At 26.5% G+C, this 72,089-nt stretch overlaps 5 protein-coding genes across 18 annotated transcripts in view; 4 read left to right on the top strand and 1 right to left on the bottom strand.

Annotated features, from left to right (window-relative positions):
• The window catches only part of LOC126903650 (spermatogenesis-associated protein 6), a 17,586-nt gene extending 16,891 nt beyond the window's left edge, over positions 1–695 (top strand). For all 5 annotated transcript variants that reach the window (XM_050682000.1, XM_050681999.1, XM_050682001.1 and 2 more), the window contains one exon: positions 536–695. In XM_050682000.1, the coding sequence (XP_050537957.1) occupies positions 536–695 (160 nt within the window). The remainder of the gene's footprint in view (positions 1–535) is intronic.
• LOC126903660 (uncharacterized) overlaps positions 1–4,747 on the bottom strand; it is a 21,603-nt gene extending 16,856 nt beyond the window's left edge. For 2 of the 4 annotated variants that reach the window (XM_050682022.1, XM_050682023.1), the window contains exons 1-3: positions 4,541–4,740; positions 4,393–4,447; positions 3,935–4,056 (exon numbers count right to left, since the gene is read on the bottom strand). In XM_050682022.1, the coding sequence (XP_050537979.1) occupies positions 3,935–4,056; positions 4,393–4,447; positions 4,541–4,573 (210 nt within the window). In that variant the 5' untranslated portion in view covers positions 4,574–4,740. Of the gene's footprint in view, positions 1–780; positions 1,283–3,934; positions 4,057–4,392; positions 4,448–4,540 lie in introns of those variants that run through there. The other 2 variants (XM_050682024.1, XM_050682021.1) reach the window with 2 other exon arrangements.
• Positions 4,748–4,832: 85 nt separating this feature from the next.
• Positions 4,833–6,498, top strand: LOC126903647 (UDP-N-acetylglucosamine transporter). Its single transcript, XM_050681995.1, has one exon. It carries the CDS (start codon positions 5,278–5,280, stop codon positions 6,331–6,333), a length of 1,056 nt encoding a protein of 351 aa, XP_050537952.1. The 5' UTR covers positions 4,833–5,277; the 3' UTR covers positions 6,334–6,498.
• Positions 6,499–11,794: 5,296 nt separating this feature from the next.
• On the top strand, positions 11,795–46,840 carry LOC126903919 (uncharacterized). 4 transcript variants are annotated; one of them, XR_007703637.1, is made up of 16 exons: positions 11,795–12,040; positions 34,101–34,155; positions 38,735–39,008; positions 41,433–41,669; positions 41,898–42,122; positions 42,181–42,509; positions 42,856–43,021; positions 43,098–43,352; positions 43,413–43,601; positions 43,662–43,990; positions 44,066–44,283; positions 44,345–44,561; positions 44,633–44,914; positions 46,105–46,180; positions 46,255–46,363; positions 46,425–46,450. XR_007703637.1 is itself a non-coding variant. In XM_050682492.1 (15 exons), exons 3-15 carry the CDS (start codon positions 38,772–38,774, stop codon positions 46,566–46,568), a joined length of 2,937 nt encoding a protein of 978 aa, XP_050538449.1. In that variant the 5' UTR covers positions 11,795–12,040; positions 34,101–34,155; positions 38,735–38,771; the 3' UTR covers positions 46,569–46,840. The 4 variants fall into 4 exon arrangements, 2 of the variants coding, with proteins under 2 accessions (XP_050538449.1, XP_050538450.1); XR_007703638.1 differs by lacking the exon at positions 46,425–46,450 and having other exon boundaries at positions 46,105–46,195; XM_050682492.1 differs by lacking the exon at positions 46,105–46,180 and having other exon boundaries at positions 46,425–46,840.
• Positions 46,841–50,561: 3,721 nt separating this feature from the next.
• LOC126904900 (G1/S-specific cyclin-E1) overlaps positions 50,562–72,089 on the top strand; it is a 23,524-nt gene continuing 1,996 nt past the window's right edge. Inside the window, exons 1-3 of one of the 4 annotated variants that reach the window (XM_050684300.1) lie at positions 50,562–50,708; positions 69,646–69,731; positions 71,816–72,089. The exon at positions 71,816–72,089 is cut by the window's right edge and continues 64 nt beyond it. In XM_050684300.1, coding sequence (XP_050540257.1) covers positions 69,678–69,731; positions 71,816–72,089 — 328 coding nt within the window. In that variant the 5' untranslated portion in view covers positions 50,562–50,708; positions 69,646–69,677. Of the gene's footprint in view, positions 50,709–53,013; positions 53,037–68,493; positions 68,782–69,645; positions 69,732–71,815 lie in introns of those variants that run through there. The other 3 variants (XM_050684302.1, XM_050684301.1, XM_050684303.1) reach the window with 3 other exon arrangements.

Consider the following 72,089-nt stretch of genomic DNA (forward strand, 5'->3'; position numbering starts at 1 on the left):
TTTTTTATTTTGCAACTAATATAATGAATTGAATAATTATAACATATATAATAATTATATTTAATCGTAATAAATTACATATAAAATTATATAAATAACAATAACAAAAATGTGGTTTGAAAACAACAAAAAACTATCATTAAATTATTTGATTTTGAGCAGCCTTCTACTGATTTTCAAAATATTACATGTTACACATTTATGGTGTATTAAACAGATAAATTAGGTCCACTAATAGAAATAATGCACCTAAAATATTTGTATTTTTATAAAATTTCTAATTTTGTAAGCTTTTAATTACCAAGAAAATTGTTTTAAATATTTTAAATTTAGTTAAAACATAGATTATACACTATACAATTCCACATTTTAAAATCACTATAAAATAATAATAACTTTTTAATGGTTTTAATTGAGATCAAAAACTAGAAGAAAAAAATAAGGTGGTCATGCAACCACTTCTGGATGATTTGGCATGTATTGACACTTTAACCTTTCATTCTATGCTATGTAGTTTAACTTAATACATTTTTAGCAGTACTAATCTTTTGGGCCCAATAAAGTTCTCTAATAAAACAATTAATTTTGATGAAGACGAGCCAAGAAAAGTTAGTCCAAAAATGACAGATAAATCAAGATTAGGCCAAAAATGCTGCAAATGTGGTGATTCTCAGTGTACACTAAGTTCAATTTAGCAAAATCATATTAAATTTAATTACTGAAATTTTTTTTTAAATTCTAAGGTTAAATACCTAAGGAAACATATATATTATAAATACATTATAGAATTATATATATTATGTATTATATTGTAATGTATATTTTTTAAATAAAAAAAAACAATACATATTCAGAGCAATCTATGGGGTTCTGACAAATTCATATGATTTTCTAATGGATATTTGCTAGAATTTTGTTGAATACTCTAAATATATTAATTTTACTTTAAATTAATGTTATTATTTCATGTTACTTCAGGAGAAATATACTTAATAAAAATTATTATCAATATAGTGATTGTAATCTGATACAATATCATAAATTATTACAAAATAATATATGATAATCTATTCAGAAACTTAATCCTACTATAATACAATTAATAATAAATCAACTAAAAAAGATGACATAAACAAATTATACACTTGAAATAATACCTTTACTACAATTATAATACTAATATTTTATATCTAGTTACATTTTTTTTTACAAATTCATTAAATGTAATTGATAACTGTTAAAAAATAATTTTATATTATAGCAATTACTCTGCTCCACCACTCTGAAAAAAAAATTAATTTAAATGAAAAAGGTAATGTATGAATTATTTTATTTAACCCATCAACGCCTGGCGTCCCCATATGGTGACATTCGTATTGCTTTTTTTATCGCGCGAATAATTTAATAGGTAAAAGCCGAGTGTACCCATATGGTGACACTCAATATCTCAGAAATCGTATTTTCAAAAAATTTAAAAATAATTTTTTTTATTTTTGTGTTGTATATTAATCTGTTTTTAGTAAAAAAAATTGAAAGTTTGAAAAAAAATAATTCTCAGCGTTGATGGGTTAAAATAATAAAAAGTTAGTTAAAATAATCAAATAAAATAATTCTATTAATAATACCTTAGCATAAAACTTGATATAATTAGTTATAACTATTTTTAACTGCATTGATTTAACATTACTAACTTGATACTACTACCCAACCTAACCCAACCCAACCCAACTTATTTCTATGAAGAATTAATGAAATTCACTAATTATTTTTATACAGAAATTTGGACACTAATACAGATTAAAATATGATAATATAAGATATAAATTAAAATATGCTTAAAAGTGTCAAATTTTCTGAAATATTTTGAAAAATAACAAAACAAAAAATGATAAAATAAATAAATAAATAAAAATATGCAGAAATTATTATAAATACCACACTTAAAAAAAATTAAGTGATTGGACATTCAAATATATATTTCTATTGAGAAGGAACTCATTTATACTGTTTAAATAATTTTTATTTTAAAACAATATCAAAATGTTATTCTTTAAAATATTGATTGGGGGTATAGTAACCCCTCTGATCAGTGGCCCAACTAAGGGATAAGAGATTTTAACGTCCTGAAATGAAGAGAGCTGTTTGAATTTGAATAATAATTTCTTTTGTAATACAACCAAAAATAAATTATCAAATGACTTTTTTACTCATTCAAATTGAAAGAAATAGTGATGTAGAGACAATTTTTTTATTTTGATATGTAAAAAAAAGTCATAAAATGTTATGAAATACTAATACCCTACCCATAAAAAAATTAATTTCTTTTGAATCGGTAATTATCATATAATCTAAGTTTTAGTACATTAAATATTGCAAAATTAGATTTTAAAGTTAATGATAATATAAATTTAACTATACAGAGTGATTTTTCTATCATAACCGACTCAATTACTTACAGAATAAATATATTTAAACATTTTTTTTTTTGTTATCTTTAGTTACACATTATTCTTGAATTATTAACTATGTAATACTTTTTAAGTTCATCCCTTATGCCTTGTAAGGGCGTCAACTATGTTTTTTTTAAATGGAAACACATATTTTTAATTTAATAAAATGTTTGAGTTTTTAATTCAATAGTAAATAACATTTGAATTTTTAATATAACTTTATTTGTTTATTAGATATAAACATTTAAAGTTTAAAATTTTTAAGTTAATATACATGTATAATACACAAGGGTTTATAAATACAGGTAGCTAATTGGATTTTTATGACATCGCTGTCACAGTCAAGAATTGTTTATTATCAATTATAACTATCAATAGATATACTTTTTATATAGTCAGTTAGTGTATTTATGAACTCACAACAATGTGTCTTACTACCATTGATAATACCAATGCTGTGTACCTGCGTATATTGATGTCATAAAAAACCAATTAGCTACCTGTATTTGTAATCCTTTGTGTATTATACATGTATATTAACTCAAAATTTGGAAACTTTAAATGTTTATATCTAATAAACAAATAAAGTTATATTAAAAATTCAAATGCCATTTACTATTAACCCTTTAGCAGGCGCGTGCCTATTTTTAATGTTTATAGTCGCGTGGGGGTCTATCAGACCCCATTTTAAAAAAAGTTCATTTTTTTAAATTCAAAGACATTATTTGTTACCATATGATATATAAATATGGATGAAAATTAAAAAATAAATAAATTACAAAATTATGTGCCATAATAATTCCAATTCCATAATATTATATCAATTATAACATATTATAACGATAAAACTATATTTTTTATTTTATTTGATTAAAAATCACCCAGTACAATATTTGTGAAAGATAAAGTAAGCCTTTATGTTAATAGCAAATAGAGTTATTATAATTGTCATTCTAAAACTTAGATGTTAAAAAATATGATACACGTTTCATTCAAAATCAAATTAGGCTAATTTTGTTATTATAAGCTAATTATTAAATCAAAAAATAAAAATAATATCAAGAATTATTTTTTATGTGTATCTATAATGTCTTGTAAGGTTAGCAACTTTATTTTTAAAAGAGAACATAATTATTTAGCTTTTGTATTAGATCATCTATATTTCATCTAATTAAGAACTAACTTATTGATAAATAATTTTAGACCATATTTCAGAAGTTAATAATGATTACTTAAATCATTATCAACTTCTGAAATTCTTGGTTTCAACCGAAGGTCAAACCAAGAATTTTTTTTATCACTAGTAATTTCTTGACCTACCTCCTCCTACCAACGTTTAAAATTTAATGATGTGGTTTTTTAAATATTAAACAAAATATTGTGGTCTTTATTGATTTAAGAATACTTAACTATAAGTTATATATAGCTCTAATTATAATTACACAATATTATAAATTCAATTTTTTAACTTAGAATATACATACATTAATAGCATTAATTTCAGCTTCATCTAAAGGTCCCCGTTTAAATCTTAACGGTAATTCATTATGTTCTAATGAGAAAACAGAACCTACAGGAGCAACTGCATCTTGAGGTAGTATGTGATCTAAACATAGATATAAAAATAATGTATTAGATATTATAAGTATTTTACTAAAATTCAGTTTTATGAGCGTTTTTAAATACTCATAACAAAAAAAAAAAAAGAAGCATTGAATTACATAACTGTTACTATGATTTTGATTTTTTAGAGTTAAACCATTGGTTTTTTCAATTAATTTAATTTCAATGACTGAGGTTTTAAATAATCAAACTCGACTTATAAAATCCATCATATTATAAAAGTATGAGAACTAAATGAATTTTATTTTTGGTGACCTATAATTATTTAGATATTAAATTATTAAAATAAAGTAATGTAAAAGAAATAAAATATACATACTGTTTCCAGTTACGCCATAACGGAATCTAATTAAAGGTTTATGGGGTTTTACAGTCTATAAGAAAAAAATATAATAAATAAATAAATCTCACGTCAATTTCATTTTAAGATTGTTACTTTTAGTAACACTTTTGCCAATAAAAACTACCTGATAAAATCGAATAGCAACTTTCGTATTCATAGTTATTATGTTTCGATTTTCAAATAAAGACAAGTAATGAAGATGTTTATTATTCTTTGAAACGTTTTTAATTTAATTTCAAATATTATGAAACACAATCAATACTTAATGAGTTAGTTTCAAATTTCAAGGTTAAAATAAAATATAAAATTTTCATAATAAATGTTATCTTATCTTGTTATTATTATTGTAGTGTTATCACAGTATTAATGATTTTACATAGAATGTACTCATTATTTTTATCAGATTTTGTAATTTCTATCACACCAGTCCACGTTGTACAAATAAAAACCTAGTTTTAACACGTTTATCACGTAAAATGACAGACAAGATAAAAGACTAAATTAAACTTACTTGCTTACTTTACTTATTTTATCTTAGTAAAATGTTTTAAGTCGTAAAAATGTGTTTATTAGCTGATATTAGAGAAAAGTCATGTTTTTTTTATGAACAATAAATTAGTTATGAATTTATAGCCTCTTGTCTTACATTTCTAAAAAATGTTTAATTTTTTTGCATTTCATTATTGTCAAAATATTTGTAAACAATATTGATGTCATTTTTTATCCATCATTATAATTTATCGACTACTTAGAGGTAACTACTTTTTTCCAATGTAAATTTATTGATTATTATTCAAAATATCATTCTAAAAAAAAAAGGAATTATGAAAAATAATTGATTTTACTACTTAATTCATTTTAATGGTTGAAAAAGAAGAAATACCACTAGACTATACTGGAGTTGTTCAAGAAGAAACAGCGCAGATGAATCAAAATAGAAATTCTTTTATAAAAGGTGTTACCTTATTTATTTTAACTTTTCAAAATGCTCTACTTGCCCTTAGTATGCGATATGCACGGACAAGACCTGGTGATATGTTCTTTTCATCAACAGCTGTTGTTATGGCAGAAATTGTTAAACTCTTTGTTTGCTTCGGATTAGTTTATAAGACTGAGTCATTGTCTTGGAAACATTTTATATCACAAATTGATAAGACCATTGTAAAACAACCAATGGATACTCTTAAAGTCTGCATTCCGTCTTTAGTTTACTTAATTCAGAACAATTTATTATATGTGTCAACATCAAATTTAGATGCTGCAACATACCAAGTCACTTACCAATTAAAAATATTTACTACTGCTGTATTTTCTGTTTTAATTCTTAAACGCAAACTACTTAAACATCAATGGGTTGCATTATTTGTTTTAATTGTTGGTGTGGTTCTTGTACAGTTAAATAATTCAACTGATAAATCTACAGCAACAAGACCTAATCAAAACAGATTAATAGGTATTGGTGCAGCCTTTATTGCATGTTGGTTATCTGGCTTTGCAGGGGTATTTTTTGAAAAAATATTGAAAGGAGCTGATATATCAATATGGATGCGTAATATTCAATTAAGTGTTGTTTCGATACCTCTAGGATTTATTGTTTGTATTGTAACAGACTGGACCAACATAAGGAACCATGGATTTTTTTTTGGTTACGATTGGTATGTTGTATACTTGATTTGTTTACAAGCAGCTGGTGGACTTATTGTTGCTATGGTCGTAAAATATGCAGACAATATATTAAAAGGATTTGCTACTTCACTTGCAATTATTATTGCTTGCGTTTTTTCAATGTATTTCTTTGACTTTAAAATAAGTATACAATTTGTTGTAGGAGGATTGTTAGTTATGTCATCAATATTTTTATACAGCTACACTAAAGAAAAAAAACCACCAAATACAAATACTATATTAAAAATATAAAATCAACATTAATTTTAAATACTACTTATTCAAATCATTTTTTACTACTTAAAACATATTACTATAAAAATATTTTCTTTACATTTATTTTATTGTTATATAAATTTTAATTGTTTATAAATTAAAAAGCATGTATCATTATAATATTTAAATTGGTCATTATGTAAATATTTATTATTTGACTGATATATTATGTCTTATAAAATAAACTAATAAATAAAAAAGTTGTGTACAGGTATGTAGCTAGTTGTTTTATTTCATTTTAAAAATAATAGCATTTACTTGACGGAGAAAATGAAAAAAAAATAACATTGCTACTACATTTATATTTATAGAATTTATGAAAGAAAACACAATATTATTTTTTTAGCAATTACATTTTTATATAATTTATTATAAACGTAAATATTAACTTAACTTGTAATCATACTTAAAATATAAATTTTAAATTAGAAGTATTCATTTACTATAAATAAAATTATATATATATATATATATACATATAAACACAACATTTTTAAATACATATGTTTGTTTTTTTAAGTAGTGAATTATTTATCTATTATTTATACTAATAACTTAATGTCAAAGTTAAAGCTTATACAAAGTTTTAAATAATTTTTTTTTTTTGGATTGTAGGCATAGATAATTTTTTGATAGGAGATTCAATAGATTTTGATTACCTTTACCCCATTAATTTCATAATATTTGTTTAATAATGAAAATTGTTCAAAATATTGAATAATTGTACGTTAAATTTCCAAACTCTTTATTACTTACTTTTTTGGTTCTTTCAACTTATATGCCCGACTTCTTAATATTTTAAATGAGAATCAATACAGTTGTAAATTTATGATGGGGTGGTAACTTGTAATCTATTTAAAATATTTATCATAAAGCTTGCTATTCTTAATTTAGTTTGTTTACTATTACTTTAGATGGAAGTTTTTAAATCATTGGGTTTGGTGTGAAGTATAACATATTCTACTCTTCCAGGAAAAATATTGTTAACAATATGTTCTATGATTTATTTTTATTACAAATAGATCAAAATAGTCTACTTAGAAACTACACAAGTCACTAATGTAATTTTATTATCGCATCATAGGTGCAATTTTAACAAAATTGAGGCGGCGCTTATTATATCTAACTTCTCTCTCTTTAAATATATTTTTATATAACTATATAGGGTTCAGTAAGTAAGGAAACAGATTTCTATTGTTCTCATTGTTTGTAACTGCTGACCTGTTTCCTTACTTACTGAAAACTCTATATAAAGTTTTTCTGAAATTTTAGATAAGTTAATTTTAAAATTGGAAGGCTAAGCTTCTTTCGATGTGTAACTAATGTAATATAAAATGCAATAACCTGAAAATCATAATTTTTGAACTTACGTTCTAGTTCTGAGGTACGTAATTGCCACACCTTGATATGAGATATGCGTCTATTATAGGACATTTCTTATTTAAAATTAGTACACTGTTTAATGATAATAATTATTAAGTTTTCTATTGAAAAATTATGATAAGGATTGGAAACAGTTTTTTACTACTAGTAATTAATATATAAATCTTAAAAATATTTATGTAATTATTTTTTTATCTAATCTATGCTACTTCAGAAACAACTTTTTATTTTTTATATTCAAAATTTGAATTTTCAGACAGCGCAAGTGTGAAAAAAATTCGTCCCCAAGGTAGTCAATTTATGTTATTTTAATATTTTAACACAATTCGTTATTTAAAACTAAAATATTATTATTATAATGAACACTTAATATTTCCTAATAGCAGACACGATATATTTATAATATTGGACATAATTATACTGTTAAATAAAGAAATATTGAATTTTAGTTTACATGCAATGCTGAGGAGGTAATAATTTTACTATGTGTTTTTTTTATGTATGTCGCCACTTTTTCTGAGCTCTCACCGAACCGATTTCTTTCAACCATACGTCAAAATATCAAAAAAAATCATATCTTGTTGAAGACATTACTCTTAAAAATTGAAAAAATTTCCCTCGTTCTTTGTATATAGAGAAGATCCCCAAAAATATTACAATTTATAAAATTGATAATAGTTGAAATTTTTTTTTTAAAACTGCCATAATTTTTTTAAAAATAAACGTACCAAAATATTTTTTTTTCAACTAGAAACCTTAGGTATTTTCCTTTTATTTTTTATAATTTTTTTGAAATTCTGACATGTTACCTACCCACAGGGGGGATTCAAAATAGAGAATTTTTTACAAAAGTCAACAAAATTTTAGACGTAAATTTTAATACATCAGATAATAATTTCTCTTTTCCAATAGATACAAGAAAACTTTCATCTAGAAGGTGATTTTTTTAACACTAGTCACTCAATTTTTTTTAAAATAATAACTTTTTTGTGATTTTATTTTTAGCTTCGATGCGAAGCCGAGAAGGTATTGGTTTTACTATGATGTGTTTTTTTTTTGTGTCTGTTACCACTTTTTCTCAGCTCTCACCGAACCGATTTCTTTCAACGATACGTCAAAAGATTACAAATCGTATCTAGTCGAAGACATTACCTTCAAAAATTTTAAAAATTTCCTTTGTTTCCAGTAAATGGGGGAAATCTCCAAAAAAATTACAAATTTAAAAATCGCTTATGGAATATTTTTTCAGTTACAGCAACACGCTTAGTGGCGTTACTTAAATGAGAATTTTTTATTTTCATTTCCAAGGCCTCGCATGAACTGTGGTGGTCCAAACTTTAAACCATTCTGGTTTTTATAATAATTTAAAAAAGATGATTTGCCAATTCTGATACCAGGGTGCTTATTTTGAAACATATTGCACATTTTTTGAATATTTAACCTTTTATCCAAATACTTTATAAACGTACCAAGGTAATGACTTTCGTAAGTCAGAAAATCTTTGATATGTTATCTTACTAATAGTAGTGTTTCGGGTGGAATAGTATATTTGATAGCTCCATGACTTTCCTTTGGAGACTTGACTATAATCAATAGTTGTTGAAGTCTTCTCATTTTTTTTTTTAGTTTTACAGTGTATAGAACAAAATACTTTTTAACTTACCTCTGTTCTAGTTTCATCCACCATTGCATAATATTTATACAAAGACTGGATTGTTCTGTTGTTTTCTTCAATCCTTTTTCTATGCGCGAGTTACTCTACGAGTTTCTATTAGGCCCTGAATAAAAGTATCTTGTAGATCCTTGGTTTCAAAATTCCAAATACTATTGAAAATCAACTCTGTCTCAGCTGAAGATATACGCTGTAGGAACTTCTTTTTGTATCTAAAAGAGAAAACGGCTTAGAGTATTTTTATAATGATTTTGATTTCTATCAAGTAGACATGCACACAAACTGTTATAATTATTTCACAAAGTGAATATTTTTTTCATCTTATAGTAAATTTTATAAACTTTAATTTGGTATATGGTTTAGTTCATGCAGTCATTCCAAAACATTGTTAAAAATGAAATTTTTCCACTTTTTTTTTTTCATTTATATTATGCAATAATTATTAAAATAATTTATTTAAATTATAAATTATTTAAAAATACATCTACAATGCACTTTTGTAAAATGTTAGGATAGTACCCAAATTTTGACACTTTAAAAATTTGAAATGGTCCAATTTTAACGAATTTTTTTTTGAAAATTATCCTGACATAGGACCATGTAAAAATTTACTCAGATTAAAAAAATTAAGTTTTCCAGCTCCATAGTGGTTTGAATTAGAAAATTTGAATATTATCTAAATGTTCCAAAATTCCACGTACCTATTCTCACATTGTATCTATCTCTACCTTAAACATGAGTCCAATCTAGAGTTTAGTGATGTAGTCCTTACATTGCTGGGACTACGAACTTTGGGTAAGCCTGTACACAGGACTGGTGAAATAGCTACCGTACAAGTTGTCTGGCTGGGATCAAAATCCTTATTTTTTATGCCTTCTCCGACTCTAAGGATGTCTCGTACTTTTTTTACAAAATTTTACACCGGCTATCGACCTGACGCAACCTCATTAGTCGCCTATTACGACTTACAGAGGGGCCGTGGAAGTATTCTCATCCACTTCCACTGAAAAAGAGAATTATAATAGTACAATATATCACATCATTAAATCTCGATAACGGTATCGAATCTTTGTCTTCATATCCAACTATTAATATCTTTCCTCTGCATAAGTATTCCTGCAACAATTGTTATACAGATAATATTATATTGCCTATTCAAAACGCCGTTGTTATAATTTGTATAAAGAAAAGTCCTTCAAAAATTTATGAAAAATATATTCATTGTAGTTTAAAAATATTTTTGTAATATATATTTTCTTGATATGATAAATATTATTTTTTTTCATGTTGAAAGTATTTTTACAAAAATTTTTCTTACAATTTTGTTTTGGTAGGGACTAATTCTTCAATTGGGAAGCTAATCCCCATGCTCCCTTAGTTTTACCAGAGTATAGAAGATGATATTTTTGGGGACCGCTTTTTGTCTGGCTCGTAAAGTTTCCAAAAAAAAAATTGCCTTGAACCCTCGAAAGTTTAAAATACGATCCTGGAAAGGATATAGTAACTTTATCCGTTTTAATAATTTATTTATTAAACTTAAATATTCTAGAGCTATGTTTCATTAGTGCTTTTGGAAAAGTTTTTTAAAACAACTGAACTAGTCAATTTTTGATTTTTTTTTTTAATTAGACAATGCACAGGTACCATAAGTTCTAACTACTTACTGTTTAAAAGATTAAAAAACTTTTTTTTTTAAATTATTTTTATGACTTTTTTTTTTTTGAGCATCGTTTTAATAACAAATGATAAAATCAAAATTTTTCTTTTTTAATTTGTCGTTTACTTCAAATATCTATAAGAATTTGAAAAAATTAAGTCAAACAAAGTTTTTATGAACGAAAAAGTAAAGGTAATTAAGTAAATTTACCTTGTTATTGGAAGTGGTTTACAAAGATTTTTTATTGAATTTAAAATAGTTAAAATGTAATTTTTTTAAGTGAACTTATGTAGTTGTTGCTGTCAGTTCTTTAATTAAAAATTATTCTTTTGCTAATTTACTACCCTACTAAGTAACGCGACTTTGTCATCATGTGGTTTACATAAAAAATGATATTAAAGTATATCTTAGAACTAGAATTTTTCAAACCAAATTATTATTTGATGAATACTTCTATGACAAGGCTTAGGCTTTAACAATCTGTTCATGTTTATTCCGTCTGACCTTAGTTAAAGTTATGCAGGTTAGTGCTGAAGTTTAACTTGTTGTTTTTTTCGTATTTTTCATACGTATGTATGCATTTTTGTACACACAATTTCTGATGAGGCGGTATGAATAGAACACGCATAATAAAACTAACTCAGTCGATGGAAGTTACGGTGGAAGGGGTCAAAAAGAAGGTTTTACGGTTATGGGAAGACACCTGTTCGTAATCCTACTTGATGCCTACGATTTAGTCTTCGACGAAAGCCGCGTAGTACATATCGTTCCTTTTGCTACACGTACTAGTACGCATAAAATATGTCGGACGTTAAATAATTTTAATTTACATACTAACGTTTTTACCAGCGTATTCGTTTTTTTATTATTTTGCTCTCGGTACAGTTACGTTTGGTTATATCATTCGTACGATTAGGGAAATTTAAGGCATTTAAGGATTATTACTTGCAGACGAAGACGATATCCAAATTGTAAGTTTATTAAAAAAAAATTTAATTAAAGTCAACAAGGAATTACAAAAAAATATGTTTTGCTTTCACAAAATATAATATCACGAAATCTGCTTCACTTTTCATTATAAAAATTTACTTGTTCTTTACTTTATAATAGATCACGAGATTGACAAAAAAAAATTAATTTTAAACTGATATATCGAATTTTTAACTTTTAAAAAGTCGTAAGCATTTGACATTTATATATACAATATGCATAATGCCCAATATTTAAATACATAACACGAATATAAATGGATTTATGAATAGATATATACATTTTATTGTGCACGCTCAGTAAAATTATGGTAAATAAACATAACTAGTAAATTTTAACGTCTTACAGCAGATTTAAGAAACAAAAATGTGTCATTTAATAAGTAAAGAAGCTTAAGGGGTTTGTCATCGTTTTTTTCCAAGGATATTTTACAAAACGATTTACATAATTTTTTAGTCATATATATTTGTGGGAATGTTTTTGCTTTCTTTGAAATACGATTTTGAAATGCTATTATGTTTTGCTTCCACAAACTAAACGTGTAATTTTAAAATCGCATAAATTATAGTGCATTATAAATTGTGAATAATATTTCACCAATAAAACGTATCTTCACACACGAATAAAATACATAACTCGACGTGACTCGACTCGCCCATCTAATATGTAAGCGAATATAATCGTTTTTCAAACTCCGTGGTGTACGCATACTACACAGATTTTCTCTAAGGAATAATATCGTTGAGATACTATTAATGATTAATTATCCTAAATTAAATGAATTTAGTTAAAAACAAAAAAACTCACGTCGATTATTACATAGAATGCAAGATTATTTTTCTAATAAATATATATTGAAAAAAATTATATTGTATGGTTTAGCGTGTGGTCAAAAATTAATCTAGGGAGTCTATAAATATATATTTTTATATTATCATATTGTTCTTGCCTGTGTAATTATTATGTGCCTGTTTTACACTTATCAAAAGTAAAATCCATTATTGCTCATTTTTTAAAAAGCTTTTTAGTTACATGTTCTTGTCCAGTTTTATTTATGAAATTCAATGGATAAAAAGTAAGAAGTGTTTATAATATGACGATTTTTTAAAATTTTTATTCGCAGTAATTAGCATTATTCTATTTGAGGATTGATTCTATAATCAATTACAATAGTACTGTTTGTTTTTTAAATCTATGTTTAGATGGACTTTTTTATGTTTGATATTATCATGTTTCTAGATCGAATACTAAATGAGTATTGTTAGATCTATTCAACGCATGAATGAAGTTTATTGAAAAAGACCCACACGTATTGTTTTGTCGTGTAGTGGCTGCGTTGTAAATACAACCACGACCGTGGTAGGCGCCCTGGGGAAATTGAACTATAACGGAATTATTATTCTGTAACACGAGCCACCTAGTATTCATACATATTGGATTTCTTATAGACCTAATCTATTAATAACATAATTAGTTCCTGGTTTGATTTTAACGGGATTTTCGGAGAGCCACTTTTGGCTAGATATTATAGATTGTCTATACTATTTTATATTAAATAATTTAAATAATAACTAGATATTAACGATGGTTTTACTAAGAATTATGGTACTTAAATAGCAATGAAATTCAGTAAGCTTAAGTCAAAATTATAATTATAAAAGTCATATATAAATTCATAATTATTCTAAGATTATGGAAGGGTAAAAATTATATTATTCACTTAATGATAATGTTTTCTAATGCATATTGAAAAATTTCGATATCTTAATTATTTTACTTGTTTTGATAACACTTTTTCTACATTTTATGGCCATTGTTTTAATTGTAATAAAGTAGAATTTAATTAAGCATTTTGTATTGAAAAATTTTAATGGAAATTGTAAACTTCTTTAAACAGACAAAATCATTATTGTAGTTGGTAGTGCAATATTGTATAACGTAAAAGAGACGCATTTATGAGAAAAACAAAATCAAGGTGAACAGGTATTTGATTTATTCTTAACAATTTATAATTAATTAAAATTAAAATATTAAAGGGTAAAAAACGTTCATTGTTTTGAATACATCAACATATATTTTTTTTTAATTTTTAAACTGTTGCTAAAAATACTAATAAAAATATACATAGTATGTATACTAAATTCATAAACCGGACTCGATTAGTTATGATAGACACAGTAATTTATTACTTGATAATTGTTAGCTCTTGATAGTTATGATGCTGGTATGCTTAATTTCTGGAAAATATAAATTTTTAATTTGATACTTTACGGGTTACGTAGATTATGACAAATCAGTTTTAGGATTAAATTCTCATGCTGTGTTTTTAAATTTTAGACATGGTTCATTTTCATAGATTAACTGTAACAACCTGGCTTCTTATAAGTTACTCATTAATTTTCATGAAGACCAACTTGATAATCTCCTTCAGTATTCTTTTACATTGGTTAAATAAAATAAAGCATACTTTGCCAAACCCAGCTAGTTTTTATATAAATGCGTTTAATTAATGTATTTATAAGTTCTTATTTTTAAAATGTAAAACGGTAAAATGAAAACAGTTTCGGTTTTTGTGGTTCATACTGAGGTTAGAGCTTTTTATGGCTGCTATGGTATACTAGGTGTGCGTAGATGACCTCTTGTTTGGAACATTGTCAAATGAAAAAAAAGTTTGAAATGTCTATGATGTACAAAAATTTTGTATAATCGTCTTCCGAGAGCCACGTGTTGTCCTTGACTAGTAATTAAAAAAACAATTATAATCTCTATAGTCACTGCAGCATCTGTAATTACCAAGTGTTGTTTTTGAAATGGCATATCAAATTTTGTTCAAGTTCAATTTTCTGTTGTTGAAATCTAGGGGCTAGAACCATTAATCAAAATTGCATAGACTTTGGGGACTTAACATCAATCAAAAGAAACGAAACACTGTTTCCTAGAGTCCTTGTCTAGTATGTTTTTTTCTTCATCTCTGCTTGACTTTAGCGTGTACAATCCGAGTACTCTCGTTCACTAATTGCCGGCTACAACTAGTATAATGTACAATTGTTGTTTTCGGACCAACGCCAAAATATAACGTTCAAGGTCAACGGTTTTTTTTACTAACGACGCTTAAGGTGACCTGAGTGTTTTTTCTACGCTTTACTGCTAACGAACCGAGCCCATTTGCCACAGGCGTTTCAGCGGAAATGCCAGGCATCATGGTTGCGCATTATTACTTTGAAGTACCATTGCTGCTTGTCTTCGAATGTAACGTCATGTAGATGGATCTATGAGGTTACATATTAATTTATAAGCATGTTAGATTTACTTTATTCTAAGTCAATGCTGACTGTTTCTATTAGTTGTCGACATTGTGCCAAGAGATCGAGTAATACTTTTTTTCATTTTGATTGGCGTGAAATGGATGTTCTTTATGTTGTTAATAATAATGTATAAACCGTAAAAGCTTGCATCTTATCTTTAGAAGGATGGTCGTTCGGTAATGATCATTCGTCAAAAATAGACTAGTCTATGATAAAAAAACTCATAATTAAATTGGATGAATATCTAAAAACATAATTGAATATTTTATTTGAAATGTGAATAAATTATTGATAATTGATCCAACGACAAAATAATTTTTCGATGATGTACATAACAAAATGATGGATTATTCCTCATAGGTTTCCAAAAACTTTATTATAATTAAGAAATGATACTTGGCGTTATACTCAATTTAAATTTAAATAATACATCGGAGTAGTTGATGCTTCATTTTAATGATAAACAGAAATTACTCGTCTTTAGTAATATGTATTTTCGATAATGCTATATTTATTAACCTCTTTTGTTGAGAAAATTTTGTATTTTTAATAGATTTGCATGTTTATTATTTTTTTAAATATTTTTTATAATATTACTTTTGATGAAATTAAAAACTCAAGTATAAATTCGTGATTTTAAAACGCGAGCATTTCTACCTCAAGTATAATTTTCATGCAAGAACCTTGAAATAATCGTCGTGTTAACAGGAAAACTGGTCTTACGGTACATCTCATAATTATCGAAAAATATAACATTAAAGATTTAGTGGATGCCTAACTTTGAAAAATTATTGATTATTAAATTTTAATAAAAACATATTTAATAACCAAAGCGAATTTTAGATAAATGATTTATATAGAATTTTAAAAACCTAACACGAAGGCATGACAAAAAAAAACTAAATAATCTTAAAATTATCACAATTATTCACGTTGAGTATAAATTATTAAGCCATTCTGAATTTCAGATGATATTTGTTTATTGCGTAATATATTGTGTATGCTACTCAAATGTTTTTGACGTTTTCAGCGATAATATTTTTATTATTTTATACTATCAAGTAATAATTTACAGGTAGTATTGTTAACAATAAGAATAAATAAAATTTTTGTTAAGTTTTAGCGATCATTTTATCTGCAAGCATAACTTTCTACATTTAAAATGTTTATAGTTAGCATTTACTGTTTAGTTGGTTTGTTCAAAATGATGACGATGGTTAAAAAATGATAACGATGATAAGGACGATGTGGTTGTAATCGGGATTAGGGCATTACATGATCGCTACTCTGGTGAAAGTGTGATTTACATTAAATTATAATGATTATTTAAAGAAAAAATCTTGTTTAATTTTGAACTCTTCGTAATGAAGTACAATTATTTAACAACAATTAATAAACAAGTCTAAGGTAACAAAAACATATCACATCACAAAGCAATAAAATTACTTTAAATGTGTAATCCAAATGTATGTGAACTACAAGCCAATGAGGAACATTCAGCCAGTAGCTTTCCCTGATATTTAAACCTTCTGTATTTCATCGACATCACTGTTTCCTACTTGAGTAAAACAAAAAGTGTTAACATTCTTATTGTTTACAACTTAATGAAATACGCACGTGGGATTCTGAAAATGTTATGTGAAACTTTTCAAATAATGTAATCATATAAATTAGGGAATAACGTTGGTTTCGGTAATCATTTATCCATACCCGGAAAGTTGTTAATTCCTTGATAATTTTGTGGTATTCATAATTGGCTCATTAAAATTGAGACTAATTAAAAAAGATATTCTCAAGATTTTAAGTATAGTAATTCACAAAGAGTTAATTAATTAGTAACTTAATTCATTTAAATTATTAAAATATATAGAATTTATATACAAGAACATAAGTAATTATATGAACTGAGATAAAAAAAAGCAGACTTGAGTTAAGTACATTTAGAAATTATAAATAGTTTTGGTGATGAAAGTATCATTACTTGTTCAATTATCATCAAATTATTATTCGAAATGCAATAATTCTAAATGTCAAATTAATTCATAATCAAAAATTTGCTAATCGGGCCAAACCAGTAAAACCAGAATTTATAATGGTGTGTTACTAATTTAGAGTTTATTCATAAAATAACGTATTCGGCAATACAAAGATGTAGAGTAATTAGCAAAATAATATATTTGTTTACTATTACTTTACAATTATTACTTATTAGTAGGTGTTACTGCTGGTAGTCACAGAAAAATATTTCTCAACGTAAAAACTATATTATGCATGTGTCCGACGTGCTGATTATTTTATTTTTATTTTGTTAACAATAAACACTATTGTCCAAGCTTTATAACGAACATGATAAATAAATAGTTTGAGCGTTCTTTCTGATATTAGCTATTGGAAAGAGGTGTCAATGAGGAAAAATCACAACAACGGATTTCCAGGTCAAAAAACCTTTTACGAATTCCAATTGGAGGAAATTGTGAAGTTTTGACAAGATATGAGACAGAGGAAATGGTTGACGAAGAAGCGAAGAAGTCTTTTGTTCAGGTTATTACGCATTTCTTCTCTAATGTTTACTATATTTCACGGACATGGCCGTGACCGATTGGAATTCCCTTTAGGTTGATACCCGAGTCGCCTGCGCACTCGCCAATTATTGCGCCCATCGACCGCATTTAGCAAAAATAATATAATATCTGCTTTTTAACAAAATTGACTGTTATAAAGAAAAGTTTTAAAACTGAAATGCGCATTGTTCGTCAAGTTCTTTAGTTGGAAAATCAAAAACATTACATAAATATCACCTAAACGAGTAATAAAATATACAAACATTCGAAAATACACTCGTTCAACTGAAACAGTTTGTCTTTTTTTTCAAGTTTAATAGAGAATTACTTATAAAGAAAGTTATGCGAATCGTCGAACTGTATGTGCAGTGAAAATTATTATCGCTGAATCAAGTCTGGTATGGTCAAAAGACCCACTTTCTTATATGTATGACATATTAGTATACATTTTACAACTTAATATCACATTCCATTAGCTTAAAAAATATCACGGTAGAAAAACGATGTCTTAAATTGTTTACATTTAAAATAATCAGATGTTTCTTCATGTAATACTCAATGGCGATTTGCCTTATTAGATTGTACTACACGACCTGAAAACGTTTAATACCATATTTGCTTATATTGTATCGGTCAAAATGTTGTTGTGAATTTTCATCACTTGGAAGTTTAATTGAAATTTCATTAAAAATTCCATAAGGTATATAATGATTTCTTCTATGAGAACTGTTGCTGTATTTTCTATTGAAAAATTCAACATTTGATTTCATATTAACGGATAACGTGAAAGTTAAATACTAAAATTAAAAAAAAATGTGGTGATATACATTTAAAATAATATTTCATGTGTGACCTTCTGATGAGCTATATCTCTTATGAATTCTAGTGGATTTATATAGGTACTGTAAGACGAATATTTTATATGATGTAGCGGTAATATCATTAATACTATCTCAACGGTGAACTGGTTAATCCAGTAACCTATAATGATCAAACATCAGTACATTGTAGATTCCGTTAAATATATATTACTTTTTGCTGTAAATATACGAGGCGTTTTTTTTCGGCAAACTTTCGTTAGTGAATTCAAGTAATTGGTAAAGTTTTGATTATATTGTCGATTGGACGAATAGAGGGTCAAAATAATATGATAAGAGCGATGACCCATGTTATAGTATTACCTTAGAAGAACATATAATATGCAATAATTGTGTGTGCGTATATGGTTGTCTACATAATAATGGCTTTGATTTGTCTAGGTTTAGTGATCGTAAACGATTAAATCTATTATCCCATCTACGTTGCGGCTGTCGATATCCGGTTTCCGCTCAATCAGAATAAGAACGCTGAGAAAATATGTTTGATCAATAGTTTACTAATATGTTTAAAAAAAGTTTTGCTTTTAAGCGATGAGTTGATAGATTTAATTTTTTTGATTTTCTTCGGTGGTTTTACTTTGGTCCTATCACTTTGTCTATCTCCGTAGAACTCGATTTAGTCTGTACACCTCTCATAAATATCAAAAATATAATTATATTATATTAACAAGTGAAATTTCAAAAGACAATCCCACGACTGTCGGTGCGCCATAGATCAATGTCCTTGTACTTAGTAATCACTTAAATTTTTTATTATTATTTTTTTTGTATTCATAATACAAATTAAGCAATAAAATATCAAAGAGCTTTAATAATCAAAGATATAAATCTAATCATTTTGAGCTAAAAAGTTATCACGATAAATCACTTGTAAAACCTTGTAACAATATATTATTTGTTGTATTCCAACTAAAAAATTTCGCAGACCATATTTTACATCAAATATTCACTGTCAACGCGATGAAAGGGAAATTAACTAGACGTTTGTGAACGCCAATATGTTCACATGGCTACTGTTTTCTTATTATGCTCCTTAAAGTATAACTATATACAATATACATTTACTCGTTTTTATATTGTACTTACGTGTGGTTGTAACCTTTCATTAAAATTATATCGAAAATGCTAGTTTCAAATAAGAAATCGCTCTCTAAGAAAATAATCAACAGTAATGTAATGATATGCAATCTTCAATAAAACTTTTAGATATAAGATATACGCCTTCTTACATCATGTTTATGATTCACAGCATAATTATAATTATTATTATTACTTTTAATTTTTAAAAATGTCTACATGGTTTTTATTTATTAATATAAAATATATTTTATATATATTATATAAAATGAATATTATGCAAATGGTCTTATGTCATATTTGATAATCAAAGTCAATAGTAATCAATCGGCACTACTCGTATTTGAAAACATTATTTCTTTTATTATTTTAAGTAATTTAAGTAAATTGGTACAACGAATCATATATCCAATCTACTACATTGGTAATTTTTGAATATGTTATTTAATATGCATTTGTATACTTAAAAAGTAAAAATGAAATTTGTATACTTCATTATTATTATGTTTATTTGTATATATATAATTTGTAAATTTCTATAAAGTATTTATTTGAATAGAGATGAAATCAATATCAATATGTTTGACGTTTTATTAATAATTCATTGAAAACATTAAATTATTTGATTTTCAACTACAATTTTAACGTTAAATATACTGGCCTAAGCTTTCTCAAAATCTGCAATCTGAACCAAACAAGGGCATTCGAAAACCTGTGTGATGTTAGGTTTAAGTGTAGCAATTTGCTTTCACTATTTCTGAGCAACATTTAAATATATCAAAAGATGTATCCAATTTTATTTATTTAGTCTAATAATATTTATTATTATTTTGATAATAAATTGTTTATTATCAATTATTTTCTTTACCAATTCATTGAAAACATCTATAAATGTTTATAAACAAATATTATTAAATATTTATTATGATTATAGTTAGAAGATATACTGATTTTTCAAACAAATTTTGATGAAATGGTTTTTTATAATGTTATTATAAGGTTTTAAGAAATCTTATAAAAAAGTAAAATATTTACAAAAACAACTTTATAAGTATATTATTTTGCTTTAATTTTTGCATCTTATGTATTAATTACTTTTATGGTGACAACCACAGCTAATGTTAATAGGTTTGACTAATATAAGCAGCTGCCGTTACTTATAAAAAAACTTCAATTATAATAATTTCAAACTGTGCGACGATATAATTATGTAAAGAGTATTAGGAGACGAAAGTAGTTCGACGACCCTCACATACGGTTTATTTTCAGCCTTGAGAGTTTAGTGTGCGCTTATGCAAACATTTCTGTGAGAAAGTGAAAACACTAAACACCATTGATACATATTTTAGTATCTTTTTGATAAATTTATGCTAATTAACCGCCCAATGTAGTTATGAATTACATATAACCCTTAAGGCTTCCGAATGAAACTTTGTTATTCTTAAGTATCTTATACTTTTTCTCTAATGAAATTTTACAAATAAATGTCATTAAACCTTTCAAATTTAAAGTGGTGATTTTGTAGAAATAAACTTTTACTTGAGCTAGGTAGATTTGCTTAAAGCTGTCATCATTAAAGCAAATATTTAGGAACTTAGAAGGTTTCTACATTTAGTTTGTGAATTATCCTATGTTTTTGTGAACTCTTTTTACGATAATTTTATTTAACTATATTTAAATTGTTTTTTTACCAATTTCGTTTTTTTTTTGTTTATAAATAAATATGAACAATCAACTTTTTTCAGTAAGTTACTATTGGGGAATATTTGACAGGAGAAAATTTCTATTGTAAAAAAAAACCTCCTTTATTTTTAGAGTATAGTTTCTGCCACTCCTTCACGATTGTTGACGTTATCGCACATAAGTAATAAATCGTCAATTTTATGAGACAATATATTTCGTGTTTTAATTGTCATACTAAAAAAAGTATACTGTAGAGCTTCAACCTTAGTTTATTTTCTTCGTTTAAATGTATTACTATTATATGGTATAAAAGTCCGTGTAAGGAATGTTGTGATATTTTCTTAATACAAAGAAAATTTAAGATATGATGAACATTTATAGTGTGTTCTTATCTTATGTTTGTCATCGAATTCAAACAAACAAAAAAAAAATATAGCTATTCAGTTTGTTAACCTCAATTTTTGATCTCTGGATGCTGTCATGATTCACCAGTAGTTTAGAAACAATGTTTGTATATTAACTTTAGCAATATTTTATTTAAAATCACATGTTAATCAGTTGAAATATATGGTAGTTGAATAAAAACTCAAAACAAACATGACTAACACGTTTTACTAAGTATATGTAGTATTTTTAAGATGTTAGACCAGTAAAACAGAAATGTTTTAAAAACAGCCTCAAATTTTTAATTTAATATTTTGAAAAAATTTTAAAATGTTATTTACATTGAAAAAAAATATGATATCATGATCTACATGTACGGTATTGTTTATATAAAAAATATTTAACTAGTTTGTTGGTTAGATCTACAAAGATACTTGTATCTTTGTAAATTGCACTCTAATGCCTTGTTGAGTAACAATTTCGCTTGACAATACACGCCGAACTCGCATCATTTTCTAGTTAACTAGCATTACATCATATGGTTTAATTGTTACATATTATTTGCTCACGGGGGTTTTCGACCTAGACTATAAGACTGAATTGTATTTTTAGACACATTTAAATCACGTTAAAAATCAATTAGCATTTATTTTATACATTTTTTTTACAAACCCGTATCCGTATAAGGACATTACATCCGAATGATTTGTGGATCGTTGCATGAATTGCAGTAGCACAGGGTTAAGTGAAACACGACCAATGTGTTGTATTTATTTCAGAGTGTAAACAGCTTTATTTATTTTTTATATCGCTGTATGGTCAATAAATGCATTGTAACAATGCGATATAATTATCTTTCAGTGCTGCGTTAAAAAAATTATACCTCTTGAAAATAAGTATGTACTAGCTATAGAGAAAATATATAAAACGTTTATGCTGGAGTAGTGCGGTTTTGCAAAATTTGCGATACACTGTTTAGATTTAAAAAATGATTTTAGGCCAAGACACTGTATGTGATTTCAATGCTGATTAAGCAAAATAAAAAGACACTGAGGTTTTTATAGGCGTTCAAAAAGTATACAGTTCACTATGATCACCATGATTGCCGTTACGATGCGTTAGTTTCTATTGATGTCTACTTAGTATGCGGCAGGTCGTGCGGTACTGTTATCTCGCAAAGAAATATAGTTAAGACTTCTAGAGAGATTCGGGACATATCATTAAAATCCACGCGTTAAATATGTTTTTAAATTTGGAATCACGTCTGTCTTAGTCGGCAAAAGAGGTAAAGTTGTAAAAGAACGCGTGCCAGAATAATAACATGTCGCCAATTTAATGATTGCAATTTTATTGGAATAACACAATGCACATAAAATTCAGTTTCCATTGCACCATTGCTTTCGTTTTACACTATTAATGCATTTAATGACTATGGCGTCCACTTGATTTACTTTAAATCTTCATTAACACTCATAGAAAATTTAGTTAACACTGTCATTAAAATCACTGTTTGTATAGTGAGTACAGAGTTTAACGGCCGCTTTTCACAATAGAAATATTCATCACATTACAATACACGTTGCTCATAAAAAATGTCAAATAAATTTATTTTTTAAATTAGGTAAGATAAAAATTGAAATAATTTAATAATTTTACTCTTTCAATATTTTAAGAACTGTAACTAGTAAGCAATAGACATAAGTGAGTTTTTAGAAAAAATAATAATGCATGCACTACAATTTGATGACGACCATTAAAGTCTCTGAAAATATTTTGTACTAAAGTATCTAGCTAAAGAAGATAATAACTATTTTATGATTTTTCATAATATGCGAATATTATACGATAGTAATACACATAGTATGTGCATTATTACATATAAACAACTGTTGTAGATTTAAAGTGGTACGGATTTTGCTCATGAGAAATATACAACTACATTTGACATATACACGTTTGTATACCTATTCAGCATTGTTTGGAATTTTTTTGATGTGTAACGTTTTCTTGTTCCGGACTCATCAACAGTTTTATAATGAACCCTTCTCTGCCGACTATTAAATATTTGTCTTCATTATTAATTATAAATACCAACTTTCACTCTCGTGTACTGCAATGAGTAATATTTCAAATAACAATAACAAATATATTACAATTGTTCGGAAGTATTTTGTATCCGGCCTATTCGGTGAATCATTTGTTGTTGCAACTAAATACTGTTAAAAAAATAATACGATTCAGTAGTTCTACACGTCATTAGTTTTAAACTCTATATTTTTATATAATAGTTTTAATGAAATATATCGAAAAAAAAATGTTCATAATAATATTATTTTTTAGAATCAAATAAATAAATATTTTATAACTACTCCTAAAAATATTTTTCATTCATCGTTCGACTTGTCATTCATTATTATTTGCTTAAGACATTACAAAAGAAGTCAAATATTTTTAGGTCAAACAAAGAACGAAGTTTTTTGATTGAATTATCAGTTCATTCAAATAAAAAATACTGAAACAATCGTGTCTAACCAGCCTATGACTTAACGGAATGAACGAAAAGTGGAAGCACGAAAGACTACCGTTGGTATATTAGGACCTAGCTTTCCTACCACGCGACTGAGGGTTACCATGGCGGCGTTACAGCGGCTTCACCTGCGCATTGAACGATAAGGTTCAACGGCGGGTAAGTCAAGTGGAATAATCTGGGAAACGACGTCGCTCCACTGCTACTGTTGTTGGCAGTCAATATTGCTATCTGATGAACTATCATCGTTGATGGGTTCCGTGTCAATAGAGTACTTTACTCACACTAACAATTATTTTACAAGTATTATAAAAAACGAAGCCGACGCGAATCTGTGCAATGTACCCAAGACTACAAATGACGAAACCACAAAAAAATTAGAAACTTTGATTAAAATTATGAAATAAATTATTTCATTTAATTAAACTTAATTATAATCCAATAACTAATGAAGAAAATTAACTAATGAATAGAGATAAACTCACTAAACAGGTTTTAAATAGCAATAAAAATATAAAACTATTGATAAGAATATATTATAATTGTAATTTACAGACTATAAAGTTTTCTAAAAATTTCTCTCTTATTCTACACTTTTGATTTTCACTCATAAACTTCAAATTCTTTATTAATCATCTTCATCATTCAATGTATGTTGAGCTATTCAAACAATAATAATGCTATATCGACATTATTTTAATAATAAAACCTCTCATTTAATTTTTCTTGAATTATTACTTCGCATACATTGTCTTTAATTTTTACATTTAAAGATAAACTTGTATAGGTAATATGTTTTTACGTTAATCTATAGTTATGAATAATTAAGTTCAATGTCATGGGACAAAACTTTTTAAATGTGATCTAATTTATGGCATTGTTTTATCATAATTAGTATTAATACTACTTTAAACCTCGGCAATCAATATTTTATTTTTTGCAATCACCATTGATCATTGAAGTCAAAAGTCATTTTAAATTAATAATTTATATCAATCTTTTTAGTTATAATGTAATCTTACAAAGAGTCTTTTCCAAAGATGAATAATTTTTAATAAAACATAATATAGAAGAGGATCTTATAATACAATTAAACTTGACTGAAAATAAAATACTGACTGATTATATTTATAATCTTTAACTATTTATGCGTTGTTTTAATTTTTTTATTTCGAGAGTTTTTTCTTAACGTTATAATGCATTTGGATTGCTTTACATATTTATCAGCAATACATCATGAAAATTAGTGTTGTAATCAAAAAGCTCTTTATTTGTGGGGGTATTGACCAAAATAGGATGTTTGTGGTTTTTGATCAATTGGTTAGCATCGTGGCCGTATCGGCGTTCGCAAAGACCTTAGAATAATAACGACAAATAGGTATTAATAGAAAATTATTCACAGTCTTCTGTTTTGAAGTATCAGAAACGACCCAACTGATAAATACCTCCGATTATGTATAAGGTACGAACTAGTCAATAAAAATTAATTAAAGTTTGATATAAATATAAAAGTTAATATAAATATTTGATCTTTTGCTTTATTTGAATTTACTCGCTTGTGTAAAGATTGTTGAAAGTAAAAATATTAATCATAAATCTTTTTATTGAATTGTGCTAATTCGCACACACGAAAATTTTATAATATTTCATTTTTAATAAATTAATTTTCAGCACAAAATAATAATATATCAATATCGCATTACAATATAAAGACGACAACAGGGGGTCGCTGCTAGTTGAAAGAATAAATTCGACAAGAGTAAACTTAATTTTATAAGTTCTTGAAATCAGAATTTCAAAAGAATTCGCTCGTTTGCTGATGTTCAAGCATAACTAAGCATTTTTATATTATTTTTAATTTATTTTAAATAATTAATATTTAAATAGTAATATTAATAAATAGTAATAGTAATATTTTAATAAACCTGTAGAATAATGTATGTAAATATATATGTATAAATTCGGATAAGTATACGTTTGTTGGATAACAGTGCGTTCTTTGAAATAAGAAAAGACGTACATACACAATACAGTACACGCTAAAGCTGAAGTAAATACACTGACAATTGTGTACATAATTACAGTTGTGTAATGATGTTTTAAAGTATCGACAAAATTATTTGTACCACTTGTAAATATGAATAGACTCGGAAGAAAATTCTGTAAGACTGTAACAAATTCAAAATTAATTTTAGCTTACGAAATGAACGTAGTGCAAGTGAGCTGTATGTGCACACTACATAAGTATGAGAGCACGATTTGTTTCCATTGCCAATAAGTACATGGATAGAAATGAATTTGAATACAAAATTTTCGCATCATGATTCAGTACTAGGTTGTACGATATCCCAGCAAACCCACAAGCAACAAAATGCTGTCATGGTAATTCAAAAAAAATATGCTAAAAAATATACACGTGATTTGAATCTTCTGTATTTTTAATCACACCAAACCCTCAAAAATACCACTGGCTACATAATATCGGATCGTGACATGATACTAGAGGTCTGCCAAAGATTGAAAATACTTTACTGTTTTATGGCTATTGTCAATTAGAATGGTTACCAGGGTACAATAACAAATTTCTGCAGGAATTATATTAAATTATCAGATTTGCTTTTAACCCATCAACGCCGAGAATTATTTTTTTTCAAACTTTCAATTTTTTTTACTAAAAACAGATTAATATACAACACAAAAATAAAAAAAAATTATTTTTAAATTTTTTGAAAATACGATTTTTGAGATATTGAGTGTCACCATATGGGTACACTCGGCTTTTACCTATTAAATTATTCGCGCGATAAAAATAGCAATACGAATGTCACCATATGGGGACGCCAGGCGTTGATGGGTTAATAAGCCCATCTCGACACACAGGTATTAAATTTATTATTTGAAGATGAGTTCCCCAAAAATAACATGTTCAACTATAATTTTTAGTTATAGGAATTATCTTTGGGCAATTTTAGTTTTAAAATTCGTGACGTTGAAATTACATACAATGTTGTATAGTTTAAAAACATGTACACGTGTAAAATGCATTTAAAGTTTAAATTGTTTACAACTGTGATTTAACTTTCGTTTCCAAGGATTTTTCTTGGTAAATTTAAAAAATGGCTTAAGCGTGTTGTATTTTTTATCAATTAAAATATGAGAAACTAGCAGACCAAAGTTTTTGTTCCAGATTTTCTAATGTAAAATGGTAATAATCATATGATGTTGAAATTTTAAACTAAAATAATTACGGAAAAGAAGTTTTGGTGTCAACTTTTACATGAAGAAATTTAATTGACGACGATAAAAGCAGAATTATATTATTGAAAATGTACGTAAATAATTATAATTAAGTTATACTAATAGGCACAAAAGCATATGGGAATAATATCCAATGCAAATCTGTAGATTGTGATTAATTTTTATAAGAAATTATTGGATAATTTGTTATAACATAAAGAATTATTTTAATATACATTTAAAAAATACATTTTTTCTGTAGCATTTGCAAAAGTTGCTATTTTGAATTCATTATGGTAGGTGAGTGGTCAATTAATAAAATATTATTTTGAGTTATCGTTTTTCAAAATGTTATTGCAGTAAAAAAAATAAGATTAAAAAATATCGAAATTTACCAATTTTAAAATTCGTAATATTTTTCTTCTTAATGGGAAACGAAATAAATTCTTTTCAATTTTTAATGGTAATGTCTTCAATTTGTTCAAATTTGTGATCTTTTGACGTATCGTTGATAAAAATCGTTTTGGTGAGAGTAGAGAAAAAATATCGACAGACACAGAAAATAAATAATAAATAAATAAATAGTAAAAGTAATACCTTCTCAGCTTCGCATAGAAGCTAAAAAAATTTAAGATGAGGAAATTACACATAAAAATTTGATTGAAATTGCTACTGTTATACTCAAGTACTTTATGTAATGCTTAAATTAGTTTCGTAATATTTTGTATAATTAAAAACAAATAAAATATTCTTTAATTGTGGTCTACCCATAATTTAAGAATACTTTATTACTAGTACTTTTATTTAATTAAAGCCATGTAAAATGAATAGCTTTATTCACACAGTAAAACGTGTTATCTAATACGAATCTCACAGTGTTATTAAATAACCGATTGTAGGGTTTGGTTGGATTAGCTTTTTTTGATAATTCCTGCGAACAAACCTGGGAAATATATAATCTCAGACGCCGGGAAAATAAGAAGTGCACTTTTTTTAAACAAAATGATTTATTGTTAAATAAATATCTCGAGTGGTTTTTGCTAATAAAACGCGACACGATGTCTTAATATCTGGTTTTATCGGACGACATTATCTTAAGACTCTTAGTGAGTATCATATAATTTCTAGCTATGGTCCATTTTCCTAGTATTGTTAAATTATGACACACTATTTTTTATACTTGCGTTCCGTTTAAGTTTACAGTAGATCGGAAACAAAATTAACAGAACTAAGGACCATAGGGGTGATATTCTAGAGCGATGAGAATACTTGTACAGGTTTGCCTTGAACATTCCAATGAATTTGCGGGTAGTGAAATCTTCGTGTATAATTATTTTTTTCGTACATAAGTTTAACGGAGTCCGTATTTTATTACGCTGTAAGTTGGATTAGTGGTGTAAGGAAATTTAAGTACTTTACTCAAGGTTAATGTAGGTCTCAGTTAGTTGGGGTAGCCGGAGGTAATGTTATGACACCTTACTTGTACACGTTGTATTGAAGTATTTTAATACATTTGGGTCATTATTTAATACCATCACAATAACTCTAAATTATAGAATCATGTTGCAGTGGAATGCACAGGTTAGTTAGTAGTTTTAAATGTACAATTTCTGATGTCTTACCTTTAATTATATTGTTCTACCTATACTGAACTTAAAATAGTTAGATCGAATTTATACCCAAACCTAACCCATAAAGTTTTTTTAAAAAATAATGAACTTTAAATTATAGTTATAGCTCGGAAAATTTAATTATATTTGTTCAAAATTCGAAACAAAAATTAAGGCGGTTTGATTTGAATTAACCAATACGCCACAATAGAATACTTTTATTTGGTAACTTTAAAGGCAATACACCTGGAAAATTCTTGGTGGCATTTTCTTACTCATTTAGGAAAATAGTAGTTCTGTGTCTTGTGGGTAGAGGATAGTACACGTTTTGAATCTCGATCACGAATACTCACCATAATTATAGTGTTGTAAATCAAGTCGTCTCAATTGTAATGAAAAAAAATGGTTTATCCACATAAGTAATATGAACATTTGCTGTACGCGGTACGGTAAATTGTTGAGCTAATAAAGCCGTGTGGCGGCGATCATAAACACTTGGTCACGCTCTAGTTGATTCAAAAAATCTAAACACACTCGAATAAAGAGAATCGTCACTGATTTTTAGGTCTCATTACAAGAACAATAATAATATTATAATTATGTGCACAACTTTTTATGAAAGAAGAGTCGTCTTGGTGCATAATGACCCGACACTGCAGCCACGAATATGCCTATATTGACATATTGCAAAGTAAACAAACCTTGTTCTGCAACATTTTTCCACGCGGTTGCAAAATCGTGGACAACCAGAAGACCGTGGGAATCGTTATTTATGTGTACTGTGAATGTTTTATTGTTCTTTGATAAGTGCAGGTGCAAAACTCGAACTTTCATAAACGTCCTTGCACCAAAGATGTGTTATTAGTTATTAGTTGTAAATCTACAGTAACATAATAACATCAATATTACTATGTTTTCATTAGATTATTATTGGAAATTTGTTCTATGTATTTTTAAAACTGCTGTTGATAAAAACGATTCAATTACCTAGATTGTACTGAAACTTACATTTATTTACTTGGCAGTTCCTATGCCTTTAAAATCTATGAAAACCTTATAAAGACGACATGATCTAGATGACGAGAGCAATGCATTAAAATACTTCAGTTGAAAATTGTTAATATAAATAAAATTATGTTATGATTGTTCATGAACTGTTAGTAAATCTCGAAGACAGATTATACTTATTGTACATAGTTATTTTTTTTAGTGACGTTTCAAGTACAATTAGGTGTGATTAATTAGAGTGTGTTTTTATTTTTACTAAGTGAATAGTTTAAAGGAAATTAAGAAATATGATTTAAATTAAATGTATTTCACATTACCTATTATAAATGATTCGAAAATCAATTATCATATTCAACTGTAAGGTTTCTTTGTTCAATTACGTATTCGCATTGGAATTAGATTTGACACATAAATATTATATACTCGACTGTTTTTATGATTAATAAGCTATTATTTTAAAGTACAAACTGTATCAAATCGGGTTATGAAACAGTGGTATCGAAACTAGCTAAATGAAGAATCTTTACGTCCTATTGTGTTTTTTTATTTTTTAAACAAATTAATTTTTTCACAAGACACGTCCTCAACTATACTATAGCAACAATTAAAAGTTTCTCAACTATGTCGACCAGTCGTGGCACACGATACTACTATGGTCTAGAAAACAATGGGTTGATCAGGTTTTGGTGTACATTGGAATATTTATATGTTATTATGCGGGTTATTGTTTCGAGCCAATTGCAAAATTAACGCTGTTGTTTAATTGACCGTCGTGCGCTGAAGGAACAATGGGGGCACGACATATTTCAAACACCATTTTGGACGTCTTACGTCAAAATGTTTATAGAATAAGAAGCACATTAAAAGAAGAATACTCTCCATGATTGTTTTTTAAATTTTTCTATTTTAATAAAACGTTAAACAAAATGTATTAAATGATTTTTATTATTTTTAGGGCGTTCATGTAGTTTACTACATCGCCAAATCGTGACCTTTCCAAGGACACGATTGTTTGTTTGTTGAGTTCAAATATTGTTAATGCGCTTTTCATACTCATGTTCGGGTGTCTAACGATTTTATATATTTTTTCATTACAATAGCTGGTTCTGGTGTGAGAGTATTAGGCGTTTCATTAAAGAATCTTGAATACTGGCTCGTTTATTTGACTATTTTGTAATCATGTGGTATCGAGAACACAAATAACACGTTAAAATATAAATAATAGTTTAACGAAGTAGAAAATTATTATACTGTCACTTAATTTGCACAAATACATAATAGATACCATAGATACATAATAGGTATCTAAATAAGCAATATATACAACATTGATTTCACTAATGTGTGCTTTTAATTTTTACTTAGCCATTTTACACTAAAATGATTAATTACCCACGAAAATTGTATGTTTTAAATGTAATCGGTTAGTTGTAAAGTCCATTACAAATTATTAAGAATTTATTGCTATCTACACTACATGTTAAGTGTTATATATTATTAAAAAAAATGAAATATTGTTATTAAATAATTGTAAATAAAATTTCAAAAAAATTAAACGTTCAAATTGGTGTTAAAAGATTTTTCTTATTAATAGTTTGAGTTGATAAACATAAATAAATTGTTTATGTATAGAATGTATTAAATATTTTTTATAAAATTTGTTTAAAGATTGTTGGCAATATTTTATTTAGTTAGTATTGAAATGTAAGATATTAAGGAATCTTCTTATAGACGTTTTTAATACATTTTTTAGACCAGTTGGGCTTAATAGTGTGACCTCTTTGCTCAAGACAAATTACTTAAGTTTCTAAAGAAATTGACTAGAACATTAATAATTGTTTGTTAAATTTTTTTCATTAAATTTATTTTTAAAATTAAAAATTGTTGAATATATTCGACACTTGTTTTTAAAATGTTAAGTACCCCTTACGGGTTATTATTTAAAGTATTACAAGCAGACTTTAAGAAAATTATAGAATTTTTTGAGCATTGTGTTTTAAATGATCCATTTATGCCTGTAGTCATGTTATGAAACTAATAGTATATATCCTAATAATAAATTAAAAACTAAAAAATTACCTAAAATTACATAACTTTTGTTAAATAGTTCAATTAGTTTGTATTTCAATTTAAGAGTTTTTGTATATAAAACATTTTAAGGTAGGTTTTTTTGTTAACGTTGAGGGAGACTTGAAAATCACCGATCCAAATCGGTTTGTGACAAGTAATTTACAAAGTGATGAATTTTTATCGGTCAACAATACTTTTGTATTGCAAAAACAATGTTGTAGAAATGATTTGCAAGTCGTGGGAATCGTTCTATTTTCATACGAAAATATACAAATAAAAAATAAGTAGAAAATCAAAATAAAAATAGTCAGTTTAAACTCTGTAAACCGGAACAGACCGAACGGAAAGATTACACAAATTGTTGATTTTTCAAAAGAAACCAACCACCAGATTATTTAAAATATTATATATACAATTTTCATACGTGACTAGGAGAAAGCGTATATCATATATTTAATAAAAAAAATTAATGCCTTAATTTAAAAATATTACTAAGCAATGTTCCGAAAATTTTGTCAAACTTGGGCGAAATTTGAGTATGCAATTTTTTTTTTTTTTGAGAAAAATATAATAATATGGACAGTATTTATTATTTTTTTATGTAATGCTTCATAAGTTTTATTGGCATTTCATAATAAGTTACTGGTGTACACATCAAATGTTGACGCAACGAGTTGTGGTTTTATAATGTTCGATAACTAAGATTATTAAAAAGTAAAATCAGCGTTATAAAATATTTAAAATTAAATCGTGATAATTAAAATAATTATAGTGAGAGTTATATTGAAAACAAAAACGATGAACATTCGATAAAAACAAATTATTACTTGCATTGTAGTTAAAAATTTCCGACAAAAACAAAAGAATCAATAAATTATGTTAGTCGTAAAATATATTGTTATTCATAGAATTCTTCTAGGTATTATTTATACTCATTGGATAATTGGAAATAATATGTATGCCACAATTAAATTCATTGTATTATTTATACTGTTTTATTGTAAACAATACTAAGGATATTGATAGTTGCACACACAATTTATTCTTTGTGTTAAGAAAGCGATATATTTACAAATTATTGAATTTTTGTCAAACAATTTAAAATTTCAATTTTGACATATTATATGAAACAAATAACTATAAAAAAATAATGCTTATCATCGTAGGTCTGTGACGAATTGTTTCATTTAATTTTTTAATTACATTCAGAAATTCAAACATTGTGCAATTTGTTTGTTACCAGTCGACGAATAATATTAAGATTTCTCGTACGGGACTCCTCTGGTAATAATATATAACATTCTCCAAATGGGTGTAAATAATTAATAAATTTATACTAATAAATTAATTTAGCGATATTTAAATTTCACAATACTTTCAACTACTGAAACATGTTTTGAGATTAAATTTTGTTCAGGATAATTTGTTTCGTAGATAAACAAATAATAAATGTAGGTCAATCGATTGGTGTGCGGTCGTTTACCTGAAACAAGAATTTTTTTAATACTGTGTCATCTATGTTTTATGATCGACTTGATAGAGAATCGAAGAGAAAGTAAAAAGTTTGTGCAATAGAAACGCATTGTTTTTTTTTTTACCATTGATGTATTAATAAAATTACATATTCTTTTTTGTAAGTCGTTAATTAGTCGTATTAATTTTGTTAACTTTAACTAATCAATAAATATCTTTTTTTTTCAGAGTATAATTAAAACTTTATCAGTTCGAAGCACGAGCGATGGAACATATTATTATTGTAAGTAATTGCCAACATAAAAGTACAATTGAAGAATTAAACGTATAAACGAACTTTTATTAATCCAAAAACCGTAATAAACCGTTGATTTTTTATAACGTAAATTATAATTTTTTGTTGTATGGTCAGCTCATAACACGAATCTCAACAATTCGTTTACCGCTACTGAATTATTGAATTTTTATTAATTTTTTGATAGATATAAAGAGCTTAACTTAGTACTTTGTTCAATATATTTAGTAATTTTATTTCAAATTCCTGCTAGAGAAAATTTTGCAAATCTTTTTACAACTTTTATTTTAAAAAAAATTCTATACTGTAAAACCATTCTCATATTTCTCATATATCCCATTTCTCATTTATTGACAAATCCTTTTGATATCTATTACATTTTGTATCAAATTTTTATAGAAAAAATTTTACGTAAAGTATGATTTAATAAGATTTATTCTATTGTAAATAAAGTAAAACCTTTTTAGTAGAGTTTTAAATAAATAAAATATGAAATGAACAATTATTTTAAAATACTTAAAAGGTGTGCAACAACTTTCTCGATCACTAAATCTTTTTAAGTGATTAAAATACGATATGTTTAAACATTGTATAAACATATTTGTATTGTAATTTTTTGAAAATCCTCTACGATGTTGTTTAATCCAGCACTAACATTGTATATAGGAAACCCAAATCATAATTATATTAGAGCACGATTATTTTTGTTCTCTAACTGTACTTTGCTGTAAACATGAATTTCATTTATCTGGAGTGTCTTACCATTTTGATTGTTATCGTAAAAATTGTAATGAGTTTTTACAGTGATAAATTGAAAAGGTGTTATTTAAAATTAAAATTTTTTTAATTATGAATAATTTTTTCGCAAATGATGCATATTGAAAAACGAAACTTGAATATTGTCTTAAATTAAATAACATGAATGCATAATTAAATAATGGAGTTGATTTTTTACACTTTCTTTTAGTTAAATTAAAATTGATAAATATTATCTAATTGTTACTCTTATTTACTATCTACTTTTTTATAAATATAACTCTTGTAGAAATACTTATTTTTATCTAATTTAGTAACTTATATTTATTATTTTGCTAAATTGGTGACTATTGTTTAATAAATTATTTCGTGGATTAATAAATTAGTATTTCAATTTACAGCACAGTTTGTATAATTGATAAAATAAACTAATCATTTTTCAAAAAATTAGCTAAAAATTTGATTAGCTGTAATTATTATTTTGTTACACGATACTCTTAAATTCATTATTACAATGATTTGAAAAAATATTAGCGCCTCCTTAAAAATTAGAATTAATTATTTTCACTGTATCAAGCAATCGAATTTTTATTTGTAAATTATTTAAATTAACATCTTTTCAATTGTCAACAGATTGAATATATCATTTAATTGTATTTAGCCGCTAACACTTACTACATAGTATTGCAAGATAAATGATGACAATGTTTTTCAGTATTTAAGTACCGTTAAGCGATTGACGGAGAAAGGGGTTGATAAGATATATAGAACGTAGCACATGTTTTCACTTTTGTTTGAAGTTATGCGCATGGGAAGGAAGAGGAATTTCCTGAGATTATTAGAATAATAAAAGCCTTGGGCGGCCCGTATAGGTTTCTCCTTGTCGAGTGAAGTAACGACTAACGGCCACCCCGGGGCGATCTCGATTTCCATTTGTTTTGGCTTTCGATACCGAAGGCATAAAAAACGCAAGCTGCGGCATCAAAGCTCCAAATATTATAAGAAATCCCTTGAGGGGACAGTAAAATAAAAAATTTCTTTCTGGTTACACATATCCTTTTCACTCTCTTTCATCATACAGATGCATAACTGTTTAGCCATGACCAGTTATGACCAGAATGAATCATTGGAAGCATTGACCTCCATGTGTTTATAATACTTCAGGTTATCGGCGTTGATATTAAAACAATACGTTATAGCTAGATACAATTATGTAGTAATATTTAGCCAAATGATACCTTTTTTACTTTCACCTAATAAAATATTTCGGTACTTTAAATTAGAGTATAATACACGCTTGATAAAAGATCATAAATTATCAATAAAACAAGATCATTTTTGATTTGACCAATTAGAATATAGATTACTTTTTTTTAACGGTTGCTAAATTATAAATAAAAATTGTAAATAGTTTTATGAATGTTATATATAAATATATTAAATTTAAAAGTTTGTACTGTTGCAGTAGTTAGTGATTCATTTAAATGATTAAATAACGAGTTTATCGAGCTCAACCCAACTAAAATCGCCGCAGGTATATACAAAAGCTTACTAGTTATATTGACTTACTATTTTATTATTTGGAAAATACTTTTCAATTATATATAATGATTTAAGAAAATGTTACGTTATTTTTTAATTTAAAAAAAATTTTATAGATAAAATTATAAAATAATAGTTTAAAAATTATTATTATTTTATATTTATTTAAATACTAAAGACGTTATGGGACCACGTCCACGTACTCGTAATTCGCGATTCGCTAGCTTATCATTATTATATGGGCAATTTAAGTTAGAGTGAAAAAAATATAAAGATACTAATTACCTATATTAGTTTTATATATTAATAAAAAATAAAACTTTAAAATGAATACGTTGTTTATTATTGAGATTTATGATTAAAGATAAATTATTGTTATGTACCCTCCTCGTAAAGTAAAATTATAAACAAAATCCATTCAATTCTGTAATTTTTAAAATTTTGCGTTCACAACAAGTAGGACTTTTATTACCACTGTTTGAAAAAATATCCTAACCAGTACAAATTAAAAAAAGAAAAACAATTTTTTCTAATAGATAATTTATTTAACAAAATTTGTTTTATTACAACATGTAGTTTACTACTCTAAATGTATAATTAACGGAAACATTTTAACTCTTCAGTGCGCATTTACCGGTAATGCGGTTTACAAAGATGTTTAGCAGTGATTCATTTACTGTTATATTGATAATCTTACTGTTAAAGTAATTTTTCAAAGCTTTATAATTAAGACTGTTAAAAACTTGTTAAAATTGTTTATTACGATATGTAACCCCCTTTCCTCCAAAAAGATTCAAAAGATTTCAAAAATACTTCATGAATATTTATTTTTTGGATAAGAGTGACATTAAATACATTTTGTAGTAAAGAAAGAATTCTTATGTCTGTTGAAAATTAATAAAGATATCAATAAAATTAATTTTTGTTCTCTGTATACTTTTTCTCTTTTTAAGACAAAGTAGTCATCATTCGAACCCATAGCCAGATTAAGACCTATATGGCCTGCAGGATGGTACCTTAAGGTAGGCCCCAATAGAAAATATCGCTACTATAAAGAAGTGATAAGCATAAAAATATAAAAACTGTATGGCACTAATCATGACGGGTTAGTAAAATATGTGATGAGCCTTTTAAACTCATGAGCCTCGAGGCGTTCGCTCCCATACCCTTCTCTTAATCCACGCCTGATCGTACCTTGGATTTGTTTCACTTTCAACAAAATAATAATTTATTATTAAAGTAATTATTAGTTATTTAAATATTAAATAATTTCCAAGAGACATTTATGAATATATTAGAAAAAAATTAAATCGTGCGAAAATCCCAACACACACATAATGTGCATCTAACATTGAACTGCACTGAAAAAATGTTTACATAGGTTTAATATGTACAACGGAATTACAAGACCACAAGTGAAGACAGTGTTTATTTTCGTTGTTGTCGATCTGTTTTGCTGAGTGAAGTTGTGTGCGGTAGTGAAAAAACCACAGTCTTTCACTCATAACGGTGTTTGAACGGCTGGCACCGGCAGTTATAACCTGGTAACGGAACACTTGCACACGTTCCTCCGAAATACCATTGTGCGGTCACGTGTCTTGAAGCGTCGAATAATATTATTTATGTGTGTCGGTGTGTTATCAATCATTAAAACGTCTATTCCGTGATGTGTTTATCATCAAATTATTATTATGGTTATTACTATTCTGTTGTTACTAATATTATAGAAGCTTTTGAATAGATAATATAAATAGAGAATTTAATATTTTATACGTATTTGAAGTGATTGCTTGTGCTAGTATGTGTATTATAGTGTCATGAAAAACACACAAAAAATATGTTCCATAAATTATAATCAAACTAAATATGTTGGTTGAATAAAAAAATTGTTATTATTTAAATTATTTGAAATATTTAATGACTCTTATTAACGTAAAAATCATAATTTTGTAGAATAATTGGTGTTTGTAAAATTCCTAAGATATTATATCTTCCCCAAAATCTTGTTGTACCTATTATAATAATTATACTTTTAATATATATAATATATATATATATATACCTGAATAAAAAATGTATACGTTACATATTTTAGTATATAAGTAAAATATTATGAAACGAAAAGTACTTAAATGTAGTTATTAATTAAATTTTGAAAATTTAATTAATTTCCTTAAAATTGAATGATGTATAATCATTTAAACCTTTATATATTTTTACTTAATTAAATTTTTTCTAAAAATTCCAAAATTTTTTATTGTTATTGCAGATGACTAGTTATTAATATTTATAACCATATATGAATAATGGGTAATTCAAACAGTCATGGAATTCCTTATGCAACGAGCGACACTCAAGCAATACCGCCACATTCATGGGCATACTCTTTTCCTAGGTCACAATATTTTGGTCCGGTAGGACCAAACGGTTTACCTCAACATTTACCTAGTCCACGATTACGTCCTCCGGAAAATGGAACAACTATGCTTAATGGTGGACCGATTATATCTAAAAGGCCATATGACTACAGAGATAATGATGAAGTAAGTTATATGTTAATTTTGATTTATCATTAAATAATAATTATTATAAAAAGCCTAGTTATAGAGAATAATTCTCTATTATTAAAGATATAATGATAGTATCTAATTGATTTAAGTGACGTTTTAACAACAATTATAATTATCACTAATATATGAATAACTCCAAACTTGTTCAATAAAATATTTAGAAAATATTAAGATTTTTAATATTCTAAATAAATTATTATGTGTAAACAAATTTCTGCTTGACAAATGTCCTCTATGAAAATTTTGTTTGGTATCAATTTTATGTTTATACAATGTGATTGGTAATTATAAACCACTCGAATAATCGCAAAATAAATTATTATAAAAAAAATTTGCTTTATTTTAGTTACGTGTATTTTTGATTTATCAGCTAATAATTACTTTTTAGAAAAATCACGTATAACTTTAAAGGGTGTCATTATTTTTATTATTTCAAATGGCATTATACATATTTATTAGCTTATAAATTATAAAATAATCTAATTAAGAAAATGACGGCTCGAAAACAACATTTCGATCAATATTTCGGAAGTTAATCTCATATATATACCTTGGCAGAAGGAAGAGTACAGCCGGGAAATGATAAGTGATAGAAATATCTGCACCCAATCCTCAACACCAGTCATTACTTTAAATTGTTAATAACTTCTGAAATAATGATACAAAAAATGTTATTTACTAGGATTTTTCTTAATTACATCATTATCTATTAAGTAAGCTAGTTAATTTTGTATAGTAATTTCTATACAATTTTCATCTTAGTGTTTTTTTGTTGTAAATAATTAACTCAAAAAATATGATTTTATAGATTTAACGACGTATTTATATTTATTACTTATACAATGAAGTACTAAGATTGCCTATATAAAACGCCTTGTTATTTCAGAGAATATTATTTAAAAATATTCAATAAAATTTGATTTTTTCATCCCTTAAATTATTCAACTACATATAAAAATAATTTGTGAAAAAATCGAGACTGTTATGAAAAAACGCTTGTTATAAGGATTTTGAAGTCGAGTAATATGTAAAAAAATTTGAACTTTAAATATAACTATTTTGATATTTAATATTCATAGTTTTAGTTTTTAACTTACAAATAGAAAAAATTATTAGATAGGTCCATACTTATATGTTCTAAAAAAATGTTGAATGTTCTTAGAAAATTAAAAATATTCCTAAAAAAATACCTTAAATGTATAACAACGCTCTAAATAAATAAAAAATGACTCGTTAAGTATCAATAAATGTTTAATAAAATTGGCTTGAAATAATCAATAATCTATTTAAATGCTTTAAAACAAATAAAAAATGCTAAAAATAAAAAATATGTTAAGTAATGCATTATAAAACTTTTATTTTTAAATTTTTCATCGTCTAAGGTAACCCTAAAAAGTACAACAGCTATTTAAAATATAAAATATGAGGAACTCTCAAAATTTAGAAAAAACCTTAATTTTTAATTTTTGTAGTTTTTAATTATACTAATAACTTGGCTTAATAAAATTATTAATATAATTTTATTAAATTTATATTTTTTGATATAATTCCTAATTATTAAAATACAAATATTTTCAATATAAAATTACCCCTAAAACAATATTTGAATTGTTTCTCAAAACTAAAAGCAAAGAAAAACATAAAATCAGTATTAAAATATTTTGGCAAAATTATATTAGATACTAATAGTCTTTTAATTTTACATAATTTCTTTTTTCATTTTATGTAGTTAAAAATGTTATCAAACATTATTATTCTTATAATTAAATAATAGTTATGTTGCATCAAATTACTCTATTGTCTCCAATGCCAAAAAAATCTATCAGTGAGTAAAATAACTATAAGTTACTTAAATTTTTCTATGCTTAAAATAAATATTAGGGGAAAAATGTTTTTTTGAAATGTGAAAGTTCCACTTTTTCTTATTTTAACTATCTACCATATTAACTCATTGTTTAAACTACATAAAAAATGTATTTTTGAAATCCTTATAACTTTTACTATTTTTAGGTTCATCTACCAAGTTAAATATCAAAAAGCGAAAAATACAACTTTTTATTATTTTTACATGTGATTAACAATTCAAGAGATAAATTCAAATTTCAAACATTTTTATTTTAAGGAATAGTACAAAATGTTAGCTATAGATAAGCTGAACCCTATAATAGGATGCTTGAGATCTTTAGTAACATTATCTTATTATAAAATGTTTTCAAAGAAATTTTTAATGATATTTAATAAACTTATAATTAATTAGAATATGTTCAAATTAATCATAATTTGTCGGATAAAAATAATTATTTTTATAAGGGTTTATCAAAAAGATTATTTTTGTATTCTTAAATTAAGTTAAATTAATGACATTTTTTTAAAGAAAAAAACTTTAATTTATTTTAGTTTCAACGAGGATACCATGTACCCAGACACTATCAGCACGAAGAACATAGGAAAAATCGTATAGGTTATAATATGTACAATAGTGAGCCAGATTTAAGATTTGCCTTAAATCAACATCAACCTCTAGCTCCTGTTTATGATCATCATCACAATCATCGAGGAGAGACTAAAGGACGATTATCAAGATCAAAAAAGAAGTACAAGGCACCTCAACTACCTCTACAACATCGTAACGGGGTAATTTTATATTTATTTAGTTTCAACTCAAATGATCTTCATTGTAATTATAATATATGTTTATAAAATATGCATTTTATATTATATTTATATATTATTGATTATTATATATGGATAATTTAAACTATCCATTATAAATTATATTACAATGAAGAATATTTTTAAATTATTTAATAATATTGTGTTCTGTACAATATATTATAAAAATAAGGAATATTTAAATTTTAGATGGAAAGTTCATCCCCAGATTCTTATCAACATTGGGAAAACCAAAAAGAAAACAGTCGATCTAGTCATAGTAATGGAATGCCAAGGTTAAGGTTATTCAAAACTAGAGCAGAAACAAATCGTAAGACCAGTAAAGATGAAATAACAAAAAATCCAGAAAATATTTTGAGTAATAAACCTCTATCTGGAAATTTACATCGCAGTATGTCGTCTCCCCAGTTTCAAGTAAGAAAAATTTCTTAAATTTATATTTCTAAATACTAAACTAGTTATTTTCATTTAGGCTGAATTGAAAAGAGTTACTGAAAAGTTGAGGGAAAAAGAATACCGCCATCCACCAGTTGGGCGAGCTTCGGAGAGTTCTTCAAATACAGCGTCGGAAGAACATGCAGTTATCGCCCACGACATTGAGAAACGTCAAGAGGATTTAGTAAACTCTAATAGAAAGCGACTTATGGCTGATCGAGCCAAAAATTTATCTAAATCAATACCAAACTTGGTAGCAGTAGACCGAATAGATGATAGTGTTCGTTATATGGGCGAAGGATCATCAGCTACAGGATCTAACGATGAAAATAAAAACTGCAAAAAAATTGATAAGCCGAAATCTAAGTAAACATATTTTTTATCATTTACTTTACATATTTTTAGACGTAACAAATTCTAATTTTTAATAGAAGTTATTATATTTTAATCATAATATAATTTGATTAACTCCGAAGTGATTCAAAATTGTAACATTAGAATTTAGTACTTACATTTTATTAAATATTTTTTTTTGTTCGACAATTGAACTAAAATAATATTTATTTTCTATGAACCTATTGGCTTAATTCAACGGCTGTTAGAAGAAATGTGTCTTATATTTTATTACTTGTCGTATTATAATAAATTGATTACTTGTATTGAATTAAATTTCCTATGATTTAATATAAATTAAACATTTTTTATGATACAGTGTGTCAGATAATAAGCCAAAAACATTTTACTTTGGCATGAATGAATTCAGTGATGACAGGACAAATTGTAGAAATGTTGAAGATGTGAAGAGATTTACAGAAAATTATAAAAAATCTAACCCTTCTCCTTCGGATAGTTTGACTAGCAGTGACCCAACTGACGAAGTAAAAACTAATATATTTTAAAATTAATCAGAAATTGCTATTCATAAATCATTCTTAAACTTTTATACTATTATAGAGTGGAGGTGATATCTCACTTCAGTTACGACCTACTTTACCAAGAAAACAGTTTGATATACCAAGGTTCAGTCCAACAGCTGCTTGGCGTTTGTTAACAGCCTTAGAAAGTCCGACGCCAAATAGCCCAAATTATAGTGGCGGAGAAGAAGATTTAATACAAGTTATTGATCAACCTCATCATAATAATGGTGATAAATCTGGTGATAGTGGTATATCTGGTGATGCTAGTCCTCATTCAGCACATAATTCTCAAGTATTTTATTGATTACTCAAAATTGAATATAGCTTATCATTAAATACAATGTTTTAATAGGTGGCTTGGACTCCACAACAAGACTTAGAAGAAACAAGTTCGGATGGAGGTCTAGATTCGGCTCCAGTATCGCCACAAAGTTTAGATGCTGTTCAGTTTTCAAGATCTCGTACAGTTGCTAGACCAAGTTTTTGTTTGTCACTCCCCAAGGAAGATAATACAGTACTTGATACACGATATGGACAATCAGTTAGTAATTTTTTTAAACGTAAATCATTCAAAACGTTGATATTTTTATTGTGCTATTAGAGTGAAGAATTTTCACCTATGAATCCACCAAAAGCTAGTAGTTACTTTAAATCTAAATTAAATAAAACTAAAGTAGCTCTTGAAAAAAGTAAGTCACGTTTGGACGATAATTGGGTATTAAGCAAAAGTGTACCGGATTCGTTACATAAGTCTGGCTTAGTGGGTAACTATCCATCTTGTAATTGGGAACAAGAAGAATATTTAGGTATTGACGAGCCTACTGATGAAAATTTAACTATGTCTTCGCTGCCCAAATTTTCATATTTAGCTGCTGGAAGACGTGCTATGTATTTACCAGAATATAAATCTTTAAACTGCATGTATCCTAGGTAAAATTTGTTTTAGAAACTTCAGGTTTTTACATTCATTATAGACGTTGTAATTATTTTAAACATATGTTTTAGAAGTGAAAAAAATAATTTTGAAGAGAGAATTAAAAACATATCTCAATCTTGTGAAAATTTAACACGTGATAACCAAAAAGATGATATATTACCTATAAAAAATGATAGAGTTCGGCAAAAGAAATCGGCGAGTAAAAAATTCGCCTTCCAAAGTACAATCAGACAAATCGAACGTAGGAAAATAGCTGAAAAGTTAGCCAAGGAAGCAGAGCATAAAGGTTAAAATAGTTATTAAATATCTTTTTTAAAATTTTATTTTACTATGTATGTGAAATTTAGAACGCCAGCGATTAAGTGAAATGGAAGCAATGCGACGTGTTGAAGAAGAATTCCAAAGAAAACGCGAGAGGGAAAAAGCTAACATCCGGCAACAATTAAGACTGTACACATTAACTCAAGGAGACAGAGAACCCGCTCAACCACTTCCATCAGGAACTCAAGTGTTATCAGAATTCCGAGAAGCAAGACGTGACTATAAGGACTATAATACTTCCAGGTAAATCTTAAAAAATATATTTATTGTATTTTTATAGTTGAATAATTTCATTGGAAAAAATTCGAACATAGCAGAAATGTAGAACACGATTACAATGCAGAAAGTTTTATTAAAAAGACTGTTACAACTGTTCACCCTAAAGTCGTATATCAAATGCCCAAAAGTACACCAGTGTATGTAACACCTAATAGCTCTCGTAAACATACTAGTGAAAAAGGATCGTCTACCTCAACATCTGCAAATTACAGAAGGGATTTTGCTCAAGGAGCTTTGCCACATTCAGTAGCCAGTTCAGATTCCGAAGTGTCAGTATCGCATACTAGATCAACATCTCGGACGAATCATCGAAGCAGGTATTTACAAAACACAAACATGACTAACTATACCAAAATTGATATTTTTAACTATTAACGCTAACAAACTTAACAAAATGACTATATAGTAATTATACTATATGTTAACAGTAGACTTTAATTATTAACTATTAATTTAGATATTTCGGTTTTAAATTAAACTATTTAATCGAATCAAATACATATGCATATTAAATACATAATACATATTAACTAAATTATTGGTATTGGATGTAAACATTAATCTGTAGAATACTTACAAGTAAATTGAATTTCTAAAAATATTTCATTAATTTGGGTGTTATAGAATACAGGATTATTTTATTACATTTTAGAAATGAACATTAAAATGTATTTATAATACTTAACATAATTTATTTTTTACTGTGATAGGGTTATAGAATTTTTTATTTAAAAAGAGTTGGTTTATGTGTTATCGAAAATGTTTCATCAGTGGTGTTATAATCGAATTTCTTGTAGATTGTGCTTGTGTACTCCAAATAAACTTAGGGGTCACAAAAATTACCTCATAATATATATATCTAAAATTATTCAAGGGTGCTAGAATTAAAAATCGCCTTACAGTTAAATGAAAAATCAATTGTAAAGATTAAGAATTATGCCTAAATTACCCCCTTGTTTTCAATACTTATGACAATTAAAACATATTAAACTATAACTTAGAGTATCCAGTGGCGTATTTAGCTCTTTAGCGTCCCTTGGCTAAATGATTCTATCATGCCCCTCACTGCTTAGCAACCAGTATTTCATATTCGGTCAATATATTACTACTAATTTATACTTATTACACTATAATATAATAATATTCTTAGATATTAATAATTATAATTATAATAATTATTATTTATAATTAAACTTTATATACAGTATATTCTATGATTACAATATGTTATTTTAAATTATTATGTTTACTTAGAAAACCTTGTACAAAAATTGTTTTAAAATAAATTTAATATTAGTTTTGAATTTATAATACCAAACAAATGTCATCTCTTAAAGATGCCGTCCTAGACTACGACCTACTTGGTCTCAATACGCCACTAAGATTAGCTACTCGAACACATAAGTAAAATATTACAAATATCTGTTATTAATTATTACAATCCATATTTTTGTACATATTTATTTTTTTATTATATTTATGAGCTTTAATAACAAACCTAACACAGGTATTAGAGTCCAAGACTTCGAGATTTTGTGTATATTCTAGTCAACAAATTTTCAAATCACTTTTCACCAAAATAGGTTGGTAGAAATGTTGTAAGACTTAAATAAAAATTAACACTTGTGAATTTACTTATAAACGTGTTGAATTTTAGGTCGACAAGCCCCATTTCCGATCAAGAAAATAGTTATGTCGATACTGACTTTGATAATGCAAACTTCACATCTAAAGTGGAGGAAGAATGTCAATTGAACAGTTCAATGGTAATATAAATTACTTTATGCATGTTGATTTTATTTAGTTGTAATTATTTGTGTTTGATAGAGAAATGATGGAGTTACCAATGAAGTAATACCCACACACGGTATTAACACATTACAACCATTTTCCAAAAAAAAGAATTCAATGTACAAACCTATATTTTTCAATCCAATAATTAAAAATAAATTTGCTCAACCATTAATTTAGAATTGGACTACCTTTAAGTAAAAAATATATTTTAAATTGTTAATTAATTTTTACTATTTTTAATATTGTAACCAACATTTATTATTTCCTAGTTTATATTATAAATAATAAGCCTTTATAAACATACATTTAAAGAGGCTTCATTACAATTATTGTTATAGAGTTTTAATTAGTAAAATTTTAATTAATCCAATTATTCTCCATAATATTATTTTTTAAAACATAATGTTATTATTTGAAAGTTAACATGTTTATAATTGTTGATTTTTTTTAGTTTATACCCCAAAAATAAAGTAAAAATTATGAATATTACATGATGTATTTCAAAATAAGTTAATACTAATTTTTTGGAAATATAATAGGTCAATTTGTTTATAAGATGTCTGTTAAATACACTTTATATTTGTTTGCCATAACTATAATAATAAAATTATTGTAATTATTGTACATAAACATGTATTCAATCTGAAAATTTTATTTTACATAACATTATAATTAGAAGAAATTGTATTTTTTAGATGTTCATAAACAATGGCGCACACAGGGTTTTTCAATAGGGACTAATATATATGAACTTTAAAGGCCTTTATTGTTTACTCATCAAATTATTTTACAAACTCAAAATAAAAATGGTAGCATAGTGGGGTCGTGACAAAGTATGAGCGTGGCATAGTTTGTACTAGTATAGATGATATCTGAAAGTGATTAAAATCACTATCATAAGAAATGCTTCGGTGCAAATCTGTAGATAGTGTTTAGTTTTAAGAAATTGGTGGATTATTCAAAAGCAAAATTTTAATTCAAAAAGAATTAAGGAAAAATTACGAAAATACTTTGCCACAAGCAATGATTTTTACTGAATCGACAAATGTTTGTCATATTCATTTAATAAAATTGGCAATTTAAGTTGATTCAAATGTTAAAATTAATTTTTTCAACTTAAACGAAAAAAAAAATTGATATAAGTTTAACTTTATGTTTTATGTCAGTTAGTATTATATAATATTCATGAAAATCAGTGTACCCCATTATAAGGTATATTAAAATAAATTAAAATACAAAACCCAAAATTTTAACACAAAAATAGCATATATTTGAATATGATAACGGTTATCAATACCATGTCCACTATTTATCGAATTTTTTTTTTTTCATAGTATAGTGTATTACATAACCTTTAATTTAAGATTAAATAAAAGTGTCAATATTCCGGAAGATTTTCAAAAATTGAGTTGTAAAAGTTTAACTAATAAAATCTGAAATAGTAAATTTAACATCAAAATTGAATGTTTTTTAATTACGGTAACTATTTTTGCACATAGAAGATAAGTCGTCGGAAAAACATTTTTTTTTTTTTTTGAATATCTATGGTTATAATATAAAAAAAATTATTTTAAATTATTAATTATTCAAAAAGTTATGGTCATTTTTAGAAAAAAAAAAAAAATGAAAAAATATCAAAATTTACCGATTTTAAAAATCGTCATTTTTTGGGGGATTTTCACTATTTACGGTGAACAAGGGCAAAATTTTCAATTTTTGATGTCATCAACTAGATACGATTTGTGATCTTTTGACGTATTGTTGAGAAAAATTGGTCCAATGGTAAAATTAATAGTTTCTCAGCTTCGCATCGAAGCTAAAAATTAGTAGTTCCTATTTATTATGAGTAACCATGAACTCACCATTAGTATTTAATTAATTTAATTGATATTTCCTTAATTGTAACTTTTCTTATATAATCTCTGGAGGATCGATTTTACAAAAGATCCTAGACTATTGGAACCTTCTCTAAATAGGGCACCAGCAGCACTATTTAGAGCACAACAATACAGAATAATAAAGTTTTTAATGACAATAAACAAATTATTACATAAAAAACGTGATATTTTAAAAGCACACCCTAATAAGTGTAATCGGGGGTCCAGAGGGGAATTAGCTCTTATAATTTTATCTCAATCATCCCCTGAAAAATCATGAATTACTTGTTAACTTATAAAAAAAAATTTTAAAGAGGAAAGTAATAAAGTTCGATTCTCTAAAAATTTTGTTCAAATTACGCTTATACACAGAATGAATAAAATATACCTTACTTTAATTTAAAACTACGATTATAAAATTAATATAACAATAATAACAGGAATTTAAATATTTTTTCATCAAAAAAGGAACGAAAAAGGGAATAAGTTCTTTTTTAGAGAAACTGGATTTGGAACGAATTCTTATTTTAGGAAGTATACTTATAAGTATAAGATTAAAAAGAAAATTGTCCATACTACCCCGTAGTTAATTTTATTTATGTTACTCAGATTTTTGTATAAATATGCTCCTGCATCTATGTTCTGATGCAAGATATTTTGTGGCTTTTTTTTATTATTTATTAATTTTATTTTTTTGTAATAAAAAGTCCTTGTCTTTGCTTTTCATATACCTTATAGGAATTTTTAATCTCTGAGCTCTAGGTAACTAAATTGGTGCTATTCCCCTCTCGACAGTCCTGTAAGCTAATTAAAAATGTTACAAAGTATTATAAGCAATTAAAATATAGCAATAAAGTACCATTATACAATGATAGTGTATATAGTGATAATGTAAAATATTACCGTGGTAATTAACGTATAAAAGTGGTTATTCTAGGTTTTGTTTAAAAATTAACATGGAATAAATTCAATAATAAAAAATAACCATGATCTTAAACATTAATTTTAATATATTTTCTTTTAATTTTAAGTAAAACAATATAAAAATTATAATGAATATACATATATGAGGTATCTGTAATAGTTCTTAATATCATGTTTGAAAAATATTTTTAGCACATGAAATGTATTTGTGATGGTTAAATTTATTATTTTAATTTAGGTTCTATTTTTTTTTTAATACTACCCAACAGTCCTTAAATAAACAAAACTTTTCTAAGATTAATGAAATCAATCCAACGTAATTTGTTTTTCAATTAGTGTCCAGGATCTATGAATATCTATTCCTTGGTTTTTTTAAATTGTAATGAATTGTAAACATAAAAATTAAAAGTTTTTTACGCTGTATCATCTGCAAATTTTTATATCTGAATACATTACTTTATGTTTTATGATTAAAGATCTAATTAAATTCTTTGCTGGTAATCCTGTAACTGACTATATATCTTTATTTTACTTAAACGTTATCAAAGAGAGAAAAAATCCTCAAAATCAAAATAAGTATACATAAAACTAGTATTTTCAATCTAAAAATTGTTTATAAGTAAATAAAGTAATAATTTTAGGATAATTAAACAGATATGATATGTTAATAAATTATGTGAACCGAAATATTTTAGTCTGAAGGATAGTAATACTACCTAAAATAACTTATAGATTTTTATAAATGCTTTCAATAAACATTGGTAGTTGGCCATTTTTATTATTACAAATCATGAAATTAACTAGTAATATTTAATAGTATTATATAGTTTATTTTAATAAGTCAACCAAAAAATTGCTAAAGAAAATAGATATATTTTAATTTGACTTTTTACTTTAGAAAAATTAGTTACAATAATTTTAAATAGCCTATTATCATAATATAAACCTTTTTTTTAACCCTATAAATAATCCATGTAAATGTGATTAATATAAATAAAGTACTAATGATGTTTTTAAAATTAATTTTTAATTCATTTTATAATATTAGTTTCTACTATAAGTATTTAAGATTGAAAACTCTGGTTTGAGATTAATAAAGTAAAGTTTTATTAGATTAATTAAGGTTTTGGATACTTTAATTTTTTGAAAAGTGATACTTATTTTGAAAAATAAACTTTCTCTTAGTACCCGTGTAAATTATATCATATACTTACCCGCGAAAGATATTTTTCTCCATGTTTACATTTGATAAAACTTATAACATATCATATGAATTTCCCGCCAATTCGCTTGTTATATCACATATATGAATTATATTATAACGTGTTATGATATAAACACAGCTGATTAGGCTTAAAAAAAAAAAGACTACATTTGAAACAACAACAAAATTTACGATTACTGTATTCGGTGGCGCTATTTTCCTATTGTGACGCAGGCACAGCAAACAGGTCGTTTGATAGAAATTTAAAAGAAATTAGATTTAACTACAAGATTCTTTTGACTGTAGTTTTTGGTAAGTTTTTTTTTTATAAAAATATCAATTATAACCTATTTATTAACATAAATTTGCATTAATTATTAGACAATTTCTTTTTCTTTTTGCTACTTTTTGTAAGTTTTGTTATAACCACACGTGTGTGTTGTAGCTATCTTATATATTTTAATGTTGTAATATTTATTAAAAAATATAATAAAATCTAATCATGTTGAAGATTTATGTTTTTGACACTCAATATCTGTGATGTTTTCATGTGTATATTATGTTAAATTTGGAAAGATAATGCTAATTTATTGAAGTGTAGCTAAAATGTAAGAATATATGAGGAATAATTTTTTATTTTCAAACACTTTCGAAATAAGATACTTATAATTTTATTGTGTAAATAATATAAGATAAAATCCGTAATCCTTTATTTCTTAACTACATAAAGTTAAGAATTATTAATTTTTATTTTATGTATCAAGATTTAAAAGTAAGTAGAGACAATTTTATTCGACTTATTGAAGTTTTCTTATTATAGGAGTGTGCACGGTAGATATTATTTATGAGGATTATTTAATTTTTTTGTTAATATCTGAACTATTTTATAAAAAAATAATTTATTCGGGTGGGGTGCATTGCTTCAAGTTTCCCCTTGGTATCTGAGCTTAACCTAATATTATTTCAACCATGTTATTTTAATAATGAATAATACAATTTTAATTTGAATACTTACAATTATTTGTGAATAATTTTTGCAAATTTAATAATTAAATATTTTACTATTATACTATTTATGAAATTCTAATTTAGTTGATTACTTGTATTAAATATTTAGAGTTTTTTATATTATTCTTTTAGTTAAAAAAAGTTATTCTTTAGCAGCTACTATTTTCTACTATCTAACTATATAAAACTTCTTTTTTCAAGGTATAGTAATTTTTGAATGTTAAGTATCTTAATTATAGCAAGATAGATGATCTTATATAAGTAATTCTTAGTAGTAATATTATCATTGTAATGTCAATGATATACCTGGATTATATTTAGAAAATAAATTTTAGACATTTATTTAAGTCATACACTTATATAAATTCTCTTGTCCAAACTATTTTTAAAATTTTATTTTTTTAAACAAGCTATACATTTTTTAGTTTGGACATATTCTTGTTTATCAAATATTTTATTACATTTATTCAGTTTCTCGGATTTTTAAATAAAATTTCTAATTTATTTAAGAGAAATATAAATCAATATGATTTACAAATTAGAGTTGGTTTACTAAAAGACAATTAAAAAATTTTTAACAGTATATGTTCACTCATTACAAAGATTAAAATATAGATTATACTATATGTTGAGGATGACATTTTTGTGAAACAAAATTTCCTCTGGGATTTTCTCTATGAAAGATGCTAAAATTATAATTTTCTTCAGAAAGCAACTTAATTAAATTATTTTTTTCTGATATATTTTATATAAACTAATAACTATTTTTTGATGCAATTAATGAGTCTCGAGGAAGGTGCTATAGCACCCTATCATTAAATATTAATATGTATTTATAGTAACAATATAATTATAAATTATTATTTTGCAATCTTAATCACATTATTTTTACTGTGTTCTAAATGTTCATATGTTATAAACATATGAATAGATGTGATTTTAAAAAGATAAATGCATTTTTAATTAAAATTTTGTTTTTCTTTTTCAATTTTGTACTAATAATAATGTAATATTAATTCATTGGTTTCATGTCTATTAATTAATGTAAGTGTATTATGTTATCAAACACAAAATAAATTATTTTGAGACATATATTTTATGATATGCCTTTTACTAATCATAGTCAGTATTTTAAAATGTTACAAATTCATTTGTGTACATCTAAATTTTTTTCATGCTATTTGATATAAATAATAAAAGTAAATTAATAACTATTAAAATAATAAACAGTAAAAATATTTTTTTTTTTTTCAAAAAAGTAATATTATATTTAATATAAAACTTGTTAATAAATAAATTAATATAAATAATGCCACTTATTTGATGAATTGTACTATTTAACCCTATAAAGTCCAAAAATATTATTTTAAGTTTTTTTTTTTTGTCAAACAATGTGTATGTATTGTATTTGTTAAATTGATTTTTTTAGTTTAGTACACAAAAGGTTTCTTCATAATTGAAGAACATTTCAATTATTTTATTAAATTTAGATGAGGAGTAATTTCTTTCTTCGAATACTGCCAATTACTAAATGTTTATAAATATTTACTTGCTTTTTTATAAATCTTTTAAAAATAAATGTTTAGGTAATATTCATGTTGTGTGCAGGAAAAATTTAAATTCCTTATAAAAGTATGCTATTTTTAATATTATTGTATTTTTAATTTAATTATTTTTGATTACTTATTTGAATTTTTTTTTAAAAATAATTTTAATAATTCATTAATGTTACTTTAAAAATTTTATTAATAATAAATAGTGTTTTTCATTCCTGTGAATATATATATATATTGATATAATTAAATGTAATCTTTAATCCTCAAAAAATGAAATATTCATCAATAGATAAAATCTTCTAATGTTATAAAGTGTCTTATGAAAGAAAACTTGATTTTTCGACTAAATAATAAAGCCTCAAAAAAGTTTTTATTATTCAAATAATTATTTAATTATATAAAAATTCAGAATTTAAAAACAGATAAATCATTATTAAGCAACATAATGAATATTTAAATTAGAAATGATAGTTTTTATAAAAGTTGTAGTCGAATATTGAAATTCGTATGATTAGATTTATCGTTTTCGTCTGATAAATTTGAAAATTGTTGATTCCTAAATTCCGTTTATATTCTGATATAATTTGCTTTATCGTAATCATATGACTAATTTTACTAATAATTCTGTTTAAAGGTTGGAATTGTATCCGTAAGAAAAGTGTAGGTTATGTTAAAACGTTTTTTTAATTTAATTCCTTAATTTTTAAATACTTAACACAAAATACTGCGTATGATAATTATTTTTTATTTTTCTTGCGTTTATATAATTCCAAATCCCATTTTTGCCTTCTATAAACATGCACCCTATGTTAATGATTTCCGTTCTATATAGCTTTTGTAATAATTATTGTATACCATTATTTATATTTTATAAAAAAAGAATAATCGGTACACACCTTTACCCTGTTCGTTTATTGCATTTATTATCAACATAGTTATTCGATCTGAAATCCTTTTATCAATAAACAAATGCTAAGAAATGTTTTTCACATATTCGCCATTATACTCCCGTAAACAATTATTCATAAATAGGACAGAGGAATTTTATTATTTCCTGTTTTAAAATAAATTTATCTTAAAAATCAATAATAATAAACAAGTATTTTTACCAATCATTTTCGTTATTTTATTTGGTCCACGCAAGTTTACATCATCATAACATTTAACTGAATATTCAACAAAATTATTTTCATTTGATTCGTACTATTTATACAAAAATTTCTTTAAATTATTTAATATTTACTTTTTCTAGTAAAAAAATGTAATCATTTATTTGAGAGTCACAATAGTTCTAATATATCAGTACCTATAGTTCATGTATGTTTAGTTGAAAAAATTAAGTTATTTTTTTTATCAATTTCATTTATGTAATAATATTTGATTTTCATGATTTTTTCTGAAGCTAAATACAAGTTCTTCAAATTGACCAACATCGTATTATTTTTTCAAGACCTAATCAACTATAAAATTCTTAATTTTCAGTATTTTGTTAAAAGTTGTGAGAAAAAATTAATTTTCTATTATTGTTATTTATATTTTAGAGGGAGTCGTTAGTCTCCTTTGAGACTAACCAGTTAACCAGGATTTGTTAAATCTTGGTAAATTATTTTTGTCTTAGATGTGTTCATCAATTTATAGTTTGAAAATTCGCTTTTTGTTTTATCAGATAATAAACATAACATATTGAAATTAATTAATTATTTATCAAAGATATCTTTAATTTTAAATTATAATCATGGACAACCTGATTAAGTAGTTATATGCATTACTTTTTTACATCATTTATAGTTGTGAAGTGTATATTTTAATTTTTGTGTTTAAATAATTGGGAAAATAATTAATATTCATTTATATTTTTTTCAAAAACTTTTTAACTATTTCACTCAAGTATCCAATTCACAAAAAAATAAACATTTTTGTAAGGATAATTAACATTTAATGTTATGAAGCCAGTATAGAATACTGTTTTCTAAAGGTTTATTCTACCTGGCGCATTTTTTGTGTTGTATGTTTTGACAACGTGGTAATCCTACAACAAGTGTAATTACTCATTGAAAATCTCTGCTATCATTTTATGTATGTTATATTATAATGTTTAATCATTTTCAATCTATAAGTCTGATTATCATTAGGAAAATAATATATAATAATATATTATGTATATTTAACTCCTGTAACATTTATTAAATAGTTTATTAAGGTGTAGAAACGTATTAATACTTAGTAATTTCTAAAAATTTACTTCAGTAAAATTTATTTCAGTGTAGTAATTTAAAATTTTGGCGCTCGAAAAATTAATAAAATGAAATTATTTAAATTATTAAGAAAATAATCCCAGTTAGTTTTTTAACGTATGTGTTTTTTCAAAGAAGTTGATGTGTCACATAACGCATTATTGTGATAAATTAATAATTACAAAACTTTAGACTTGTTAATCTTATAATATCTTATGGTATTGTATATTAACACAGCTGTACATGACGTCACGTATTCAGCCAGCGGACCGCATCAGCTGACGATGATAAACTGTGTCTGGCGACGGTCTGGTTTGGTTTTCTCTCTTTTTCTTTTTGCCTTTCTTTGTTCTCTATAAGACCCCTCCTGGCTGTTATATCTATTAATTTTTTCTTTATAGTATTTCTCTTTACCTCTTAGTGTCGACCTTCAGTATGGTCATGAAAAGACCCGTACTGCGGCATTCTTAAGTTACCATTTTTTTTATCTGTATATAGCAAGATGCCGTTCAGGTTTGAACTAGGACGGACCATTTATTGACTAAGCCTCGGTTAACGATTCCTTAGAAACCGTCTATAAATACATGTATATTTAATTCATGATTTGGGGTGAATGGCATTTCGTTTTTTGAAGAATGAATTTCATGGGCAATTCTGTTATTGTTTATTCATCAGTATAAGACATGGAAACTAATTGTTTAATGATCCATATTTTTCATTTAAAAAATGAGATGCAATTTTGTTTTGATACTATTTGTAAATCGTAATTGTACTAATTTAAAATTTGTGTAATTAATATGCAATCTTCACATGTTGCAAAATATATTTAATTTAAATAAATTATTTTTATTAAAATATAAAAAATAATAGTAAAGTTTTATTATTTTAAAGTGCATTTTTATTAATGAGTTGTCTAGTTTACGAAAAATGACATAAATTGAATCCTTTGGCTAAATTTGCGGGGAAAATATATAAGTAGAGGTAACTGTCATTAAATACCTTAATTTGACATTATCTTGTTTAAATAACCATCAAAAAGTTTAGATTATGATTTTTTTTTTTTTTTTTGACGAGATCTTCAGCGACCTTGATATGAATCACAGGCTAGCTGTTCCGTCCGGTAAATTGGCGCGCAAATTTTAAGACACAAAACCGTGTTCGACCTTCTGCACAAGCAACAGCTGTTAGAATGTGCAACTTCTTCGTGTGAGACCGATATAGTCCGACTTCCTGTCCTCTTCATTACTTACATGTACATACATATATATTATTCTTCTCTTACCAAGAAAACGTTGATAGCTAGATCAATGAACAAATCAGGTACCACAACACTCTTGGGATTCGGTTTTAGTGGAGAAAAATATAGTAGAAAGAAGAAATCAATAAAATGGTCGCAGGTTACATATTATTTGTGCATTTGTACAGTTTCGTTCTTGCGGAGTCCTACCGATTTATTACAGGCCTCCATAGTTATTGATGTTCACTTTTTTGGTGTACTTAGCGGACATTCCGCTATACTTGTTCACGAGAGTGAAAAGGATATTTGTCCGTCAGAGTATTGTTGCTGTTTTTGGCGCCCTAAGTGTGTATACATATAATATGAACTCTTTCATACTGCTTGTCGTCCAAAATAGTTGTCCTCTATTCATCCGTTTTGATTATCTCTACCATTTTTGTAAAAACGCCCATTTATTCATTCATAACGAATGCAATACTTGAAAATTGTTTGGAGACTATGATGGTTATGTGGGTGTTAGAGTATTTCGTTATAAAAGGAATTACAATAAATCAATACAAATTGAAGTATTATTAATGTATAATTTGTATAGAAAAAATTGCCATTCAATTTGTGCTAGAAATAATGAATTAATTGTGTTTTCAATTTGTTATAAGATTCCACCTATTAGAAGTATAGTATTATTTTACTACATAGATTTAATTTGGTATAATAATTATTTCATTAAATATTTGTTTAAACATATTATGTATTTTGCTATTGATAAAAATTATGTAACTATCATTGTCAGAATTATTAAAAATAAATATCACCTAGTGGTTACTAACTCACTTTAATTATTTAATAATCTCAATATTCGGAGAAATCAGACTGTAGTTAAATAATACTATCAACCCATATTAAATTCATTTTTAAATTATATAAGTTATTCAAATTTAAGTAGACTACCTACCTTATTAAAATAAAATCTGTTTCAATTTCGTTTTTATAAGAGTTAAGTAAGATCCCACTTCAACTCAACATAAAACTAGTGATATTTAGCTATAATTTATTGGTATCTAAGCATAACAATTTCAAAACTTATAATAACATGATAGAATTTGACTTCTAGATTCCATTTTTACACCTTTACCACTAATTTTAGTTTTCGTTTTAATTCATTGTTGAATATCAGTTACTAATAGTTATTGGTTGATACGTTTCTTCCAGATTGATTTGGGGAGACTTATGTCTTTCTAACATCTCGATTCCCATTCTCTCGCACGTTCATCTATTCTTATTGTTTCACATTCTAACAAAAAAATAGGGAAAATATTGGTAAGAGGGGTCTTGTGTCTGTTGTGAATGTTTAATCGAGACGGTAGGAAGGAAAAATATATGTCTTCCCCCTTTATGTGACTGTTCCGGTAAAGCCAGTATGTACTCCCCACATTATACAAAAGAAAACTTATTTGAAAAATAACGGTCACAACTGTTACGAAAAAATCTCAATAGTTGTATACATTTTACACCTATGAATCTTAAAAAATCTAGTTTAACTTATTGTTAACAATGTCATTGAATGCCATGGAAACTAAAATTTGATGTGAATTTTGATACCTATATTTGGTACAAATTTATCATGTAAACAACTTCTATTGCGGCCTTTTAACCCTATTTTAGTTGTCAAACCCTAAAACTCTATTCATAGTTTTACCTTGAACCTAGTGTCTAGTATAACGATTACCTGTAGGACTCGTTAGGTTTTGTCCTTGCTGAATTCATCATAATTTCAATAATGTTACCAATAACATTATTGTTATTATTAGTCTTTGACATTGTAAATGAAAGGGAGAATACCTGTTGAAGTTGACAAACCCAGAGTATTTTGTTTGAGAAAATTGTTAGACCGCACTGCCACCGGTGGTATAACTGTTTTTGCATGAGAATTCAACAATTTCCATTCTATTGGACTGAACGTGCCTTTTTTTACATTTCTTACCGAAGAGAATGTTTTGGTTCTAGGTAAAATGGAGTTATTTTCTACACATATTACATACCGAACATTTTTAATGATTTATTCTCGTCCATAAATAACCGAAAGGATGAGATCATGTCTCGTCTTAACCGTGGTTCATGCAACGTTTGTATGCATTTCTGATTAGAGAAAAGTGTAAAAATCCCGCCAAAATATCCCCTTTACGTTACTAACTAGGGTACGAGTGATCCAGGTGCACTTGCCCAACGTTATATCTCCCTATTCTGGTTGACCATAACCCTCCAAAATGCACGTGTACGTTCATTTTATCAAATCTTTTTCATGCGTAATGTAATCTGCCATAACATTGTATATCTTGTTAGCGCATAGATTATTAAACCGGTCGCGCTGGTTTAAACTTTTAATGACAGCACTCATTTGCGTTTTATAATCATAAATTACATTTTTGCACAATTTGAATATTCTTCCAAAAATATATTTTTCTAAATACAAGGAGGAGTATATCTTTTACCTGATTTTTGGATCCAAGACTCCAATATTCAGTTTGAATGTATGACTGTTGTTTACTTCCAAGAACGGTTTTTGTATCAAAAGGACATACATAAGACAATTTAGTACTGAAATCTGATTCTTCTTTACTAATACATAGTGACATAATTAATGATTTCCGTTTTTGATACAATTCTTTATTTAATCCATCGATTTTATTTTCTAACATGATACAAATTAGTCTTTCTAAGGAGTACTTAGTGCCGTCGTAAGCAACTAAACTAATTTCATTGACTTTGGTACAAGATATACATTTTATGAACCTAATGTTTTTTCAATTTTGAATTGTTTAATGAATTTACATATACATTGAAAAGTAACAGTTTTAATTTCTTTCCAAACATAATCTAATACTTGAAACATAAGAAATTAAAGCTGATACCTTATATATAAAATAGGTAACTCAATTTATATAATTTTTTTTGACCAAATTTAATAAAGTGTAAGTTGAGAAGTAATTGAATTGGTTTTTAGTAAAACTGATCTAGTGACTTGTATTTTAACGTTATCTAAGATGTTATTACATTAATTATATTACCCAATATCACCCCCAAGAGGAAGCTAGTATTTGAAGTTAGAGGCACCATTACTAGTCTGTATATTTTATTATACATTTTGTGTCTATTTCCAAATACTTTATATAATTTTATTTAATAGTTAAAGTAAATATTCATTGTGTAATATTTTTTCTCTTTCTTTCATAATAAGTGGAGTATATCTTTGAAAAAAAACATCATTTTCTTAAAGAACTTTTGTACCCTTGACTTTAGTTTAAAATATTTACCTTTAGTATAGTTTTATTCTTCTGGGGTCCGAGGCTCTCTTTTAAAACCTCTATAAATTTTTGAGTTCCGGTACCAGAATAAATAACGTAACTATTTTTTAATTAGAAGTTATGACCAAAAATAATTACACTTTGTATATACAGAGTGATTCTTTTAAAACTAGCCACTCAATTTCTTCTAGTATAATCATTTTTTGTTTGGCTTTTGTTAGTTATATATATCTATATATCCATTTATCTGTTGTAAAATATTTTTTATGTTCATCTTAATCGTTATATCTTATAGGGTATCAACTTTTTTTTTTCAAATAGCAAAACACATAACTAATGAGCTTATAAAATAGAAAACGATATTGCTATAAAAGTAACTGGTTGATAACATTATTTGAACAAGTATTTCATAATTTATTTACATTTGTATATCTAGGAGGGAGGAAGAGTAATATCAAGAAATATTTAATGATAAAAATAGCAGCGCCCATTCCTTACCACCAGTCATTACTTTAAATTAATATGGTCATACTCGTTTTTCACTAATTAGTATTAATCTCAAAAATTAGAGGTGATAGAAAAAAATTATTTGGATGTTTAAAATTAGCGCGAAAAATTGATCGATTAAAGTATTTATGACTCTGATGAAAATTTCTGTAGACCAGTATAATTAACAAAAACTTATTTTCTGAAAAGTTTTGTGTTAAGCCGTCTAGGTATAGAGTGATTATAATGGCAGTACTTGCATTTTACCTCCAGTCAATACTTTTAATTGTTAATATTTTATGAAACGCTAGTCCAAATATTACCAACCAGACATTTCCTATTTTATTAGCCAATTTTATATGGATATTGACATTAAAAAAAATAAAGTTGACATCTTATAGTAAGGCATAAAGGATGAACATAAATATATTTTATAATAAATAAGTTGAAATACATATGTAACTAAAAAAAAAAAAAATGATTATTTTAAGAAAAATTGAGAGTTTAGTAAAAGAATCACTTTATGGTTTATAAGCATAATATATCCTTTAATTGACAAATATTCTACATCTTGTATATTTTGTTTAGTATATCGTTAGTACAAATACTTTTCATGCGATCAAGTCTGAGGTATAATTACTTATATTGGGAAAATGATGAATTATTAGCTTATACCATTTTTCTCTTAATTCAACTCTTAAAATAAAATTAATTTATACATTTGATGCGTAATCTGTTGCTAAATATAACTTGGCTGGCACGTGCCGTAGGCTCAGACTTATGCAAACTATGTAGTGAACTATGAAAGGCGGTGTCAACAAAGTAATAAGAGTAGTGAATGGCTATTTAGCAATGTGCATAGTTAAATGTATCCACATGTGACTATAGTCATAGCCACATATAGTGTCGTATGCCTTTTGTTAAAGAATAGTTCCGATTAAAGTCGAACCGGAATTGAAAGCATCCATCTGTCCGTTCAGCCCCTTCAACCCTGTTTTATTATTTCTTCGTTACACCTGGAGGATTTTGATCATGAGCACCGTATAGCGCAGCGGTCTTATATAAAAACAATGGCCATTAAATTGTTATAGTTACCAGAATGAGTCATTTTGCGTTGTTAAAATTAAAACTTGGTATAGTGTTATTTATACGTGCTTTGGACACTTTATTCAATTAATTGAATGTATATTTTTGATCTTAAAATAACGTTTCTTTTAATTTTATATATTTCTACAAGATATATACTTATATTTTTCTATTATTACTAAAAGAATTTTAAATTTTATGTTCTGAAGATAATTTGGGTTGTTATTGTTTTTAAAATATGGTTTACATTTCTTAATGAGGTTGACCGTTAAAGTTTTAGGGTATTACTCTCAATTCATAAGATTCGACACATTGGGTGCTAATTATATATTATTGCTTTTAAAATGCATTTTAAATTTTATTAGTTTGTTTCATTATAATTAATATGTTCCCGACATAAACAATATAAATTAACCAGAAAAAAAGCCAAAGAAAAATTTGTGAGACTATAAATATAATTTCAATAATTTAAAATTATATAATTGTTTTTAATTTATCTATTGTATGCAACAATATTACTCATAGTTTCTTTTTTTTTTTTTATTAACAAATTTATCGTCCGCAGATTAAGCATATTTACTGGTTAACATTATTACCCTAGTGAATTAAAAAAAATGTATATATATTTATCATATACTTTATTTAAGTACATTGTAAGGCAATTTATTTTTTGTTGTGTTTTAAAAAAAAAAAAAAAAACTTTTATGAATGTTATGTTTGTAAAATGTTAATTAAGTATAAATAACACGAAGCTAAGAATTTACTTTTGATTTTTTTTTTTTAATTATAAATATTATTAATGTTTCATAAAATTCTTTGTTGTCCTAGAATGGTTATTAAAAATAAGTCTATCGGCTTGTTTAAGCTATTTTTTTGTATGAAAACCGGTTTTATTTCCAGCCAGATTTTCCATATCTCCCCTACATTATGTGGCTTTTTGAATTCCGTTTGATCGCGTTTTTATTTGACCCTTATTATGTGTTTTACAATTCGGTTCACCCCTTCGCATTATCGTAAAATAGCACATAGTTAGTTTACCCTTATAGGCGCCGCACAATGACGGGGACAAACTAATGCAGCAGACCTAAGTTCACCTAGCGCTCGTTTTGGTTGAGGTATTTTTCTTTTTTTTATATTATTATTCGATTATTCACTACTTGTACTACGCGTACCTAGACCGGTGTGTATAATAATGCCCCCGGTCGGAGACAGCTGCATGTCTGCAAGCGTGAATTCGCGGCGCGAACGGGGAGTAACACTTCACGTTGCGCGTTGTTTGATGGGGCACGCGACCCCTGACAATTATTAAGCTAGCTGCTGCCTCCCCTGCGCGGCGGCTGCGCCCGCTAAAACGTTATAGGATACATCGACTCCCGCAGGTGGTAAATTGCAATAGTATATTGTATTTGTATAAGTATGGAAAAAATCTAGCACCGGTGTCATGAGTGTACGTCGTGTACGATTAGACGGAGGGTAAAAAAACATTATATGTGTATACACAAGTACATTATTTTTGTGTCAGAATGTGGATATTATAGAAAATCAGGCTCATATACATTATTGTGTGCCGTTGTGCGGGTTTCTTACCGCCAGTGTAAGGAGACAAGGGAAACGTATCAAGGAAACGGTCCGAGCACATTGTGACATATCTAATAAACATCTGGCCGATGTGTATCAATCTAAAGGTTTCCGATAAAGACCCTACAGAATAAAAGATTTCTGACCAATATCTGTACAATCGCATCCATTAGTCATACTGTTGACTTCGAACGATATTTGTTGCGATTCTTTAAAGCTAATCTCGAGAAAATATAAATTATTATTAACTTCTAGACCGTCTTGATTATTGTTATTTAGATAGATGGGTGTAATAATTGTTAATGTATTTTAATTCCTAATGTTATCATCGAATTCACGTTGAACACGAGTCTCCCTGCTTAATTATCATTCAATTATTTATAGTAAATTACATAATTTATATAATAAACTTGCATACCTATCACAGAAAATTGTACTTAAAATATAGTGAACTAATGAATGAGCGCTTGATACTTAATCGAAATCATATTGAAACGATTTGGCTTTTATTCTGTGATTACTATTGTGATATTTTAACAGTATCGCCGAACAGTATGTAACTGAAGCAAATCTTGAAACATTTTCATGAATTAAATATTATGCTTATATTTGCATTAAAATACATATAAAAAGGTCAAATAGTCACTATATAGCAGATAGATGAATTATAATGTGTTAATAATTTAAAATATTATCTTTGATATAACCTCTAAGAATTTAGTCGAGAATAATGATAAAATAAAAATCAATTTTCATCTTGTTAACTAGATTTTTTCATTTCGGTTTTATATATTTTTATCTTAACTAGATATATATTAAATGTAGGTAATGTTTGAATGATAACCCGCTTACTAATATTAGTTTTAATTTTAATGCGTTTTCTATTTTCGATTATAATATGTTAGGTACACAATGTTTCCGTTAACTTACGATTTTTTAAAATTATTTTCATTACATTTCAATCCGCCTGACTGACATACATTTGATTTGGTGAATACTACTGAAATGTAGTTTATTTAATAATAATAATGAAAAAACAATACGAAATTCATCAGGACTTCGTTTTCAGTGTGACCTTATTCGCTGACCTTCCGCTTGTAAAATATGACGCGTGACAGTAGAAAAAATTATCTGTAATAGCCATCGTGTTCGCTTGAGTTTTTAACTAACATGATGTATGTAAAAAAATATTTGGCGCTTGTATTTATCGAAGACTTTATTGTCGTGTGTCAATATTTTGTGTTGTGTTATATATTACCAATATTGCGACGTAATCTGTTGCTCTACTTTCTTATTTGTTATTTTCGTTATTTTATGTATATTTTGTTTCTAATCACAGGGTATAGTATAACTTACTAAAAAAGATATTTCTTATAACATAACATTACTGAAAGCATGTTGTTTTCCTTGTAAGACCTGAAGCAACAAACAATCGATACAAAATTTGTGTTTTTACATGTCAGTGCGGAGGTCAGTTTTTCGATCTACCCGGTTTGTGTAAATGCTATGCAAATAACACACATACTATAATGAGTTAGCGAGGCCTATCTAAAAAATGCAACATTTTTAACTACATTTTAATTCATACGGTGAATTAAATTTTCTTTTTATTTTAACTTAATATTTCATAATCACTGTTCACCTTTGATTCAATTTTTTGTAGTCATTTTTTACTTTTTTTTTTTTATTGAAGGTCGCTACATAAAACAGACTGAAATGCGATATACATATATTTAACCTTATTATAAACTTAAGATTGAAAATATTTGTAACTCAAGTACTAAAATTTGTAGTAAATGCGTTTATGAATCCAAGCGTTTCATCATTTATGATAAGTTTCGTTGTTCAGAACTGTAATATTATATTGGTTTAGTGATGATAAAAAATTAATTGTACGTTTTCGATTTAGTAATTAACCATTACGATCTTTGGACTAGAACACAATGATTTTTATTTATTTATTTGTTTATTAATTTGTCATGATCTATACATGGTAATAACGTTAATAAAAGCCTATTTATATGTATAAAATTGAGAATTGGTGTTTATCATTTGAAATACATTTAGATGTTTTTTTGTAAAAAATAAAATATTTAAAAAAAGACCATTAATTATTAATCAAGTTCTTAATTAATAGTAGAATATTTTTCCGAATTATTATTTTACTTATTCGGTCGATAGGTTATTGTAATAAATGTTGATTTTTTACTACTGTGCTCTATAATTTTTACAAACATTTAATTTATAATTTGATATAGACAAAGTCAACGTTTACATAAAATTCATGATAATTAATGACTTTAGATTGCTTCGATAACTTTCAATGATGAAGTAATCATAATGAGATGAGAGATTCACTCGTGCAGGGGGCAAACATCTCCCACGATGCCAAGTCACGCGAATCTTGGACGTTTTTCGGATGTAACATGTGTTGGTCTGTAATATGCGCACGTTTCGTGTTTTATTACACATACTTGCGGACCGTGTCCAAATGAATAGTAATCGAATAATGTTCTTTTTCGTTTTCCGTGAGAAGAATACATGCCCGTAAACTTGATCGTTTAATCGTTTTGAATAATTTTATATTTTTTGCTTCCATTCACTGGTGTGTATATTACCACGTGCAGATCAATAAAATTATTAATAAATAATCCGTGTGCCATTGCCCTTTAGAGACTCGTTTGACCACCTTATAAATGTTTAAAGCATAGCAGTTGTCGGATATTTGCATTGCCTGCCTATCAAGTGCCAACAACTGTTTTCAAACAGTTTTTTATTACACAATTTTCAATTAAAAACGTCCGCGTCGTGTTTGGCACTCAATGCAAAATACTCTGTTCAAGGTCTCGAAAAAAGCGACGTTGCTGCATCGCTCGAAACTAGTCGAGCCATACGAAGCGCACGTTTCGGATATTCTGTTTGTCCGGACTCGCATTCTGTTCACTTTTTAAATACTATTGTTGCACGTCTGGTGTGTATTCTAATTGAATTCCGGCAAAGGGTTAAAGTCCCCTGGATATCATGATCAAGTGCTGTATTTTTTCAAGATCGCGGTTTCGTTCCGCTTCCAAATTCTCAACACCTGTCACCACTGCCGCCCACCCGCGTTTACCCTTTATTCGGGTGTCTCCAAGACAACTACCCCCGTGTGTCACGGTGCGTTGATCGTCGAACGGACATCCTTCTGGTGGTCGGTAGTTAGCCGGTGCTCTTACTCGCACACGTTAATTAAACGCAAGTTGCAGTAATTACAGTTAGCGTGCATGTGTTACAACAGTTCCTTTATTATGTGCAGTGGACATGCAACAGTGTAATGCTTTTGCGCCAATACATCATGAGAATTAAACTGTACTACGCAAAATACACACAATATTTCTTTACCGTCGAATATTAGGACAAAGGGCCAATATAAGCGCAGGAATCGTGTGTTACACGGTTCCTGAACTGCGTCGTCCTTGAAATAATCATCCCTTTTGTACAAAGACCAATTGGCGCCAACCACAACATTGGAAAATGGAATGCTGCTGGTGGCCACCGCCGCTGCCGTCACGGCAACTCTCTTGACTGCGTCCAAGTACTACATGCATTTAGGCACCATACCCACATACACAACGCGTTCATATTTGCCGCCTCTTTATTCTTTTATATGTATTAGAGGAAGAAAAAAATGCCGCTCCCTGGCAACAGGTGAATCCAAATTGATGCTTATTGATATTTATGGTAGTTTGTATCTGTTTTTTTTTTCTACAGATCATTTAGCAGTCGTATATGTTCTCATTGGGGGTTCTTTTACGCTCATAGAGTGTCGATGGGAAAATCGTTTTCAAATAGACACTGTAGTCCAGAAGAAAAGTATCTTAGCTGACAGGCGCCTTTTAGACGGTTGGGTTGTAACCATGAAAATTGTTCACAACACCTCGGTTGAATTTACTTTTTGATTTATGAATATGCGACACATTGCGCTGCTAGAAGATCATTCTGCTCAGTACATTGTCTTATATATCGAACATCATTCACTAGGTGAATTCATTATAATTTTTGTCAAAAGAATTCATCACAAGTTTATACATGATTGAATTAAGGCAATGATAAATTCGGTTTAATATTTTGAAATGTCTACAATATTCTATTGTTTTTCCCACTTCTCGTTTCGTCATTGCATATGTGATGTATCTTAATTATTACTATTCATTTTACTGAAAGTTGGCATTTCTTTAAAAGGGATTTGATATTTATCGAAGATCTTTTTTTAGGAAATAATTTTTTTATAAAAAATGTTTATTATTGTAATTCTGCATTATTGTATAAAACGATTATTTTAAAATCCTAATACAACTAAGTTACTAAGTTTTACCAGTAAGTACAATTAAGACATTTTGATTATCGTCTAAATAAGCTATAAAGTTTAATAAACGCAGAAAAACTAAAAAGCTGAAGTTGTGGGAAATTTTTTTATGATATGAAATTTCCAAATTTTTCTTTAATTATCGTTACTTTCCATGATTACAATAAATTAATTAAAAAAATATTTTGTTGCGTTTTATACTGTTACGATGTGCCTGTAAATATTCGGACATGGTCTAAAATATAAATGATTTGCCTCTCGAATTGCCATTGTCTTACAGACTTTTAATGATGGCCAACACCATTAGAAAAATGTTTGAACGAGTGATTAAACCATACTTAAAAATGTGTTAAACTATAGCAATTCGAGTGGCAAATTGTTGTTTTTTCTAGACCTTGTTCGAATATTTATTTGACTGTACTTATTTTCATACATCTTTCTGTTAGTGATATATTTATAAATTATCGATAATGTTACTAAATAACTGCAGTTTTTCTGTATCAAAAACCATGTTGGTAATTTCTTTTTGATTGCTCATTATAGACATGAACCTTAAAACACGTTTTCGTTGTTTCTTTGCAGTAGTAGGGATCCATATTGGTCTATTCTCGTTATTATTGTTATTTGTGTTGCGTTATTATTTCATAAATGCTTACGTTTGACACATGTAAACAAATTTCAACAATATTTTACTAAGACAAAATACTATCGATATTTTAACCTTAATGTGTATGACGCTTAATTATTTTTTGTTGTTAAGACTGTTAAAAGCATAATTTTCAATTCCATTTGATTATGACAATATATTTCAAATTTATTACTTTTGGCATTGCACATTGTTACACTTGCAGCGTTAACCTATTTACACGTGTTTTGTTATCTGGATGTGCACTAGTAAAATATTGTTCAAGTGCTGTATTAAAATTACAAAAATGAAAAATAACATATTGACCTCTAATGTTGTTGTTATCTTATCGGTTTTGTTTTGGCGGTATACGGTCGGCCACGACGGCGTCCGGACGCCGCGGGTTTGTTATGTTTACGCGGGATCGGTACATAGGTAGACGGCGGTAGAAACACGGCGCCAGACGATCAGCTGTTGAACGAACGATCAGCTGATCGTTTTGTCAACAAAGCGCCCGCGCGCGCGCAAAGGAAGCTAGCATTCCATCGACACTCACCCCGCTCTAACCGCTCTGCCAGTAAACCGGTTCCGTCTAGTGGCGGCCCCCGTCGGGATCATTGTCTCCTCGTTTGTGCGCTGGCATTGCTACCAGTCGCTCGTCAACCGTGAATCTTGGTACTTATGTTTACGGCCTACCCTTCTAGTACTCTGAGTAACCGCTAATATTTATTTACCAAGAAAAAAATTGTTTGTGTTCATATGTATGACATTAATTACATTTACAATTGTATACAATCGCGATTGTTGATACTTCATAATTGTGCGTAGCCTTAAAGTGAGTGCGGTATTTAGTAAATCATTAGTTTACTCAAAACTCGTGCTCTTTGTCGTCCCTCCGACAAGGGACTTGACGTTGCAACGACCACATGTAAGTGAATTAGGTTTTTAGGAATTTAGGTTTTCAGAATGTTTGTCCGTCAACAGTGCTTTTAGCGAATTAATCTTGAAAGTGAAACAAATAATTTTGTAGAATTTCCCGGTTACTACTAAGCAAACAAAGGTTTTATAATTATGACCCTAACAGTTCTTAATTATTGATGACTTTATCTGATAAATGATCATTTTTATTTTAAGTTATTCTAAGTTATATTTTTAATTTCTGATAATACTAAATTTCTACTTGGAAGACAACTGGTAGGTAAAGCATTTTTGGCGCCCGTTCTCGCGTCATCTACGTACCATACAACACCACACTGTGATCGCGCGTTAAAAAGCCCGCCCAGAGTTTGTTTTGATATACACGGCATCTTTTTAATCTTTTTTTTTTTTGACATAGATCATAATGCATTCGTAGGTCGGTCTGTAAATTTCATCATGAATTTCTGTTTACTACCATTATAAATTTTTTTTTCCCAGTTGCTAGTTAACGTCTTTCTGGCAGTACTTATAAAGAAGTTATTTTATAAATTCATTAAATGAGGTATAAAATATATTTTTTAAAACTGAGTGTGAAATTTATTAATTGAGTAGATGTAGTGTCGTATTTTCAATTTTTAATCATACTAGTTTTTAGACTATAAAATTAAATTTAGTGTATTAATTTCATCATGAGTTTCACAGTATTGTAAGTTATTATTCTATACATTTAAGTTAAAAATTCTAGATAAACATTTTTTTTTAGTTTAAATTATTCTTTATTAAATGAAGAATCATGTGTTATAACATTATGAAATCTAATAAGTTTTTATTGAATCTTATGATTTTTTTTAAGATAAATATTTTGCTATTACAGATTTGTGTTCGTTTTGTAGCTAGTCTTTTACCATGAATGACTCCACTTCATCAAAAAATGAAGCAGTGTTGAAAAGAAAAAGACATGTAAGTTTTTAAGTAACTTTTATACATAGCCTTGGAAATTTTGTTATTAAATTTTGGGGATTAATGCTTGGACATTTAAGCATTTGCATTAATATAGTTATTACACGAAATAAAATATTATATTTTACTACATATTATCATGTAAATCTAAAACAAGAAATACATTTATTAATTGTATAAATTTAATTTCTATACCATTTTTTTACCATTAATTTTTTAATTGGATAAAATCAATCTTTATGTAGTTAATTATTAATAAAATATTTTTTTTATCATATAAATACCTAGATATTATAGTGATTCTTTTATCATAAACCCCCTTATTTAATCAAAATAATATAATATTGATAATTTGTTTTGGTTTTTTTATTACATGTTTTTCTCAATTTATTAACCATAAATTATTTTTTTATGTATTACTGAAACCTTATAAGAGTATAAATTTTATTTTTTCAAGTGAAACATATATAAAGTATCAATAATTTCATATCTATTAATTATAAAAATGGCCAGTACTATTGCCTCGATTCCTTTTTTACTTAAAATTATTGATAATTTCTGAAATACTGGAATTGTTTGTGACCAGTAATTATCTCAATTTGATTATTATCAAATATATAAACAGGCTAATTATTTATGTGATAATTTAAAAAAATAAAGTTTTAAGGAATGAACAGAGAAATATTTCATGATTGAAGATTATATTTTTTTCTTTCTTTTTCCTCACCTCTATCTTGAGGCTACCCACCCTCACTCAACAAATGAAGCCACTTGTGACAGAGTTTCAAACCCAAGATAGTGTGTGTCTCAAACACTGCCACATTACCAATCATACACCCCTTTACAAATTTTTGAAATTTATAAGGTTAATAATTGTAAAAACCGTATTAGCAATGGCTTTCAAATATGAAGGGATTTCAGGGATAACCTTATTGAAATTTCCTATTTATTTTTTTATATTATTAGTTCACAATAACATCCTGATAAATTTAATAAAATAAAAGAGCTCCGAGATATGAGATTACACTGCTCACAAAATTTTTTGTCATAAAAGTTTTTTATCTTTCCATGGCAAAGTCATTTAACCTCCACTTTTGTTCTAAAATCGCTTATAAAACTTTTTACAGTTAAATATGAAGTTTATTTAAGGTTTAAAAATCAGTCTTCTAGTTTTTTTGTTTCTGTAATCACTTTCAACATGTACGAAAAAATTCAATACAGATAAACCAACAAAACACTAGGACAACTAATGGATTTTTTTATGAATATCCAAAATATTTATTGGGTGTTGTTGTATATTTTATTTATACAGTAATTTGTATATCCAATCAATATATTATTAACCGCATATTTCATGTTACATGGATATCTAAAAATATATCCATAATATATCACATATACTAGAAATACAAAATCCATAAGTAATTTGTATTATGAATTTTTAATTATATAAAAATAAAATTCCTAATATATATATAACAGATAACCTTTATGTGTAATGAATACTTACTAACCTAGAACTATTGGAACAATTATTAATATATTAGAGAGTATAAAACATCAGTTAACTGATTTACTAGATATAAGAAAAATAGTCAAAAACTAAAAATTATTTTGGTTCATAGGCTAAATTTTACAGTAATTTGATTATAATTTATTCAATAAAAAAAATTTCATAGCTCAACTTAATACTTTCTATTATTGAAAAAGGATCTATAATAAAAAATTATGTAATTTTATTACATTATTTAATTGTTATGTTCATAAATAAAATTATTAGAAGTTTTTTTTTTTTTTATTGTATAACAGAATTTTAAGAAGATATTACTTATTTATTTTATTTATATTTTAGTTAATTACATGTACTAAAATATATAGGCACAATAAGAATAATATTTTTGGTATGGTAATTATTTAATGGGGGCTAAGCCTAATTTTTGTATTATAAGTGGCAAGATAATAATTAATATAATCTATTTTAGCATATGTTTATTTAAAGATTAAATTCCTTTTGTTAATATATTTATGAAAATTGTTTTTATAACACTACTGCAATTTTAATGAAAATATATTTTTTTTTGTAGAATTCGGAAAGTTATCTTCAAAATGTAGGAATGTTAAACAAAAGAATGAGACTGGAGCATAGTCCAGTTGAGTTACCAAATATTCTTTCTAGATCTAAACTGCATAGTATATCTCAGCCCTTACCATTGGAAGGAGCAGAATATCAATCTTTTTCTAATTTACGGAATACAAGAGTACGAGCTGAATCAGATTCATATCAATTGAATACTAACTCAGAAAACAATGAAACTTTTCAATATTTAATGAACAGTAATAATGGAAGTTTGGAAAGAA

This window comes from Daktulosphaira vitifoliae, unplaced genomic scaffold (assembly GCF_025091365.1).
Source record: "Daktulosphaira vitifoliae isolate Bord-2020 unplaced genomic scaffold, ASM2509136v1 Scaffold_4, whole genome shotgun sequence".
Taxonomy (NCBI): domain Eukaryota; kingdom Metazoa; phylum Arthropoda; class Insecta; order Hemiptera; family Phylloxeridae; genus Daktulosphaira; species Daktulosphaira vitifoliae.

Coding starts and splice junctions, on each gene's coding strand:
- LOC126903919 (XM_050682492.1), top strand. CDS start 38,772: ATGGGTAATTCAAACAGTCATGGAATTCCTTATGCAACGAGCGACACT. Junction 42,123..42,180: donor TGTCGTCTCCCCAGTTTCAA/GTAAGAAAAATT, acceptor ATTTTCATTTAG/GCTGAATTGAAAAGAGTTAC. Junction 43,353..43,412: donor ATTCAGCACATAATTCTCAA/GTATTTTATTGA, acceptor ATGTTTTAATAG/GTGGCTTGGACTCCACAACA.
- LOC126903647 (XM_050681995.1), top strand. CDS start 5,278: ATGGTTGAAAAAGAAGAAATACCACTAGACTATACTGGAGTTGTTCAA.